The sequence below is a fragment of the Chelon labrosus genome (assembly GCF_963514085.1).
Source record: "Chelon labrosus genome assembly, chromosome: 12".
NCBI lineage: Eukaryota > Metazoa > Chordata > Actinopteri > Mugiliformes > Mugilidae > Chelon > Chelon labrosus.
The window spans coordinates 7,930,988-7,992,695 of record NC_140345.1 but is presented as its reverse complement, the minus strand read 5'-3'; the positions used below and the strand labels follow the sequence as shown (position 1 = coordinate 7,992,695).

Below are 61,708 nucleotides of genomic sequence, written 5' to 3'. Positions count from 1 at the left end.
CGCTGCTAACTTCTTGGTGCCAGATACCACAGCACACCTTCAGAGGTCTAGAGGAGTCCATGCCTCCATGGGTCAGGGCTGTTTTAGTGGCAAATAGCGAGACTTAAACAATAACCCTAATATTCATAATGTTATGGCGGATTGGTGTATAGTCCGATTCTTACATGACTGTAGTAAACTTAAGTGTTACCTTTATTAGGAGTCAAAAATGATACAATTATACATACATTATACCAGTAGCTGCTCAGATATATTGCATTTAAAGTGAGTATGAGATTATTTAGCAGGAATATGAGAAAGAAGTCTTGGGGTTAAAAGGTTTTAAAAGAATCACACCCACTCAAGGTCTTGGACATATGTTCATTACCATGAGAAACCTTCCTGAATATATTTTACAAAATCCTTATGCAAAATGGTCCTGCCACCGAATGAAAGTTTGCCCATCCCTGGACTCAAAAATTTTAATCAGAAACTTTGTAACTTCCAGTGAAGTCTCCGATGTTAGTGCCTACAGCCCCATCTCAGAGCCATCAACTGCCAGTTGTCTGAATTGCCCAAAGAACACTGCTTCACCTGCCCATTTTCCTGGTGAGGCCACCGTCACCTTAATGTTTGCTTAGGGAGTTTCAGGCTCTTGGTTCTGTAAAATATCTAGAGTCAATATTGATTGTTATGAGCAATATACACAGCACGGCAAAATGGTAAAGTGTTTAATATCGTTTCTTCATAGCAAGAAAGCTTTATGGCCTTTCCATGTGGTGTTTGCATGTTCTACCTGCGTGGGTTTTCTCTGGGTGCTCCAGGTTCCTCCCACATTTCAAAGACATGCATGTTAAGTTCTAAACTGGCAACAGCATAATATAAACTGTAACAGATAAGGGATAGATTAGTGCTATGCATTCATTCATTCATTCGTTTTCTGTAACTGCTTGTCCTCTGGCGGGTCGCGGGGGAGCTGGAGCCTATCCCAGCTGTCATCAGACGAGAGGCGGGGTACACCCTGGACAGGTCACCAGTTTATCACAGGGCTAACACAGAGAGACATATGGCCAATTTAGAATCACCAACTGGACTTGTAAAGTTTCATAAAGATGCTTCTCCACTCAACCAAGTAACGTCTTCAGGGAACTCTACAAGTCCGGCTGCCCTTGTTTCAGCACGTTCTACTTTATACTCTATGACCTGGATGACTGGGAACCTTCACAGACAGCAAATCTAAAATTAAATGCACCTTAGTTGAAATTCCTCATAAGCCTTATTTGTCTTTTCAACTGTTTAAAGAGAGCATCTTGAGCTGCGACTTCTCAGTGAAAAACTTCAGGTACTTCAGATGTACTTCGCCTGGACTCAGTTAGCTGTGGCACTCAGGTGAAATAAATATACGTGCATTTGCATTGATGTACTGTATACCATGAGTCATGTAGCAGATTTCTCCAATGGCTCTGTGGAGTATCTTTTGCATTAAAACATTTTATGTTAATTTTTAGAGTTTGCATGGTCCATCTGATTTTCAGTGAATATTTGTGTCTTTAAACTGTCTTTAAACATGTGGATATTTACTACAGTTTTGAAAGTAAACGCACCATTAGTGAAAGAAGTAATACTGGACCTCCCAATGAAGGAGTTTTGTACACCGATCAGCCACAGCATTAAAACCACTGACAAGAGAAGTAAATAACATTGACCATCTTGTGACAATTCAATGTTCTGCTGGGAAACTTTTGGACCTGGCATTCATGTGGACGTTAGTTACTACCATAGCAATGACACTCCTTGATGGCAGCCCAGCAGGATGCAGCCTGACACAGACACACACACAAAAACGGTTTAGGAACAACTCAAAAAACATGAAGAAGAGCACAAGGTGTTGACCTGGCCTCCAAATTTACTAGATCCCAAACTGATCAAGTATCTGTGGGATGATCCACAGAGCCCCTTCCCCTCAACCCAAAGGACCCAAAGGCCCCCACTAACAACACTCATTGTTACCAGAATGTTGAACAGCATATGGCTAAATTTACTTAAAATAGAGTATCATCCCTCTTTCTGTTATGTTTTAATTAGTACAGAGTTAATTACTGTGTATGATAAGGAACACATTTTCTCTGTAATCTGATATATGTAATATTAGTTCTATTATCAAATAGTAATTTATATATTCATACATTGAGGGCTGATTATCTTGCATCTCTGCGCTCAGTGTAAAACATGTCAGCTACCTCAATAGCAGCTCTGTGAATCTAAATGGTGTGGTGTTCTCTTCACATCAAACATATCTTTTGCACTTTATACGCAGAGCATTATATAATAGCTTATCAAGTATGAATCGCAGGGCCTGCTTCTGCTTTGTATGAAGCCTTTTAATGAAAGGAATAATGAAAATAAGATGTGCAGCAGAGTCGGGTGAACTCAGTGAACTCTGGAAAGGATCGGCTGAGTAATGATGAAATCAAGACGGTTGTTATGGGAACCGTGATATTGCAAATGTCACTGACGATGTTTTTGGCCTTGATTGATGAAATCACGCACTTCAGCGCTTTGATTACATCAGGTGTGTGAACAAGGTGTTAGGATTTCCGTGCTGGTTCCTGAATATTAACATGTGTTCATGCTGCTGCCGTGCTAGTGGTGCTCTTCGGTGACATTATATGCTGTATGTGTGTAGCTGGTCTCTTTTTAAACAGTCGAGATGAATTCAGGTTGCACATTGCTCCATAACTGTGATGATCTTCAACACACATCTCAAACATATCTCAGTACCTTCACGGCTGCATGTAAGAAGTCTCTGCCACGCTTCCGTCCCAGAACGACTCAGATTTTTCATTCAGACAAGCATCTGCTGTAAAAGAAGAGCAGGGTTTAATGAAGTCTCATGGTGTCCGTGAACTTTCTTCTTTCGCCTTTCTCAGTATTTGAGTAGAAAATATTTATAGGCTCTGGCAGAACCTTTGTTGCCCTGTGCTTGACTAACATTTCTTGGTTACCTTTAAGCCTGCCCCACCTTAGGTTCCACTCAGATAAATTAATAGTTTGTCCTTGTGTAGCCTGGTGCAGTTCTTGGTCTCTGTTCGTTAACAGGCCTTTCATAGATGTTTAGTATGAATTTAGACTGAGTGGTAAAGCCACAACGGAACACAACACCAGCACATTTTCTTTAATTTAGTTCTACTCTTTTATGAGTGTGTTTTTATATTGCCTTATGTCTTGTCTTGCTGCTTGTTGCAATACGAATAAATCTGCCTTGCTCTTGCACTGAGACCAGAAAGAGATAACCTGCAGAAACGAGTGTACAGGGAGTAGAAGCGGGTTTGGTGCTTTTCCACTTTGATGTACAGATAATATAATCTAAATTAGGAAAAACTGGGTGTCATTCAAAACATAAATAAAGATGTGCTGAGGATTGTGATTTCACAGAGCACCAGAGACTCTTAGAGATCTTGGAAACACTATTTTCCACTATTTTTTAATATCCATGTGAAATTAAGCTACACATTACAGAACGCTGTCTGTAAGTTAACATCTCCTCGAAGGTGTGGGCAAATTCAATGGGCTTGTAATCATGAGATGTGATCAATCACTACTAAATGGACCTTTAACCGATGGATGAGTCACCTATTACCACTTGAACAAACATGCAGCTGCTACTGAAAGCTTTAAGAGAGAGAGATGTCAAGAAATCAACGCAAGGAGATGCAGGTGAGGATGCAATCAATACTGTGTGACAAGACATCCCTCTTCCCCTGGGATCTGCAGTCTCTGAACTGTAACCTTCAATGAAAAGCATGACTGCTAAGCCGTCATCATGGTGATATGATATGTCAAGGTTGAATAATGTTATTCTGAAGTGTGTTGCACAGATTGTACAGTTTCTGTGGAGTGGCCCTGGCACCTCTGGCTCAACGCCTGGTTGGCTCTTTAATACCATTTGGAGTTAAGCAGTCTGGAGGAGTAGCTCATCCTCCCAATCAGCCAATGGGGCATACAGGGGCATAGTGTAATTCTGGGAAATTAGTGGAGTGGACAAGTCTATACTTCCACTGACCTTGGTATATAATACTTGATGCAGCAAAATTGAGATACACCATGCGGCTGGCTGTACACACTCTGAGGAGAATAAATCAGATGAGTGTTTGGCCATATGATGTCAGTTTAATAAGCCTCTTGTATTTAGGCAGGACAGTTACTGGTTGTTACTTTATAAATAAAATCGTTCAAGCAGTAACAAATTTAGATTGTGGATATAACAGTGGTGCTGCAATAATTATATAGTTTGTGGATCAATACCTTTATATTCTCCACGGATCACATTTAATACACACCTTTGCTAACTATCTACAATGCAGGACTGTGCTAATAGTTAAGGCACTGAGGGGGAAGATTTCAGAAACTATGACGTCAACATTTTTACTCTACTAACTTCAAAGAAAGTCAATCAATCAATTCTAATCGTTATTTGGTGTGAGTAGCACCATTAGCTTTTAAACACCATCAGTTCTCCTGTATACATTTCTACACATCTTTAAAGAAATCTGGCACATACTTTTTGTGCATTCTGGATAACTTGCTCCATTTCTTCTGTGGGTTTAATCCATCTCAGTGTCATCTGTCTGTTCATGTAATACCAGACTGACTCTGTGATGTTGACATAAGTGCAAGCCATCTACCACAGGCTGAAGTTAGTTCTTTATGAATCTGGCTGTATGTTTGCAGTTATCAAATGCCTTATTGCAAGTAAGGGTCATTCCCCAAACCTCACAGCTCTTGTGTGGTTTGAATGTGCCATATAATTTGTTTTATTTATTTTTTTACTGATAAAAGAATCCATTTAATGATTATGACTGATAATGATAATGATTAATGATTTCTTGGCAATTCTTTTCTTCATCAGCCATAAACCTGTTCTGTAAAACATAGTGGAATACAACTAAAATAATTTTAAGTTTGGCGTCTTTTCCAAGCACCATGTGTCTCTGCTGCTGGCGCGCTTTTAGACTACAAACTCCCTGTGTTATGTGTACTCGAACGCTATTGGTGCAGGAAGTGACTGGATCAGCCAATCAGAACGACGCTTCTAACATGCTAAAAAACTGAAGTTGTCCTATTTCCGCGACCACTAACGTCTGGCTGTGGTGAGTTTAGTTGAATTAATTTGACTTATTTTTACGCAAAGCATACGTTTTTCGCTGATATATTGCACAGTGATATTGATGTATGGAGGATTTCGACGGGGGGAGACAGCTAATGTTAACTTTTAGTCTGTCGCCGCCATTATACCACCGAAGAAGCGTATCCCGCCCTCCTTCTTCGGTCTTTTCTTCTTCTTCTCCTTGGTATCAGAAAGTAAGCACCACTGGTCCAAGTGGTATAAAGGGGTTTAGTCGCGAGCTAGTGTGGCATCGACGCCCGCTATTCAGGATGGGACTGAATGCTGTTTTGTTAGCTTCGGGGCTAGCAATGGAGCTAGCTATAAAGACAGGGAAACGTTAGCCGTGTTAGAAAGATGGCCATCATTGCATGTTAGCAACACTACAGTGGTCAGATATAAAGCCGTCTGCTAGCAAGCAGTTATTAGCTAGCATTGACAAGCTAACTGTTTAGCTGTCATTCTCACTCGGGCCAGACCCCCTCCAAAACGGCTAAAGAAGCTAACACGGGGCATAGTATTTATCAGTAACTACTTGAACCATGAGTGACTGGTATTTTTATTTCTCCACCGTCTCTTGTCATTTAGCAGTGGCGTGACATTGGCCCTGCAGTAAACCCTTGCAACTAAATGCTAGCGTTAGCTTCATGCATGTCATGAAGTGACGTTTAGACAAAGTCCACCTGACTCAATAAAAACATGTAGTTAGAGAGGATATTACACTTGGTGACAGGTAAATGGAGAGAGGCAGATGCTGATCACATGTCCCTTGATTCTTTATTGCCAGACTCGGGTTTATATTTAACCTTTTACGCAAGGGCACTATTGTTTTTGCCAACAAGATGGACACATACCATACCAGAATAATTCATGGGGCAGTGTGGAGCTTTATTATGCCAGGGTTGTGATCTGTGTGTGCTGTTCTATAGTTTTCTTTTATGATCAACAAGTCCCATTAAAATACCAAAAGACCCATTAATTAAGTGTGGTGTATATAAAAGTTTATTTCTTTGCCATAGAGATTGTTGTTTATAACTTTTAGAAATGTACCAGTCATGTGACATGTTTCCTCTTTACTGTGCATGTAGTTACTGCAGCTTTTACAGTAATATACTTGATAAATCACCAAATCTGCATTCACTACACCATTTGCTAATAACCTATAGTGCCTAACTGTTTTAGGGAATTACTCTTTTGGCAATGTGCCTTTAATAAACTCTGTATTTGTGACCCATTCTCAAAGACTTATCATTAGCTTCCACTTTAATTGCATTACTCAACAAAACAAAGGAATGGCGTATTGGAGACATTATTTGTTAAATGTATAATTATTACCAGAAAATGTCTTTCAAAGGCAAAGATGTGTCTGTCAGTGCGCTCCTTTGACTTGTGGGGTTCCTTTCTCAAAGGTGAGCCTTGATGGTGCAGTTTGAAGTTTAGGTTCTAGTGAGTGGAAGGATTGCTTGTATTTTGATTATAGTTACTTTTGACAGCTGCATGAGCTAGACTGCATCTTCAGTGCGTCCAGTTACACTACATGTCTAATTGGTGTTGAAGTTAAATGTCAGGTAAGCTCATGAAATGGCACAAAGAGAAAGACTTGGCAAGGTCTTCACCTGAGCAGCAACCTCATGGTTAAAATAATGATTAGCTTAGGCTCAGCGCATGGTGAGTCATCTTGGCAACCCCAGAATTAGCATCCCGGCACTCGTGTCCAAGCAGCCGTCTTGATGATAATATATGCAGGTGCTTCTTTTCATCAGGAGAGGGCAATGTTCACAACCTAACTTCATATGTAAAGCACTGGGGGAGAGGTTGTATCTGTAAAAGGTTCACGTTATGATATTACTTTCATAGTCTGGGGAATGCATTAGTTTTGTGAACCGTTTCACCCGTATCTCAGTTAATTTTACATTGCTGCATTTCTTATGAAATGTTTTTGATTTCTGTTCCCTCGGCAGCCATGGAGAGTACGTCGGTGTACATGTGCTTCCCCTGCTACCAGGAGTTCAACAGTCTGGAAGAGGTCCTTAAGCATCAGCTGACATGCACTGCTGAGGTTGATCAGCCAGTCACACCTGGAACTACTGCCATCACTGTTCCAGTGCTGCAGACACGGGTAAGCACTGGCACTGTCAACACCTTCCTCTTTTTTTTATCATGTAACTGTCTATTTGGATTTTAGCAACCTCACTATTGTAGCCTGAAATAACTGATCACACAAAGTGTCTGAAGCATATCAGGGCACTGACAATAAGCTACTAAAACAGAAGCAGAAGACGACAACTACTTCTTCTGTTTTAATGGTGGTTGCTAGCGTCAAAGCTGCCAAAGATTGAAGAAGGAAAAGGAATCAAAATGACACGAATAAACATGTCTGCTGTGTGACAGTACTTTGCTCTGAAAAATGAAGGCAGTCACACAGCAATTTGTAATTTGTGCAATGTGGAATTTTTTGGTAGTAATAGGAGATTGTTATTTAAAAGAAGCGGTGTTTAAAAGATGAGAAAATATTCCTCAAGACAAAATCAAGACGAAAAATATTACAGAGAGGGTTACAGAGTGTATGGCAGTGGATGGCCAGCCTATTTCTGTATTAGAGAACACAGGTTTTCACCATTTGTTGAAGATTCTGGAGTCAAGGCACCAGCTACCCTCTCCACACTACATTAACTTCGGCCGCGCTATTTATTGAACTTATTACATTTGCACACATGATCTAGGAGTAAGGAAAGAAGTAAGGAAATTTTGTATCAGACTGGGGGACAAAATATCGTTGCTAGTATAATTAGCTGATTTAGGTGTACCCTGATTTCATAACTGTATCACACAATAACCAGTGGGTGCAAGGTAAAATTCAAGGTAAACTTATTATTGAGATTATGATTTTTTTGAGGAGAAGCTTTGCCAAATAATAATTCTCTACTTAAGCCACATAAATAGATTTATGCATTTTCCAAACGTACCCCAAAGATATTGTTTTACAGATTTCTTTTTTTAAAAAAGGTTTCCCATAATTAACAGTGCCCAATTCCTGATCTCTCTCTGCACTACAACGCATTGGTTTCTAACAATAAATGCTACCTGGAACTACTCTATGTCTAGCATAATGTCAGAATAACACATTAGCAGGTTGTTTATCACAGTAATGAGTCACTAGTGAGGCAAACAGGTGTAACATCCTTGGCAGGGCTGCAAGTGGATTGATTATGGATGTTTTTAAACCAGGATTTATATTTCAGAAAGTGCATGATAACATGTTTATGTTATGAATAAGCTCTTGTAGGCATATGAGAATTGGCAGTCCCTATTTTCACAGTGTTGATGTGTGCAAGATTTTGGTAAGTCAGAGCATATAAGCCGGCTTAATGGAGAAGTTACATGATGCAATACAATTGTAAGTACTGGTTTATTTTTGGCATCACTTGGGTAAACTAGAGAAACATTGAAGGAAAGCAGGAAGGTTTGTGAGCAAAAGAGAAGGACATTTGTCAAAGGTCCTGGACAACGCCTCTTCATGCTTCGGTAATAATGAATTATCTGTTTTGGTGTCATTTGGTAACGATCCTACCATTTTGCTTCTGTGGGTGAGCAGCACAATTGATTTCTGTAGAGTTTTCTCTCTGCATCCTACTTCTCCTTGTATGTAAATATTGTTGTATTTCCATTAAGTGGCTCATAGTTCTTTTGAGGCCTGCAGATTTTTACATAATGCTTTGTATTCATGTTTTTTACATTGTGTGTCCCATTTGTAAAAATCCTCATTTGGAATGCATTAGTTCTATGAGGACGCTATCTGAATTGCAGAGTTTAAAAGTTGTATAATGAGATGAGTTACTCTGTTTAACTTTGACATATTAAGCCGAGTCTTGTGGCATCGCAGCCACTTTTTTCTTTTGCCTTTCACATGACAGCTTCAGAGAGCTCTCGGGGTTAAAAGCAGTCATTTGCCCTCGTTTAGCAGTAGGCCATGGCTGTCTGAGCTTGTGCCTGGACTCCTGTCCTTATGGTCTTCAGCACACGTCCATAAAGCACAGTGACTCTCATGACAGACGTATTGCATCCTGAGCCGCCAGCGGGAAGAGGAGCATGAGATGTGCATCCGTCAATGACAGCCGCTCTCCTGATGGATTGCTCGTAGGCCTTCTCATAAATGAAGCAGTTGGAGAAACACTGTAAAACCTGGGTGCTTTCTGGCTTCATGGACCTTGGTTATACTATTAGTGAGTTTGTTGCAAGTAGGGCTGCAACAATTACTTTGTTGGACTACTGTAGTGATTATTTTCAGATTTATCAATTTAATCCTTTGGCTACCCACCCTTTGTACTTTTAAACGTTTATTCAGACATATTCGTATTTTATAACATATCTATTAACAAAGAACACATTTTAACTTTTACCTAATGATACAATTCATCAAAATTTTTTTAAAATGTATGCAGTGTAGACCTAATTAAGAAAGATGATGTTTACTATACTCAGTAATTAATTAGCAGAGACAGCGTTGCATATGATTTAACTTTAATGGCTTGTACTGATTGTGATTTGAAATGCAGGTGCATTATTTATGTGTGAAAACTGTTACGTCAATGGAGATCTACGTCGTTTAGTTATATAGGTCTATAAGTCCAAAAACAAACTGCTTGCATCTTGAAAATGCACACGAAAACAGCACTGCCATAGTAGCCATTAGCATCTTCTCTGGGGAGTCTTTGTTGAGTCCTTGTTTGAAAAACAACAGATGAGAACACAACAGCTACTCCCAGGCAATGACCACCAACCAACAGTCAGACAAAACTCTCTATAATAGTTCTAATACTGATGTTGTGTTGTTGTTTTGAGGTCGGAAAGCCGACAGATCTTCTCTGATCAATTGCTTATATAAAGTGACCGGCTGTTAAATTTTTAGTAACCTTTCTGCCCACTGTGTCTCTATTGAAGAAAGTCCCACACACTATCAGGTTTGGACTTTTTTCTATCATAGTCTTTTTCTGTCTTGGCAGTGGGAACCGCCATAATTAGAGATTGGTGTAATCTTCGTCGTCGTGTTGACATTCGCGCAAAACGCTGTATTTACGTTAACAAGGTCACAGATAACGTTTGCAAGTCGTTACAGCCCTGTTGCAAGAGACTACACTAAAAACACACATCAATTTAATTTGCTTAGTTTTAACCATTAATAATACACAGCATGCATGGTCAAGCTATGCGCCCTGACTAGCAATTCCCTATATTTCAGGTCGATGGTGACCCACTTTGTTTTAAAAAAAGCCATTTTTTGTTTTTGAATTCTACAGGAGAATGAAGCAGAGGAAGAGATTTGAAATGCTTCGAGAAAATAAATAAGTAAACTTTACATATTCATACGTATTCTTCGTCCTGCAGCAATGGAAAAAAAAAGGGAAAATTTGTAGAACAGATTTGAGGCCCTTTCTCGTTATTCAGATTGGGCAAATTTAGTTTTAGTTAAACACCAATTAGAAGTGCACAGTGAAGCCATACTATTTTGGGGTAGATATTTAGTATTAATTGCAGTTTGAAACAAAACATTACAATGATCTGCACAGATCACACATAAAAATATAGTTTATGCAGATAAGCCTCCATCTTATATGGAATGATATTGTTATAATAGAAACGAAGAACCTGTGAAATTCACATGAAAGTACTTGATTTAAATATGAATATAAAATGTTTGCAGAAAATATTTACATATCCAATTTATTCTGTTATCATGGTGTTTTCATCGCAACATTGGAAGCAGAACATAATTCAATTTATGTCAAAACTGTTGCTTAATGTTGCGTAGCCATCATTTCAAGACTGTCCAAGGTTTTCCTTGAAAAGCCAGATTCTTCCATGTGGGAGTCTAATTCTCTAGCTCTTGTCTTTAGCGAGCCGAGTTGGACAGAGAGCTCAGTCCCTCTGCATTTAAGATAACTTTAGTACAGCAGCTAAAAAACATTCTCACTTCCCCAGTGAATTCAAACTCAGTCTTGATCCTGACTTTCTGCTCCTTTGCAGGTTTCATTGATGTCGACAAAAAAGCAGTCAGTAAAACAAAGTTATTTTTTCGCAGAGAAATTCTCCCCATAGGACGTATCTGAGTCTAAAACTGAAAGACGCCTGTTCCTCACCCGAAATATAATATTAGACAGTGTGTAATATGTAATTTCAGATTTTTGTTTATGATGCATTTAATTATAATTCATTCTTTTAGGAAAAATAAACCAGCAAAATACTGTAAATGACACTCCTTAAAATTCTTAAAACTGACCTAAGTTTTTGGTCAATTTTACATTATCTGAGTAATACTAAAGCAAAAACCCTACAAATCATTACAGACTATGAGTCATGGCGAACTGCTGTGATTGAGGCAGTTCCAGGCACCTTTAACCTCGACCTTGATGTTCTGTTTTTATCATCCAAATGAATGGAGCGAACAAATGTAAAACCCTGTGGAGCGACCCATTCAACCCCGATGTGCCCTTTGATAGTTATCAGCCAGGCGGAGGCCTTATCTTGGCTGTCTGGAGCTCTGGGAGGAACCTTGGCTCTAAACACATGCTCCGCTAATTGACCTCGGTACCCCAACACTGAATTCATGTCCCTCATCTGTCAGAGAGAATAAAATAAAACACATGGCTGAATTAACTTCTTATTGCAGTTTGATTATTAATGCAAGGTAATATTTATACACAGTAAAGACAGTTGAAATATTGACGATAATCTCTGATTTACTCTTCTTTTTGTCTTGTCTTTGCAGCAACAGTTAATAAACGTATCAAAGACGATTGCTGTTCCACAGTTTGAAATCCAAACAGAACACTCCCAGGTCCTGCAGTCCGTTAAGACTGCTGAAGCCATTCCAGGTGTGCTTTCCGACCAGCCGAGGATCCTCTACCAATGTGGAGATTGTGATGAACTTTTCAAGAGCCTTGACCTTTGGCAGCATCACCGTAAACAGGGGATATGTCGGCAATCCTCTTCTCCTGAGAACAATCCTGATTCACAACCCGAGCCAGAGACCTCCTCAGATCAGATTACAACCTCAAATTTAAATCTGGATGATGCTACTCTGAGTGAAACTATACAGAATCTTAAAAAAGAACTAGAAGATCATCCTGAAGAAGAAAGACAGATACAAGATGCTGCAGAGACTACTTCATCTCAAACCGCTGATCCTTCCGTTACTGAGGTCGCCTCTGCAACCTCTAATCAGGATGATTCATCTACCAGAAGGAGAGGGGCAAACAAAAAGCCTAAACCTGAACCACTGCTCTTGTGTGTGGACTGTGGCTCATGCTTTGGCATGGTGTCTGAACTCGTGGCCCACCGCAAGACCCAACATGGCTTTGAGGAAGCTCTGCACCGCTGTTCTGTGTGTGGGGAAAGCTTTCTAAACACCACCCTGTTCCTCTATCATCGCAAACAACACAGACAGAAGGGCGAGGAGAAGGTGGCTGTGGTTCCTGAAGTGACATCAGAGGAAGTTTGTAGTCAGAGCAACGGTATGGATGCGCAGGAGCAGGATGCTACATCTTCCACAACCATGGTCACCTCCACTTTCACACAGCCGGAGTTGTTCCTCTGCACCCAGTGTGGGCAGAGCTTCAGTGAAGAGGGAGGATTGGTTACTCATCGTAAGCAGGAGCATAACCTGGAGGAGCCACTGCACAGTTGTTCCCAGTGTGGTGAGAGCTTCATGAACACCACCCAGTATCTGTACCATCGACAGCAGCATCGCTACACATTAGTGACAGAGGTGGCAGATGGAGCTGAAACTAGTGATGAAGCAGCCACCACTATACCTCAAGACAGCCCACAGAGCACAAAGCGTCTGCTTTCCCCATCTGCCTCTGCGAGTGAATCAGTTTCTCCTCTTTCTAAGAGGAGCAGGCCTTCTTTCAGGATCGTGAGCAGTAATGCACTCAGAGGTAAGTGGAATTTATCATTTTAAAACCCATTTGTGGAAAAAAGACATTACTTGCAGGATGTTTTGGCCTTAAACTCTTTTTATGTGGTCAGGAAACAAGGGTTCAGTCACTAAAGATGAATCAGAGGGCAACGCTACAGCAGATTCAGACAACACAAATCACCCTCCACCTGCCAAGCTGCTACAGGACTGGGCCCGAACACCACTTCCCCACGTTTGCCCCCACTGTGGCAAAACATTCACCCGACGCATTTTCCTCCGCACCCATGTCTACAGCCACACTGGAGAAAAGCTCTTCACATGCAAGGTGCCAGTCAAAAATTGAATCAGAAATCCCTTTCATCAGTCTAAGGCATGGTTTGCTTTCATGCTTTCATGTAAATATCATTTATGTTGTGCAGCTGACTTTGATGGGATGATGCAATGCTTTGAATTGGAGGCTGAAAGTATTTGAGTCACAACCTCATTATATTTGACAGGTTCCCCGGTGTCTTTGCACATGAAAAAAAAATAAAATACAGGCATACATATTTATATATGAAATGCATAGTTTGCATTGGACAATATATACAAACCATACATTTGATGGACAATAGAGTTGAAGATTGGTAGAGCGTTTTATAGATAGCACAATTATTGTAGTATTTTCCATACTCCTTTTTTATTATTAAAGTAATGTAAAAAGTAATAGCATACACATTTGTAAATTAGTTTTTTATCTAGCAGTGGCCAAACCTTTGCACAAAAGCACTTAAAGCATTTACAGTTGGCAGTAATCCTGATTATTGTTGTTGTTAAGGTCTGCTCAAAGTCGTTCACCAACTCCCAGAGCCTGTTGCGCCACAGCATGAGCCACACGGGCAACAAGCCCTTCAGCTGCGATGATTGTGGCAAAAACTTCTCCCAGGCAGCTACCCTGAAGAGACACCAACGCATTCACACATCAACGGAGCCTCGGCGCAAGCGTGGACGCAAACCGGTACAGTCTGCCATTTTTGCTTTATTAAAATAACTCTCAAACTGAATGATTTGATTCCAAAATTTTACATTAAAATAATAAATAAAATAATTTTTAAGTATAATGATTCCTAGAGATTTACTTGAATCAGTTAATCATCAGTGTTTTTTTCTTGTAGAAATCACGTTTTTGAAATGATCGTTATTTTATTATGTATTGACATTTTTAGAAATTCATTTTTGTTCTTTGTGTTCCTCAAAGCAGGTCTCTGCTTTGGACAGTGAGGCTGCTCTCTATCCTTGTCCTAACTGTCCTTCACGATTCAACACTGTGGATCAGCTTAACCATCACAAGTAATAACACATTTATTTATACTATTTTATTTGTAGGTGCTGATGGAAATAACAAAAACACGTCAAGCAGGTGTCGGTATTAAATCATTTTCCAATTCTGTGTACCACATAAATACATTTGAATTACAATTTGAGATAGAACCCACGGCAGGATTTAGATAAGCCACCTTCCCTCACGCCAGGAGCTGTGGTAGCTGAGCTGTGTCTGACTACTGAGCTAGACCTTTAAGCTGTGTAGCAAACACGCCGAGATGTCTGGGTGCCCTTGAGCCCCAGCCACATATGATTGACAGACAAAAGCCCAGTAAATTAAGATGATTATGATAACAATTCAGGACAGAGGGAAAAGCCTGGTCTTGTCCTACCTGGCTAAACTAGGTGTTGGGGATATACGCTTCAGCTTGTATATGTGAAATAAAACCGGTAAAGATTAAAGGTCTTTACATTTCATAGTGTAATGTGGATGTCACTTATTTAAAATCAAACCCAAAAGTAGACTCTTTAATGTTTTATAATGAACAGAAGCAGACTAAATCCTACAAATGTTCATACCTCACATACTATGCTTCTGATTATCTTTACTATCAGAACTGATCTGAGAACCAGAGGATCAATATATGTTGTATTTGTTGGGGTAAAAGGAGTCGTGTCAGTTAAACTGTTGCTAATGTGTTTGATAAATCATTTGGTCTAGCCAATGTCAGAAAATGGATTAAGTTGCTCATCAGTATCCAATATAACGTCCTTAAATGATTATTTTGTTTGAAAAAGAAGTTCATTTTTATCAAACAGTGTTAAATCAAGTATCTTAAACTACCTTTTATCCAAAGCATTCAATTGCGACACACATTCAATGAGCAGATGGAGTTTACTCATACATCTTCCACTAAAAAAAAGACCTTGTGTTAAGGTCGTTTTTTAAATTCCCAAGTTCAGGAATGCACCTTCACTCTAAAAAGATGTTCAGTTTTCTGCTTTAAAAGGACAAAGCAAAGTAGGATCTTCAGTCTTTAGAAGCTGCATCATACACATGTTTTTTATTTTCTTGTAAAATGACATAGCTGATTCACTAATCTTGTTGATAGAAAATAAATACATCACCTTAGCATTTTAGCAAGAATATACCTACTTTGAGTACATATACTATGTGTACAACGTCACACCTTCTCATCAAAGAACATCTGGCTCAGAGGGGTTGTGGCCTTGACTGAAATTTCTATCCTCCCAGCTGCCTCAGGGCCAGCTGTCCCTGAAATATTGATTTCTATTGTCTATTTAACAGGCAACAGAAAACGTGGCCTTTTACACAGGCCTTGAAGGGTCCTTGCAAATCACCTTTAGCATCTCGCTTTAAGTGAGTTGTGTGGTTAAGTATTTCAGTTGAAGCAGTATGATTTAGTAGAGTAGGATAATGCAATACATACAGTATAATCTTTCTATGCATTAAGTGATGGGTAGGGTTTTTTAAACTTGTTCGCTCTGATAAAGACAAGGTACCCAGAGTAGCTGTATTTTTATTTTTTTATTTTTTCCCCCATGCTGTAAAAGCAGGCCTGATGCAGCATTAGGTGAACGCATCCTAACACTACTCTCCTCCCCTTAGGCTACACCCAGCGTAACGTTATGCAATGGATAAATATAGTCTTTCATGCCCTGACTCTGACTCCTCCCTGTTTACTGCTGTTCTTTTATCTCCAGCAGTTATACACTCTGCTAATACTCCTTATTTGACCTTAAATACAGCTAAGCACGTACTCGCCGGTAATCCTCCCGCAAGTCACATATAGGCTGGGGGCTTGAAGTCAAAACATAATTTATTTTATGTGTCTCTGAATTAGGACTTTATAAGGCTTTATATTAGGTGCTACAATAAAGTAATGTGTCATTGTTGCTTGTCCATGTGAGGTACACAGTTAGCTGTCTTCTGGTTGCCAGATTTGAGAGATCTCCTGTATAATTTTGTAGCACAATATAAGATAAATTGTAAAATAAATTGTGTGTTGTGCTTGACAGTTGTGGATATGTATGTTTTTTGGAACAGGTTGCTCCACACCAGCCACCCGTTCCCTTGTCCCGAATGTGGAGAGGCCTTCAAACGTAGGAAAGATCTCGACCTTCACTCCCTCGTGCATCAAGGTGAGAGTTCAGGCCTCAGCTTTGCAGTAACTCCATGTTTAAAGGTTTCTCAGAAACAATGTCGGTCATCTTCATAGGCTGCTTTATTTAACCGTTTATTACTAAATATCCAATTCATGTTGCATATCTCACACCCTTCCTCTGATTGGCCGTGTTTTTGTCTTTGAGAACTGAAGGTAACATACAGAGAAACCAGGCTGAAGCCCTAATGTCCCATAACGAAATCCAATTAGAGACGATGTTCTTATCAGTCCGGCACGCAGTGAATTACTATTGATGAATGCAAAGTCTTCCATGAATGACCCCATCAGCTCATCTGGGTGGCCCACCTTGTTTATTTACAAACATACATCCATGTTATATGTGTATTGTTCATCCGATGCATTAGGTCAATGACTTTCCATTGATTTGTGTACAATGTGGAATGGTGGAGGATTGCAGACGTAAATGAATTGGGTCAACGTGTTGACACTTCATCTTAATCAGGGGGGCTGTTGGCACGGCAACCTCATTAGTTAAGCTTGAAGAGTCAGCGTGCAGCAGGGGTCAGAGGTATGTGGCTCCTCTGAGAAAGATGATTGGAGAGATTGATCTATTGATCAGTCCAGGGCCATAGGCTGAGATTGTCCTTATTAAAGGTTTAATTAGAGGGTCCCAATAGGGAGCAGAGTGGATCGCCCCCACTGGGACAGACTGTACAGATGGTTAGCAGATTGCAAGATACTGGCATGATGGCCTACGACATAATGATGAACCATCAATGTCAGCAGATTCCCAGACAGTTTTTAGGAGAAACCAAGAGTTTGGGTCTGCTTTGCCAAAACGTAACTAGGGCACCACCCAAATAAGGATAATCAATTAGTGGATGTTGACATTAAATTAATATGTAAGCATTAGAACAAAAAAAGTAATAAACATTGCCTGAAGCAGGGGTAGGGTTAGGAACTGATCTATAAAATGTGAAAAAAAGAGATCCCCAGCTAATTTAAGTGAAAAGTCTGTGATATATGATTACTGATATATGAACATGATATAAACTGTACAACAGACTTTTTAATTACTAACATGATTCTTATACCTCAATTTAGCATAATTGACAATACTAATTGATGCCTCACAGCAAGAAGGTCCCAGGTTCGAATCCATGGGCCGACTGGGCCTTTCTGTGTGGAGTTTGCATGTTCTCCCTGTGTCTGCGTGGGTTCCCTCCGGGTACTCTGGCTTCCTCCCACCGTCCAAAGACATGCTTGTTAGGTTAATTAATGATTCTAAATTGGCCGTAGGTGTGCATGTGAGTGTGAATGGTTGTCTGTCTCTCTGTGTTAGCCCTGCGATAGACTGGCGACCTGTCCAGGGTGTACCCCGCCTCTCGCCCAATGACAGCTGGGATAGGCTCCAGCAGACCCCGCGACCCTTCACAGGAACAAGCGGTTACAGAAGATGAATGAATGAATGACAATACTAATTTCATATGAATTCTTCTTTTTTTTTAGGAATTTAACATCTATTAACTTAACTCTATTATTATTTCAATCTAGTAGTGGTGCAGAAATAGCATAAAATCTTCACACCTGCATTGTCAGATTTTAATAGATGGACTAACTGATTTATTGACTATTTGTTTCAGTACTCAGTACTGTTGGGGCAAACTGTCCTAGTGTGTTCTCATTATAAATAATCATTAAAACCAGACATATTCTTTGTTGAAACAGAAGAACTGGCTGCATCTGAATGATTGGGCATTGTTGCTCATCACCAACCATTTCTGTATGTACCACCTGTCGCTGCACAATGGTTGGCACAGCATCTAGCAAATTAGCAAGTTCAAGCCAGCTATCGGATATTAACATAACACAGTAGCCTGTAGTATGAAGTGTTTGACCACGTGTCTAAACCTGTCACGGTTCCATTACAGACAAGCAGCCAGCGACGTGTCCTCATTGTTCATCCCAGTTTATCAACCAGTCAGTGCTGGAAATCCACCTGCAGCGTTGTCCTACTACAGACGAGGAGAAGAATGCTGGCCGTGGACGGGGCCAGGGTCGAGGACGCTCCACTGGACAGGTTGGGAACATATAAAATCCTTAATGAGTATTTTTTTTTTTAAGCATTTTTTTCTCCCTTCACCTCAAAGATGGGGTGTGGTTTGTTTTCCCTTGATGCATTGCTGACAGTTCAGACAGAACGGAAATGTGTGATGAAAGGGAGATGACATGTAACAATGATGGAATCAAACTGTGACATTGTGGTTGCATCACAATTAGAGCATGAGGACACACTTTCCATTAATTGCCTCCATCTTTCTGATCTCCATGTCATTACCTTTTGGTTTCTTATTCCATCTCCTTTTTCTTCCTCTGTCAATGCCGCCCCCAGATTGAATGTGACCTTTGTGGCCACCGTTGCATGACCCAGGAGGGCCTTGACCTCCATCGATTATCCCACACGGGCCAGACTCCTCTCAAATGCCCAGTGAGGCCTTGCCGTCGCCGATTTACCTGCAACAGTTCCCTGGAGGAGCACGTGCTGGCACATTTCCAAGGGAAGCTCGGCAAGTCCAAAAACCGACCACGCTTCCGCTGTCAGATTTGCCACAAGGAATTTGCCTACAATTCCACCTTCAATGTTCACATGAGGACACATACTGATGAGAGGCCCTTTGAGGTAAGACGGGTGGTGGCTTTTGTGTGCCTGCATAACAAGGGAATTTTCAATCCTTCAGAATTATATTTTGTCCTCATTTAAATCTTTTAACACCTGTATTTCAAATCATCACACCCAGTCATAGCTATGGCTAAATCTCTGCTTCCGGACCATGGCCATTTGTGCAGTGTGCGTCCTGCGGGTGTTTCCTCCCTCCCTGTGTACCTGTGATTAATGACAGGCTTGAGTTAGGGCCTGTCAGCTCCCCTCGGTGCCTGTTACTATTCTGGGACTCTCTCCCTCTCTCTCTGCTGCTCTGGTGACGAGGCAGGACATCAACTATAGACCCACCCAAGCCCATCTCAGCCGAGAAAGGCCTGATTTAATGTTTGTGGCTTTTTCTTTGAACCATATCTATCAGGCACTCTGAGGACCAAGGTTCAAGGAGCAGACGTTCTCAAACAGAGAGCCAGTTATGGGGATTAATTTTAATTCATATTACATATACTACGTGTTCCTGAAGGAGCACCTATGTTTGCATAGTATATAAAGAGCAAACTTAATTAAAAAATATATATCTCAGAGAAACTGCAACCGCAAATCTGTCAACAGAGATTAGTTTCAATCTGAGCGTTCCCAGTGGCAATCAATTGGAGCACAGTGTCATTCTTTTGTGGTGCTTAATGTTTAATCAGGTATCTATTTGCAGTTCATTGTGTGCGCTCAGATGGAAGCAAGCAGAAAGCAAATGTTAGTGTGCCAGCAAAGGTGAAACTATTGAATGGCTGATTGCTGATATGATTACTTCATCTATATAAATAGTTTAGCGCCGAGTTCACTGGTAACATTTTGTGTTGTATAACTAATCATACTCTGTGTGGAACTCTGATTTACCCTCTGTTATTCACACAGCTGCGACGTTTAGCTTAGACTCAATTATTTGAACAACGGGATATTAATCAGCTCAAAATGACAAATGCTGTCTCGTTCCTGCTTCTGAAATGTAAATATTGTCTGGTTCTCTGTGACAGTAAACCAAATATCTTTGGGCTTTGATTGGGTAAAACAAAATTGACCAAATAAGACATCAGATAAAAAAACAAGCAAATGACCATGCAATATTTCAACTGCTTTGCATCTGTCCTTCCTCCTTAGTCTTCCCCTGTACAGGTTTCTTTCTGCTCTTTCTCTGTCCCAGCCAGAAATGCTGCATCTGCAGAAAAATAAAGAAAAGACTCAGAAAATATTAATTGCAGTAGAGTTTGTGCGCTGGTAGCACTGTGAGCATTACTTTTCTTGCCATCTTCTTACCTTTTTATATTTTGTACACTTTCCACTTCCCCATTCTCCTCCATCTACCCACCAGTGCGCCACATGTGGCAAGCGTTTTCGCCAGCTCCCCCATCTGCAGGACCACGAGCGCATCCACAGCGGTGCACGACCTTTCTGCTGCTGGATTTGCGGCAAGAGCTTCAGTGTGGCCGCCCGTCTCACCGAGCATGCCCGCACCCACAGCGGTGAGAAGCCCTACCCCTGTCCAAACTGTCCTGCTGCCTTTCGCTCTCGTTCCAACCTGGATAAACACATCCGGCTACATGGAGATCTGCTTCCGGAAACTGCTGAGCAGGTGGTTAGTGCGGCTGATGTTGCCCAAGTTCAGAAAGTGCTGGAGGGGGCCAAGGCACTGTCATCTTTGGCCACCACAGGTGAGGTTGAAGCTGGCACCGTTCAAACCATCTATGTACTGCAGGGACCTGAGGGTAGCACAGAGACTGTGATGATCCCATCTGATCAGCTCGGTGTCATGGAGGAAAACTCACAGGTCGTCATCCTGCCCTCCTCCGTTCTGGGAAGTGAAATCACCATGGTGGAGACGAGCCAGTCACCACAGCATGCCATAGAGTTCATTGTGGAGGAGACGGTGTGAAAGCAAATAAAACACTCCTGTGACACAAGGACTAGAACATCTTTGAATCTGAAAGATTGAGATTATAGAGTGCTGTTGGGTTGAAATGTTTGAAAATTATTATATATAGTTATTATCTTAGATGTATATAGTTTGGTAAATTTCCAAGCCAGTTTAAACAAAAATGAGTAGTCCAATTTTCTTGAATATGCATCTAATACCATTGTTGAAGCAGTACAAATTAATTACTTAAAGGTTAATACAAGTAGGAAACCTTCAGTAAAGAAAATTAAATTAATCATTTAAATTATTTAAAAAGCGGATTGTGAAATTGGCCCCTGATCGTATACTAGGGTGTATTTACAGCCCTTATTTATTAGGGCAAGACACAGTCGCCTGTGAAATGTTCTCTGCTTTCTTTATAATAAAACGCTTCAGTTTTCACACTTGTGAGCGTCCATCATTTTATTAGGTGCATGACATGAGGGCATCGCCCCCATCCCATCTGACGTGATGGGCTTTATAGGCCCTGCTGTAAATTGACACCTCTGCCGTTTGACAAATGGTATTAAGTCTCATGCTGAAAAATATAAAGACCCAGTCAGCGGTGAACAACCTTTTCAAACCGCTGTTTCTTTCTGTCACCCTCGCATTAATGTTAGTGGAAGGCAGAATGAAGTAGAGCTGTGTGTATAGATCAACCCTAATGCTCCAATAATTTGTAGGGCATTGTTATTGATTTGTTTGCTGTAATTAAATACAATAATAACAGGGATACAGCGAGATTTATGATGATTTAACTGAAGTACAGCATTATACTGTGGCAAATAGTGTAATGAAATTATCCAGCACTTGCTGTATTGTTATCAAAAATAATGATCCTATTTGTGTCTGAATGGGAAGAGGCATAATGTGATATAAGTTTTGCCAGCGCTGCAGTCGCCCATTATAGGCTTCTAAAGTGCAGTTTATGGCTGTCTCCCACCCAGTGATTGCTGACAGGGGGGTTTGAAACCACACACACACGCAGAGGCACTCAGTCTTCGTTTGTTTTCATGTCAGGGAGGCAGAAATGCTGATGATTGTGTGGGTAACTGAAATGGGAAAATGGCAGCATTTCTGCAGAGTGAGAAGCATATCAGGAAATAGAGGGTTCCCGAGAAGCAAAAAGAAACCAGTGCCAAGAATTTAGCTGCTTTTCATTGCTTCTCTGAGAGTCAACTGGCAACCAGTCGATAAATACATGTTTTCCCCCCTTCCTCTCAAACCTTGAGAGCTGATATTTTGTGGGAGTGTTGTTTTTTTTTATACCTGCTACCCAGCAGTGAAACAGAAAACACAACAACACAGAGGCATCATGAAACTGTCGATACTGCTGCTGTTGAAATCATGAGACTTGCATGCTCTGGGGAAGCAGCTTGCAGTATAAATGTCTTTAATGTCCAGAAAACGATATGTTGTCTGGCTGTGCTGAATCGTTAGCCTCCGGGCTAACCTTGGTTTATGACAAGAATGCTTAAACAGATTTAGAAGAACAACTTTAAATGTAATTAGAAGTCCTTGCTTAATGTATGGCTCTCAATGACATGAGCTTACAGATTATATAGATTTATGGTGCAGTATGTCTACTAAAAAATGCAAATTCCAAAAGTAATTTTTGAATTGAGAATACAATAGCTAGGGCAAATACATTTCATTTAATAACTTAGTGAATTACTCAGTTCAATCAATACTGACACTTGAGTATTTAAAATACATGTCTGTGCATAATTAAAGCTTGCACTTGATTGGGAATGTACTCCCAAAGATCATTCGTAAAAATGTGGCTTTTTTTTTTTTTTTTTTTTTTTTTAAAAGGACTTGGTCATTAAAATGTTGAGCCGCTAAGTCATAATAAAATAGACCCTGGTAGCTATTAAACTAAGAAATTTCAAAGACCCTCCATAAAGACTTTCATTGAACAAGAGTCATTTGTTGCTTGAATGAACTGACATGGCCGCTGTTTAAATTAATGGCTTTTGTGTTCATCACCTCACCAATGCACCCACAAACCGCTTAAATGATTTACCATCATGCATGTATACGTAGCTGAGAGGAAAATAAACTCCTACATGTGCTTACATGTGTGGTGTTTTTTTCCAATTATGTCTATTAAATTATTCATGCTGTGTATAAGCTGTTAAAGCAGGGAGAGATAAGAGGCTTTTATCCTTTAATACAGCCAGATGAAATGGACAATTATGCAGCTACATGGGCCCTAAAATAACCCATCAGATTCAGGAATGTCCTTGTAGCAAATGAAAAAATGAGGAACAAGCACACACAGTAGCTTCTCTCACCCTGGGCATCCCTTTGATTCTCACCTCTTTTTATATCATAAACACTAAAAATACCCCAGTGACCCTCAGGAGGGAATGTGCATATTCAGCTTTCAGCTCTCACAGCAGTAAACTCGCTGACATCACCGTGTCCCGAGCAGGTGGAGGACACCAGGAGCTCTGTTTTTGGCTTTCATCTCCAGGTAAGAGTAATAGTAGAGCAGCCATGAAGTGGATAACTAAGCTGTAACTGTGGCAAGTATGACTTTAAAACACAGTCAGCAATATTTGGAGTTATTTACTTTTCATGTGTTCAATTTCATTTTTTTTCTTTAATGCTAATTACCGTGGCAGAAGATGTTTGAGCCGTTTATCCATTCGCTGTATCTTGGCTAGTTATTTTAATAACATTTAAGCTTTATTTTAATATTATTTAGGTAATTTCAACCATATACGAACTTGTGAATTGGAGCAATTTCTTTAATTTCTGTAATTTTGCTAATTCAGCTAACACTTAGCAGCTCACATTAACCATTACGTTTTGTTTGCTAACGTAACGTAGGCTACGTAACTCGGATAACTGAGCAATTCATTTTGTATTTATTAAACATTTCAGCTATTCACTAGCTACTTTCAGCTTTTATGACCTTTAAATGTGTAAATGCCTGCTTGTTCAGATTCATTTCAGTCAGAAGTACTATTACAACATGTAATGTTTGGTTGTTACAGCTGAATGTCAAAGTTCCACCTTTAATGGCTTCAGCTAATACTACTCCATGTTCTCAGCTAAACAACATCACCGGTGCTCAGACCTTCCTGGGAAAACTTATTTAGTTTAGATAAAACATATATACCAAATCAAAAAAGTTACCAAAAAAAAAAAAGGTCTTACATGTTTGCAATATAAAACAAAATATACATATAAACAAATGGAAAATACCATGTACATACACTGTCTGGCCAAAAACAAAAGATTTTTGTTGTATCTTGTTGGACAATGTCAGAAGGTTTATTTCCATCCAGTATTGCATTCATTTTTCACCAAGATCTTGTACCTACTGATGATGAGAGAGTCTGACCACTGAGCAAAGCCTTCTCCAGCACATCCCAAACATTCTCAGTGGGGTCAAGGTCTGGACTCTGTGGTGGACAATCCATGTGTGAAAATGATGTCTCATGCTCCCTGAACCACGCTTTCACAATTTGAGCCCCATGAATCCTGTCATTGTCATCTTGGAATATGCCCGTGCCACCAGGGAAGAAAAAATCGAATAACCTGGTCATTCAGTATATTCAGGTAGTCAGCTGACCTCATTCTTTGGACACATAATGTTGCTGAACCTAGACCTGAGCAACTGCAGCAACCCCAGATCATAGCACTGCCCCCACAGGCTTGTACAGTAGACACTAGGCATGATGGGTGCATCACTTCATCTGCCTCTCTTCTTGCCCTGATGCGCTGGTTCTTAATATTATTATTAGCCTTTAATAATGCGTTGGACAGTTCTTAACCCAATTTTAGTAGTTTCTACAATCTCCTTCGATGTTTTCTCTGCTTGATACATGCCAATGATTTGACCCTTCTCAAACAGACTAACATCTTTTCCACGACCACATGATGTGTATTTAGACATGGTTGTTTAAGAAATGAGAAGCTACTCATTGCATCAGTTGGGATTAAATAACTTGTTGCCAGCTGAAAGATAATCGCCCATGCAGTAATTATCCAATAGGAGGCTCGTACCTATTTGCTTAGTTAAATCCAGGTGGTGACATTTTTTTGTGGCCAGGCAGTGTGCATTGTACATATGTGAACGTACAGACAGAAGTAAGTATATGATTAAATAAATAGAGACAGTAAAAATAAATATAGTAAATATAGACTACAAAATGTTACTGAAAACTACTGAAATGTGTTATAGAAAAAAATACAGACCTACAGTGAACTTATATACGGTCACTGTTAATGCACTAACCACTGTGTCCCCAGAGAACTATTAAAGTAGTGCTTTTTTTGATGGCATTTTTATTGACATCTCTGAGATGCTGGGCACAGCTTTGTTTCCAAGGTAACATAATAGGAAACACTTTTTCACTGACAGAGATTGTCAGTGTGGTCAAAAAAGACAAGTCATGGAACCGTTTTATTTATATGATGATTGCAGTGTTCACATGTCGTCTTTTCTGTGACACTCTTCAAAGTGCTGCACGAGCATTTCTTAATGGTGTAATTGCTGTACAAATTCTGCACAAATATTTTTCCCCCCCTGTGTATACAGATGATGGATCCTTAATTTTATCCAGCCCTTAAATAAAGAACTAAAGTCAGACTAAATATAATAACAATAATGCAATATATTTCTAAGGGGTACCATATCTTTATCACAAATGTAGCATGTGGCCATTAAAGGTCAAACAATTTACCAGTGAAAAATCACATATACCAGGAATTCTGCTGGAGAGAGAAATATCATAAATCACACTAAGGTCAGTGTACAGTATATGCAGCACCACACAATACTGTATCCCCTGCAAGAAAACACATGCAACATGGAAGAAAGGCATGTTTTGCTAAGTTGTATTTATGAATACACATACTGTACTCAGATACTCAAATGACACGATGACCTATGCCTGAGGTGTGTTATGTATTACTAGTCAGAATTATTCATCTGTTGATATTTACCGTAGCTGCTTTACTAAACAAATTTTCCTCGCTATTATGCATTTGCAGCCCAGGAGACAGTGGGCTGGTTAAGTTTATGTAATTACAACTGCAACAAGATGAAACTATAGCTATGCTTTAGAGCTTAAAGGCTGCATATTTAAATATGTTTAAACATAAAAGTGTTTGTTGGCTGTCCAAAATCAAAGCTTCAACATTTAGTGTGTCTATTGTTTATCCCAGTAAAAACTAATGTTATTCATTGCACTAAATTATGCTGTTTGCTCAATAGTTTTACTTTTTTTTTTTTTTTTTCATCTCAGTTGAAAAACACTTCACCTTTCTTATATAATAATCCACCTTGAGGAGTCTGAGTTACAGGGTGTTCAGAAATATGATGTAGTTCTTTGTGTGTGACTAACTGAGCTCAGTTATGCGAACTTACTCACTTGGCTTCAGCTGACTTCCCATCTTTATTATCATATTTTAGTTATTAATGTATGATTGACCTATTTAAGTAATGGTATACATTTATCATTCTCTATGCCTTGTGATTATATATTTATTGCTTGCACATGCTTCCTCTCCGCTCTCTGTCCTTCTCTTATTTTCTTTTTCTCCTTTCCCCTCTTTTTTCATCACCCGCCTCGTTCTGTCTCTCCCTCTCTCTCCCCCCCTGCGACACAGCCTCTGTCTCTCTCTTTGCTGAGGTGGCTGTACCTGCTGTGACTTTGACAAAGTAGTCTCCACGCGTGTAGTGGTGTATTTCTGTGTGTGTCGATTCAAGGATGTACAAGAGTGTTTGTGTGCGTGCGCTGCTTGCACTTCCTTTGTTTTTAGTTTGCACATTTGTCTGTTTCATTTGTTTAAGCATGCAGTGTGCATCTGTGTGTGTGTGTGTGTGTGTGACCACACTGCAGCACACCTACATCTACTGCTTATGTCATACTATGCTCCTCTGTTGTGTCCTCCATTACCCCTCACTTTTTTCCATCCCTTGCTCTCTTGTTCACCTTGTTCCTGCCTGCGTGACACCCACCCCTTCATCGTCCCTCCCCCTTTGCGCTCACACCTCCCTCTGCTTGTCTCCTCCCTCTCTGTCCCCTCCCTCGTGTTTGCTCCTTCCTCCCTCTCTCATTGATAGTGAAGCATATGTGACTAGAATACTGAGGAGCTAATCATTATTCCAAAAGCAGAGCGCAGTGCTCGGGCAGAATGTCAATTCTCCCCCCTCCCGCTGTCTTGCTCTCCCTTTCCCTCCCCTCTTTTGCATGCTTTCCAAGCAACAGTTAACATGGAAGCCACATTTGTGTTCCACAAAGAGAAAATTAAGCACGTGCAATTTGCAACACTGGGCTTTTAACACCAGCGGTGAAGTGCATGTGTAATGGTTGAGCAAGGTTTACATTTGCGCTGTAGATCGTTGTTGGAGTGTGCATGTGTGTGCGTTATGTAGTTGTTATGTAAAAGCGCTCCACATCAATTTGTCAAGAGCAAAGTGGTGTGGGATGGAGTTGGGAGAGAGGCAGCTGTTGAATGCATATTTAGAGAGAGAGGAGGGAGACTGAACCAGAGTGACAGCAGACTTTCAGTGGATGCGGTTGGGCCTACATCATCCGTAATATTAAGGTGAACGTCCTTGTAGCATTTCAGCATGTTTGTGTTATGTAGTATACACTCGAATGACTGAGGTTTGATAAGAAGTCGGTCTCTCTCACATGGCACATTCAGTGTTACCCATTAGAGCTAAAAAAGAAAAGGACCAGGGGTAAATTAGGCAGCACACACACACATACACACACATCTGCAGGGCGTGTGTCAGTGTGTGTGATGGAATGGGAGAGACAGCGCAGGGAGACTCCTCCTGACTTCTTGAAATCTGCAGCTGTGGGTCACAGCCAGGGGTAACGCTGTGTACGCAGCCCTCCAAAGACACACACACAGCACGTGTAGAGAATAAAAGAGAATTTCACATTTTCAAGTTGGACGGATGCACGTACAGTCATATCCAAATGTCCGCACACGCATACACAGAATTAAAAAACAAAAAAACAAAACGTGGCCTAAGGGAACCTGTGACATGACATGGTTGCAGTCTAATAGGCTCAAGCGTGAGTGAGTAATAGGTGTTCCAGCACTGTCCGCCCACTGGACAAAGACATCTTGAGATGCACATTATTTCATGGGATGCAAAGTGAATAGGTGAAAACATGATGAAGCGGTGGGAGGGTGGGTGTATGGGGGTTTGAAACCAAAGCAGAGGAGACAGCTCAGCATTGTCACATACTATGTTTGCTTCCTTGTTTGATTAGGGGACAACTTAGTGGACAAACCGGAGTTGATGTGTCCAAAGGCTGAAATCAGAGGCTATAAGTTAATATGGGAGACACAAATAAGCTCTAAATTTACATGCCTTTATTCAGATTGTAACTGGACCAAGAATTTTAAGGGTTAGGGTCAGTAGTTAAGTAGAAATAGATGCACAACAGAAATTTTTATTCATCTTATTTGAAATATTTAAAGCCAACACCTCTTTTAATGAATGATTTGCAAATATCACTGTAAGGCAACACAGTTTTGTCACTAGCAATTATAGCGCCACCTCATCCACAGAGTGACAAAATCAATGATTCAACACACTGTGGTGACTTTAATAGCCTTGGAGGACATGAAATGCTAAGAGCGCACTGGGGCTGTAAGGTTAAGAAAAAGATCCATACCGAAAAGGCTACTTGGGCCGACCAGAGAGGAGCAAAGGCACCATGAGGCCAATGTCCCAGCCTCGTTAGGGGGGAAGAGACGGCATAGCACGATACAAGTGGGATATGGGAGTTAGACAGTGACATCATACAGTGTGAGCGGCTTCTCCGGAGACTGCTGTCTACTTTCAGTGGGCTCATGCTGTTGTAGAGGTGTGCCTTATATGAGTGAACATTATAAATAGTGAGAAGGGTGTCAGCTTCATTCAAGGAAGTCCTGCATGAAGTGTCATGCTGCTCTGGTGAGAGGCGGGATGATTTTCAGCAGTGTGTGTGTATATGTGCGCAACCAGTTGTGGAAGAATCCTTTTCTGGATTAACAGCAGAAAACCTACAATATACAACATATCCTTAAATGACAATTAAAATTCACCAATTGAAATGGAACTTTTTGGAAAAGTATTAACAGAAAAATATACTTAAGGTAATTACAAGTGCTCATTGTGCTGTTACCACTCCCATCAAAAGATATTCAAGTTACAGTAATATAATGAATATAGATTTAAAATCCAGACTTTTTGCTTTAATTTAAGGGTAGTCACGTCCACACTGGAGGAAAGATGTGGGAATTAAAACCATTTTAGACAGAGCAACTGATCTCAGGTGCTCAAAAGTGATCGGACAATTACCCAAAAAGAGAACAGCTACACTGCCAGTTGGGACATAAACAGGCCTGTCCAGTCTGGTATATTTGGATAAAATCCGAATGACAATTAAATAAAATATACTAGTGGCCAAACATATGTGGACCTGTAAATCTATTAAAAAATATATGATGTTGGCGGGGCGGCGCAGTGGTGTGGTGGTTAGCACTGATGCCTCGCAGCAAGAAGGTTCTAACTAACTCAGTTCTCCCTGTGTCTGCGTGGGTTCTCTCCAGGTACTCCGGCTTCCTCCCACTGTTCAAAGACATGCTGGTTAGGTTCACTGGTGATTCTAAATTTGCCGTAGGTGTGAGTGTGAGTGTGAATGGTTGTCTGTCTCTCTGAGTTAGCCCTGCGATAGACTGGAGACCTGCCCAGGGTGTACCCCGCCTCTCGCCCGATGACAGCTGGGATAGGCGCCAGCCCCCCCGCGACCCTTCACAGGACAAGCAGTTACAGAAGATGAATGAATGATGCTGGGGTGGGTTTGTAGTACGGTAGTGTTTTTGTTCGTTTGTTTTTTTCTAGTGGTGCAGTCTTTGCATGTTCTCCCTGCACTTGCAATGACTTTCTCCGTGTCCAGAGACATGCTTGTTAGATGAATTGGTGATTGCCGATTCTAAATTGGCCGTAGGTGTGCATGTGAGTCTGAATGGTTGTTTGTCTATTTGTGTTAGCCCTGTGATGGACTTGGTGAGCTGTCATGGGTGTACGCCGAATCTCTCCTAGTGTCAGTTGTGATAAGTTCCAACCCTCCATACGATGAGCGGCGTTAGATAATGGATGGGTGGGTGGACAGATGGATGGCCTAGGTTATGGTTACGACCATAAACTGGATGATTCCTGATTCATGAAGAATTACATAGCAGCACTCATGTAATACTTAGGTGAAGTTCAAATACACTTCAAATCTATATAACATATAAGGCAAATTATATACCTATATAGTTTCCATCACTCTGTACTGTACGCCTGCGGTTGGGATAACCTCATGCTCTGATCGGATTTATGTATATTTATGTGTGTGCTCGCCTCTACTTGTGCATATCAATGACATTATGTCAATATGTGCCTCAGCATGTGAGCCCACATATGTGTTTGCATCCAGTTCCGCTGTGTGTGTGTTTGCATGTGTAGATATGTATTTGTTGTGTGCGTGATGTGTGTCACCGGGTATGAGACGAGTTGCGGGTGGTGTGATGGTGTTTGTCACCCTGAGCATGTAGCCATGTCAGGGTAGTTTACTGTGGGTTGGGATGTAACACATCCCTATGATTACTCTCTTTCTCCCACTCTGTCTGTGTTTCAGATAGTGTGTGTTTTTGTTCATGGACAGTTGGGTTTTTTTTAGCCTTTCCTCTTATTTCAAATGCTTATCGGAGAAAATGACAGAAAAGAGAAAGAGAGGGTGAGGGGAGATGATATTCATCTTTGAGAAAAATACATAGAAGGGAGAGAGAGAGAGAGAGAGAGAGAGAGTGTGTAAAGGAGTGGGTGTTGGGAAGGAGGAGGGAGGAAAGGGAGAGAGTGGGAGGGTGCACAGAAAGAGAGAGAGGGAGAGAGAGGGAGAGCTGATTAGATTGGAGAAAGCCAAGGAGGTACGGGTGTAGTATTGAGCAAGGGGAGAGGCAGAGGGGAGGGTGACTAAGTGAATGCAGTTGGCCATCGCGTGTCGCCGTATCACAGCGAAGTCTACCGGCAGGCGGATGGATTGGACCTGAATCAACAAATGGAGACAGAAGAACTGGATGTACACTGCATATGAGGGGGAAACAAGAGAGGATAAAGAGTCTGCCTTCATATGCTTTTATCTCTGCATCAAATGCCACTGTGAGGGACCCACAGGGAGGGAAAAGAAAACAGCGGACAACTCATTTCTTTCTACCACCCTTGGAAGCAGACAAGCCTTGAGCCGGAATAGAGTCAGCTGTGGGACTCACTGGGATTTTGAATATAAGCTCAGTAAGTATTTGTCTAGGTTGTGTATAGGCGCTGGATGAGCTTGTAAATGTGTGTGTGGACTGAAGCCTCCAGCTTGAGCGCTGCCTCTGACGCTTTTTTCACGAAGAAATAGGAAAGAGAAGATAAGCAAAGAGGGGAATGCAAATGCAGTTGTGCTGCAATGTTTCTTTTAATGTGATATGCTCTTTGCATCTCTTTTTTTTAATTCAAGCAACTGGCCGAGACTTGACTGTGTGTGTTTGTGCCTTTTCCTCCACAGAGCCAGAGTGTGAGTGAGTGTGTGTGTGTGTGTGTGTGTGTGTGAGCTGATAATAGCAGCTCCATTGGTATTCAGCGGAGGGAGCTCCAGGATCTCGCTGCGCCTTTCCCCAGGATGGGATCACAGAGCAGGGATTGTGCTTGCCTGTGGATAGCCCGCTGAAATGGGTGAGTGTCCACCTCTCTCATCCTCTGTTTTTTCCTCTATTCTCGTTTGCTTCTCATTTTCCCGTTTCTTATATCACCCTGGCTGTCTCCTTTTCTTCAGTCTGCTGTTACGTTTCACTTCTGATGGGTTTCCTTGTGACTCAGCCACTCAACCCATCCAGTCCACCTCCCTACCACAGCCCCACCTGTTTCCCTCCATCCCTCCATCCACCCTCTTTTCATCTACACCCCACTCCTCTATCTGGACATAAACAGGCACGTCCACTTTGATGGATTTGGATAAAATCTGAATGGCTCACTTCATTTTGTTGCCCCCTTCTCCCTGCATTTCCTCTTTGCCTCTCTCTCTCTCTCTTCCCCTCTTCGGCGCTGCCACCCCTCCCCCTCCTCACTTCCATCCCTCTCTTGGTCTCTTCTGGCTCCTCTCTACATTCTGTTTGAATTCAGACGTTTTAGGTGTCTTTCCTGACACAGGCAGTAAATGGAGATGCCTTGGGTATGTGTTAGTGTGGGTGAGAGGATTGCTACTTCTGTGTCAATAATTTCTTATAGCGTTTCAAGTGTGTGCGTGTGTGACACAGTGCAGAGTGGGGAAAGGTATGTGTTTAGCCTCAGCATGTGGGACAGGCAGTTATGAAGTAGATCAATGTATTTAATTGCTTAAGGCATGACAGCTTTGACATTGTAAATGCATAGACACACACACCATCACTCATTTTCCACACACCTCCGTCTTTGCGCTCCTTGCTGACATACCTTCTGCACACCAATTCACACCACCTACATCTTTTCACACCTGCGACACCATCGCATGCTAATGGTGCCAACAAAGGCTGTGCAGATACAGACTTACAATGGCAGACACTGAGCACTAACCTAACCAGTGAGCCAGAACAGACATACACATGGTCTCGCCGTGAATGCTCCCTGTGGAATATGGGTGTCACAGGAGGGTCAAATCTATCCACACAGCAGTATTGATAGGAGCTGATAAACGGAGTGGTCTAATGTTTCATTGGAAATGGACCATCACCTCAAAGAGGAAGCGGCCACTAAACCTATTTAATGATTTAGTTCTGTAAAGGAGATGACACTATTACTGCGTCGCTTGGAATTGACATCTACTTTTAAAGAAGTGCATGGTTTCTGCTGCACGTGAAGGGATCCGTCTCTCAGCTGTGAGCCTTTTGATTGGAATTCACAAAATGGCTCTTTCATATTCAACAGGTGCAAAGTGTTGCATAGTAACAGAGGTGAGATTACCCATTGGGTAAGATTTGACATGGTGCTGCTATTTATAGATAAAAGTAATCTATTTGACAAAGGGTGATGTGATTTATTAGGAAATGGAAAAAAAAAACGAAACTTAGCAGTCAAGTCTGTCTGAGCACAAGGCAACATTAGTTTTGCCATCTGTCATCTGTTCACATACCTGTCTGCCTGGAAAATTGGTGTATTAATACATTTAATACATCTTGCCTCAATATGAAAGGATATATAAAAGTGATAATATGCGCTGTATATCTGAGAAACTGATCAAAGGATAAAGTACGTCTTATTAGCTGCGATGCACAAAAGCTACCAGTTTCTACTGAAATATTAAATGCAAGAGAGCACAATGAAGAGGTCAGGGGTCTCAGATACCACCTGTTATTTTGAAAATAAATTCTTTTTACTAAATCTAGCGTTTGGTGAACATGGAAATTGGAGTTTGTGGCAAAGAACACTGCTGTTGTCACGGGTAACATTTAGGAGGTTCAGCTCATTACATTTGCAGTACAAAACAAATGTAAAGTAGGAGCCATATAAAATCAGTGACACCGTGACACATGTTTTAGTAACTATAGAAGAATAAATAACGGATTTGAAAAGCAATTTTTATCTCTTGAATAAAAATGAGCAATAACTGTTTATTATAATTCTTAATTCCTATTTAAATATCATTGTTTTCTGTCTGTGGTTCAGTCTTGAACCACATAGCTTTATTCTAGTATATTGTGAAATTTACTTGTTTGCCGTGTTTCAACTGCCTTGCATCAGTGACAAATTACAGCACAAAGCTGTTGTGCTGTATGTTTCCCTGTATGGCATGCAATGGTTCAGACAGACAATGTGTTTTCCACACTGTGAATATTGAATCTTCTCCTCTGTGGGTTGGGACTTTTAATAAAATGAGACAGTCCTAGTCTAGACCACTCAAGTACCGGTATGTCTACTTGCACCTGACCAGTGCTACGAGCCTGCAGTCCTGTACCCGCCTCAGGCACATTAACCAGTAAGAGATCTCTCTCTGTCCCTCAGTGTTTTCCCTCAGATACATCTTGCGGAGAGTGATGGACACCTAACTTAGATTTGAAAAAAACAATTACTGGATAAAAGCAGGAGAGATGTAGATATTAAACTGGACAGAGGGAATAGAGGATTTGATAAGGAGGGTGTTTGAAGATGAGCTTGTTGCGAACATGTAAAAGGATCAAATCATGGAGTGAGTGGAGAGGAGGAAGGAGCAAACGAGCAGCAAAGTCAGTGGAAGAGTGACAAGGACGAAATAGACAGCAGGACGACAGGCAGGGTGGAGTGTGACGAGGAGGAGAATGACATACCCGATAAGGCAGAGTGACACAAATGTCACCATGCTAACCTTTCATGCACTCTCACGCTCTCTCATCTCTTCTACTTTGCTTCTCTTCTTGCTCTTCTTAGATCTGAAGCCTTGCAGAGATGAACTCCAAATGGGCAGCATGGAAGCCAACAGACACCCTCCAGCGACTAGCTTTCCACACCTAACTGCAGCCACCATCTCCAGCCATCAGCTCGTACCATCCCGACGAGGGCTGAGCCTGCAGAGTTGAGGCTGGACTAGCCAGGCTGTGATACCAGGAGCTGTCTACACGAAGTAAAGATAAGCTGAGGGTGACAGGCCCCAAAGGGTTCGACGTACAACAAACCAATCAACGCGTTGAGCTTCCTGGACTTCATCTAAAATGAAATAGGCTGCCGTGATGCTTGAGCAATGGTATGGATCTTTTGGACATGTCCGGATTTATCGGCCGGATATCCTTTCGAGATTACGACACTTTGGTGCACACCTCAGAGCTGAGTCGCTTTTTCCAGATTGGCTTGTGGGCAAAAGCGAGTAATTGAAAATCCCCCTCGAGAGGCTCTCTGTTCTGATTTGGTGTAAGGGAGGAGGGCTTTTTTTTTTCTTTATTTTTTTCAAAAAGAACAATTTCCAAAAAACAACCCTTCTCTTTATCCCGCAATTTCCTCTATTTCTTTTTCTCTATCTTTCTCTCACATTGCGGAGAAATACATTATGAAGCAGCACCATTCTTCTTCATCCTCCCTCAGTGACGGAGAGAGAGGAGGGACAGACTGTCCGGAATAGATAACAAGGAAGGAGACAGGCACCAAGGAGAGGAGAAGGAGAGGAAGAAAAGCAAAAACAACAGGAAACAGGTGGAAGAAAGACAGAAAGAAAGAAGGAAAGAAGCAAGGGACGAAGGAAGAGGCAGAGAGGACAAAAAAGAGAGAAAAATACAGAATTAACGAGGATTGTCCAAAATCCTTTTGGAGACTTAGAGTCTCTTTGTAATTCGCCCACGCCGTGTTGGAGGCTAGTTATCGGGATGGGCTGGGGAGGGTTCAGGATTTGCACCAACGGGGGGACCTGAGAACCGAACCAGTGTTATGGCCTGTCTGCATCTGCCTGGTCTGTATTTTCGTTTTTGGGAGGAAGACAGACTGAAAGACCGAAATAGCCTGGTAAACAGACAGCTGTACTGAATGACAGACAAGCTCAGAGGTTGATGAGACAGACAGACGGGAAGATAGATAGACAGGGAGACAGGTACACAGCCTAAGTGTCAGGCAGAGAGCCAGGCAGACATCCAGTGCTGGCACAGTAGACAGCGTGCAATTCATTGTCATTCTATGCAGCGTGTGAGGGGAAGGCAAAGAGAAGGAAAGAAAGCGGATACAGAAAGAACGAAAGAAAGAAGAGTGTCCCTGCGGTTGGAGCTTCTGGAGAATCTCACCTCATCTGCATCCACCTCAGTCCATACTGTTTGCGAGCCCATGCACTAAAAAACAAGCTGCGAAGGAGGGGGCTGTTACTAGAAAGGAAATACAGGTTGGAGAGAAGGAGGGCTGTAGAAAGGCAGGCAGAGAAACAGAGGGAGAGAGCAGGTGTCGGAAATCCTCCCCTTCATCTGCTTGTCATTTACTCCTTTATGCTCTCTCGTCGTCTGGCTCGGTGATTGGTTTTCTGATGCCGCCGTTCTTCTGCTTATAGGCCCCTCTGCAATCCCCTGGAAAACAAGAGGTGGGCAGACAGAGGAAAACAGAGAAAAGACTGCGAAAAGGAAAAAGGTGGAGCCCTTTTTGATTGACTAATTTTTCTCCCCTTCTTTTTCTTATTTGTCAAGACGGGCCTGTGTTATTGTTATTTGTTTTCTTTCTTTAAGTAAGAGGAAAAACAGCGGCCCAATCAATCCCCCATTCTCTTGTGCACACAGAACTGAACCTTTACTTTCATGAATTGTTGATTTTTTTCTTGCCTTGTTCAATAGGGATTATCTTCTCCATCTGACTATAAACACCGGATTTCCCCAGATTCCCTCCATATGTCCTCACCCCCAATAAAACAGTGTGAACTCCTCTGACTCCCCCTCAGCACCCCCCTCCCCCTTGGCAAAGGTGGTAAAACTCTGTGGTCTCAGATCTCGATGCCCATGTTGACTCACTACTACTGCGATAATATGGCACAGCGCTTCTGATACCGCCTGATTCATTCTGTAAGTAGGACTCTCTCTCTTTCTATGTGTGCGTATGTACATCTTCACATGTCTACTGCATGTTATTAACATGTATTTAGCTCATGTATGCAGAAACACAGAAGTGGCCTGTCTTTCTGCGGTGTTGGTTTTGTGGTGTCTTCACAGCGGATTTGCTTTCCCGTGCTTCCTCTGCCCCGGGCAATTTGTGTGTGTGTGTGTGTGTGTGTGTGTCTGCCAAAGAAACTGATTTTGATCTTACAGCCAAGCTTACAACAGCATCAGAGTGGTGTCAGAATGATGCGTTTTGAGGTGCCTTTACCCATATGTTTGTGTGTGTGCACTCCTACGTGTTGGTCCTGAGGTTAATTTGAACTAATTAATGGTGAGTATTCCTGCCTCTCAAAGCACTTTTTTGGTTCTGTGTCAGTGTACTTGTGTTCATTAGGGTGAGATGGGAATGGGATGGGGGCTAAAACTGAAGAGGGTAAACCAGCTAATGAGAATGACTCCAATTCCCTGACTACGTCTTTGTTGCCTCCATTTCACGTCTAATGCCCTGAGCATTACGCTCGGGCTGCATATCATTTCAGCCTCATTTTATCTCCCTGTGTGTTGCTTGGATGACACCCTACACAGAGACTCAACCTCTGCAATGTCCTGCATATTGCTAAGCCCATCTATCTCCACGGACACATCCACGTCTTTATACACTCCCACAGTCACCAGGCCCTGCACCGGGAGACGCTCAATCAAGATAGTCCCTTCAAACAGACCAATGAACTGTGAATAACGCCATTACACAAACTCCCAGCTCAGAGCGTCGCTGAGACAGAAAGATTGGGAGGGTGAAAAAAAAAAAAAAGAGGAAGCAAATAGGAGAGAGAAAGATTAAAAAACATTCTGGAAATAGAGTAACGAGAGCAGAATGAGAGAGGACGCAGAGAGTGTGAGACAGAAAGCAACAGAGAGGAGGACACGGAGGAGGGAGGGTGAGAAACGGAGAGGAAAAAAGGGAGTGCATGGCCTACAGGGGCTGTGAAGCAGGAAAAGACCTTTGCTCCATGGAAACACTCTGATGGGCTTAGCAAGGCCCCGCTTTGTTCACACTGTTGGTCAGCCACTCAGAATTAAGATTACTAAATAATACGATTACTGCAGCTGCACGCTGATAACACACTGCTGCCGATCCCCTTTGTCACTGTCAGAACCCAGAGAAGAGAGGAGGAGTGGCATATGATGGCATCAAAGCCATGACAGTGCTGACTGCATTACAGTGTCACAAGGCCTGGGCTTAACAACACGGCTTCTCTTCATGCTGCTGAGGAAAAGTGGTGTGACTTTTTATACGACAGATGGCTACTGAGGAGAAAATATGTAGGCCTGGTCTTTTCTCTCCAGACAAATGGATGTAATCATTATATACAGTTTATGACATAAATTTTAACCCATCTTATCTTTTCTCCCGCTTTAAAGTTGCACTGTCGGCTCTAAAAGCCACTAAACACAAGAGAACAGGGAAACATCTCAGTATATTGCCTGATCGCACATGTGTAAAGATAAACCAAGACTTTCATGGTGAGGTATCCTCCCCCTTATCTTGATGTTTTATGTCGCATCCTCTGCTTGGGCTATTTGTTTTATGTTTCTTGGTGACAGCTTTGACACGGATTCCTGCCAAGTTGACCTTGCAGTCTGAAGTGTAATAAAAGCTGAATTCCTAGCCCATGTTGCACATCGATACGTGTTCTTCTAGTTCCTGATAAATGGTCCCTCACCCCTCAGGAGGGGGAGAAAAACAAGCAGGCAGCAGAAACCAGCGTCCAGTCCTGCTCAGCGGACGTAAAGTACAACCGTCTGAAACCCACGACTCCCAGAGTAGTGAGCTAATATCAGGGCTGGGCTGGGCTTAACCCCCTCCCCCTTTGAGATATGAAGTATTTCCACTCTCTTCTCAGCAGGAGCAGCCATTTGCCTGCAGAGCTAAAGATTAGCTTGGAGCAGGAAACAGAAAAGCCACATTTAGCATGTGATGGTGTATTAGAAGAGAAACAAATAACAAGCCAGAGCTGAGGGCACAAAACGAAATCACTGAATTATGAGACACAGCACGAACATGCCGCTTAAAACAACCTTTAACCGAGTTGGCAACCATTCATTTCAGTTTCTGTTCCTGTGCACTACATTTGTCATCTAGCGGAGGTTTCATGTTCGTGTCATGAGCATTTGCTTTGGTGACATTAAGTGAACTTTGACCCCTGGTCTTCCCCAGCTGTGCCCCATGGTTACAAAATAACTCTATGACTCACTCCGTACAGCCCATGCAGCTTCAGTCAAAGGGCGTCCATGTTGGATTATATGTACTCTGCTTATTGAGTCCAGACATGCAGAAACAGAAAGGCAATGTGGAGATGATGTTCCAAATGATTGGTTACGTGTCATTTGGTCTCTCCTTTTAAGTGCTTTTCACAGCAGCATCGTAGAGTCTTCGGACAGTGTGCCCCAATCATTTCACTTGACTTGGTCTAAATTGTGACAGAGATGCACATGGTTCATAAGATACGCTTTTACATTGAATTTCAGAGTATACCATTACACTGGTATGAAGCAGTCAAATCCTTTGAGATCACTGATCCAGTCATTCACACACTTTTCTTTCATTGACGGTATTCCACTTGTTTAGGCAAAAACACATTTTCACATTGTCTGCTTCATTAATCATTTTAGATTTTGCTGTTCTTTGAGCTGTGCTGTGATCTGGTACAGAATGCTTAATTCTTAGAAGAAAAAAATGCATTCGTTTATAGTGTTATAGCAGGAATGGATAATTGTTAAACTGTTACCGACACTGAATCCATCATTTTCTCATCAAACTGGAACTGTGACTGGCGTCTGCTATCATGCCCCCTGATGCCTCTTGCAGGGCAGTTCACACCTGAAGTGTCTCGCACAGACCCTGCACCAAAGCGATCTGGGCTAATTTGGGATCTGTTCAAACACTGAGCAGCACTTCAGTTTCTTCTGCCTTCAATCCTCTGTCACTTGACCACCAGCGCGAGGCACTGCAGCCTTCAGTAAACCTTTGCTCTCCATTGCCTAATGGAGCACAAAAAATGGGCCTGTTTGCTTAGTCGTTTGTCCAGTCCTGCTTGCTTCAAGCTAGCTGGCCTTGGGGGAAAGATTGAGTGTGTGTGCGCGTGTGTGTGTATGGGGTGACAAGAAATGGACATTAGGACACACACATGCCCTTTCCATAATGTGTTCCCGGCTGGGCTGTTGGGCTGGCCATAAAGTGAATGCTGCTAATGGCCTCTCAGTTAATGGAGTCATTAAGACTGGATTGCAAGAAGATAAAAGCAATGTGTATAATGTGCACGAACTGAGGTAGTAGTGGGATCATTTGTATACATGTACTGGTACTGTAATAGCTTTGTGTATTTGTAGCAATTTAATGCTTTTATAAGTATATGCAGGACAACACACCAAAGGCAGCAGTGACACTCTCGTGTGTTAGCATTAGTAGAAAAGGTCAGTATTCTGTCAGTGTAAGTGTAATACGATCTGAGGTGCTCAGGTGATCAGTCTTGACCCCGCCTGTCCTAATCAGATGGCTGGCAGAGGCTCAGAAAGCCAAAGCTATAATGTTACACTGCTGGATTGCTGTCCTTGTGTGAGTGGCAGGAGCTAATAATCCTGATTTGAGGTCATTTTAGGATCTGTCCCCCAGAGAATATAGCAAGTATGGAGAAAGGCATTCTGGTTAGCGTTGCGTGTTTTCTTCATGGTGTCATGACTGCTCATTAAGTCTATGTCAGTGTCTCGCACCAGCCACTTTATTTTATTGTAGCTCATTCTATTTTTATTTTTATTTTATTCTATTTTAGGTATGTATGCGTGTAGTATATATATATGTGTATATGTATATGGGTGTGTATATGTATGTATATATAGATACATAGATATATATATATCTTATATTTTTACATTACATATTTGTACATTTTGTGTTTAAGTTGCTGCACCGTAGGAACTTTGAGGAAAGAAATTTCAATCCTGTTATGTGTTGCACATGTCAGAATTGACAATAAAGCTGACTTTGACTTTGACTTGACTTTGACAATACTAGAGGGATAGCTCATATCACCATGCTCATCATGTTTTAAGCTTCAGCTGTGGTCAGTCATTATGTACTTTATTATTCCGTATTCAGTGAAAGGCAAACTGGGAAAGTTAAATGCACTTAATGTAATTAGAAACAAAAACTTTTTGTAATTAAAGATCAGACAGTGAGTTAATGGCTTAATATAGTGAGTTAATTGCTTACTTTGTCAACTCGGGAAAATGTCATAAAAACAGCTAAAACAAAGGACTTGTTAAAGGTTTCTTGAAGACGTTTCAACTCTCATCCAAGTCATTTCTTCAGTTCAAACTGACTGGTGTGGAGTTTAAGCTTTTATTTCAGAACATCTGTGGGTGTTGCCCACTAGAAATTCACATGACTAAGGCCTATTAACAACCCAATACTCACCTGAGTAAGAGGATGTTACTCAGATTAACGTAGATTACATCTTCTTTTCATGAGTAATGGTTCTATAATGAGCCATTGACGGTCAGGAACTCTTAAAACCTGCTATGATGAATTTGCTGGTAGGAACCAAAGTTGGGGATGGTGTTTCCCTGTGGTAAACTGTTGGGTCTCCGTTTGCATCGTATTGTCAGTTGCTCACCCTAACCCACTGGTCACTGCTCACTACATGCCGTCAAAAGTATTTCTTGCCTTTAGTATTACAACTGACATTCATCAACATCCTATCATCTATTGGTGCCACATCACAGAGAGCCATTTCTTGTGTGTTCAACGTGTGAATAGCAGTGAAACTTCCTGATTTTCAGATTTTTGTTGCTGAGAGGTGGTGTCTCAGTCCACCTCCCCCTGTTTTCTGGTTTTACATAGTTTGCTTCCCTCACTACTCTTTCAAACCACCTGTCTTCCCTGGCTATATATATGTGAAAACTTGTAATAATTGTGCAATAATTGTATTGTACGTAACAATGTATTGCACATTGTTATGAGAATTATTGTGTGAATTATTGCACATTCACATTATTATTTCTTTATTGTTTGAGTTGCTCAGTGCGATTATGGCTCATGCATAAAAGCCGTTTCTCATTCCTGACCTGAGGAGCTGGCTCTCCTACATTCGGCCATTTGCACTTCACAACCGCATGCTGCTTATGATTGGACAGCCACTTAACATTTCTTCCCAAAATGTTACACTGCCATTCACGCTCTGAGTCTCAATACTTTTTTGGTCATTATTGGGTCGTTAGAGAACCATTATCCATGCAAAAAAGCTACCACCCAGGTTAATCTATTAAATTGCATCCTCGGGTCTTAATCATGTAAGTTTTAGTTGGGCACCAACCACAGACGCTCTAAAATCAGTCTTTTAGTGCTGAAGAAACCATACATACGGTTTCATTTTTACAGTAGACAAATATTCCGCACTAACAAGACTTTGCCAGTCCCAGTGGGTAATAACCATATGTAACTGTCAAAAGGTGTCTGTCCCCGTAAGAGAAGAAGATCAGAGTGAAGCACATTTTAATCTAATGAGTTACTAAGTATGCAAAGCCTGTAGCTTGTAAATGGAGTCGCAGCAGGGGATGTCGTAATGCAATCACTGATCAAACCTGTCTGCCGACCCCCGAGGAGGCCAGAGGGGGTCAAGCTGCAAAATAAGTAAAACTGTTGAATTTCACTGTTATTTTATGTTGAGAGAGCCTCATGAAGGATGTCGTGATCAGAGGATTCATTATCATTTGTGATCACACTACAAAGATTTCTAAATTACAGTGAGTTGATATTATATGTCTGCCTCTTTGTAAGGATATTTGAAATCCCCGTATTTGGCCAGTCTAACTACAGAGGGAGGGCAATAAATGCACTCTGAAAGCAGATGTGTACTGTTCATCCACTCTGGTACAATTCCACATAACTGCTTTTGTGTGAAAAATTGTTCAAAAGTCATCGAGGTAGCAGCATTGTCTGCCTCGGTCTGGTGAGCCTATTTTACATTTTAACATTTCGTTGCTGCTCCTGCTGAGCGGTAGTTTGCTTGACATCGTATTAACGACACTCATCATCACATCTACACGAGTGGCACTGTTTATCTTTTTCAGATTCTACATGAATCCATGCTCGAACCACTTTGAGGTTTGAATGTCATGTACTGTATTTAGCAAATCTGCCAGAACTATTTGCATAAAGCTTTACATTGCATTTTCTTCTCCTAATATTTACAGATGAAACAATACAACAATAATCCAATAATCCACAAATACATTTACAAAAATGTGTAGATCTTACTCTAAATTACATGTTTTTTGTCTGAATTCCATAAAAAAGACTTTCCTCTTCAGCAGACCATTAAACCGGCCTGTTTCTGTAGCTAACGGCAGTGAATATGAGGACAATTGGGGTCAAGTTCTTCTTCACACAAGGTCGTACATTGTAGTGATTTTTATTAGATCTTTATGAACTGGGTTTGTTCCAAGCATCAATAGACACGTCTTTGCTTAGACATTATATGAGCCTAACATAAAAACTCAAGCTCAGATCAAAGACGTTTCCAGGTGTTTTCCAGTTCCACTCATATTGTGATCATGTGGGACACCAAGTGAAGTGTGCTGCTTTGTAGCCAGTAGCTGTACCCCTCTTGGCAGCCAATTCAGCATGTTAAACAGGTGAGAGATCGCTGTGACTGAATGATCAGCTTTGTGAACCAGTGCACAAGGAGAAACAAAAGAAATGACAAATAACAACTTGATCATCTAGAATGAATAAATTGCAGACTAATTTATCAGCATTATTCAGGAGAGGCCAGCTCTGTTCAGTGTGGTTCTTCCTGACCTCCCAGCTAGTCGTAGCTCTTCCAATGTCCCCTTTTGATCGTTGAATGCAGACTACTGTCACCTGCTGATATTAGTATACATTTTTTAGTTATTTCCTTTCACGCTAGCACAGAATCTATATGCCTGCTTGGCTGTAGTGTTTGCCGTGTGTTCAAGTGCAACTTTTTGGTCCAGCTACAGGTGATGAGAGGCAGCGTCAGCCAGCTTTCATTGCCTGTAGGTCTTTGATGTCAGTTTGCTATGTCTGATCCTTTAAATTTGACAATTTGCAAAAGTAAAGACACTTTATTAGGAGAATCTCACTATACTGTCTGATGCATGTGTCATTGTCTTAAACATGATTATATTATGACATTTCCAGCCTGGTCAGGTTACCAGCAGATACATTTCCCCCAAAAGAATCATAAAAAGGTAATTACCCATTTCATGACACACTTATCTCCTCAACTAGCCCACTGATTCTCACCTTTCTCGTGCACCCAGGTTTTTCCAGTAGTCATTAACAGTTAGAAACGGCCAAAACGGTGGCTCACTGACACATATTACATATTTAATACCAGATTTCAGCTCTCATTCTGACATTGTAGTCCGAGGGGCAATTTTTATTACAACTTCTACATTTTGTCCTGTGTCTCTTTCTTTCCACAACCCCGGTATTTTGAGATTGTGAGTCAAGAGCCTGTTATCGTCTCCACCAGTCAGAAGTATTAAAATGCGAGTCAGTTCCAGCTCAGCTGCCTCAGTCCAAATGGTGATGTGGCAGTTGATTATGGGCTACTGGCTGATTTTAAACTGCTGCATATTTAATTGACTCTGCGGAACATAATGCACAATGTGAACTCATATCATGTCATCGCAACTGAATTTTAAAAAAGTACAACAGATGTGACTAATTAACTCATTTGTGTGTGGGTCGGTCTGGAAAATGCGGCACACGTTTTTTTTTTCTGCTGAGTCAAAACCTCGGCTGCGATGACAATCGGAAGCTGTTGCCCCCTGCAGCAGCCATGAACACAGGACACAGGAGTGTCATTAAATAATAGAATATTATCTGCATCGTTGCCTTTTTGAGGCATAACGTTCAGATTAGCTCTTATGTAAAGTGGTAGCCTGTGAATAATGTAAATTCATACACACTGGGAAGGAAGTGTTGACTATAATTAAGCTCATATGGAGATGCGCGTGACATCAAGTAAAAATGCTTCGATAGAAAAGAAACTCTTTAAACAATTTGACACCTTCCTGGAGGTAATAGTTTTCACTCAAGCCAAACAATTGCAGCACATCATCCAAGTTAAAATGAAAAACAATTTAGGCATTCTGGGTCAGTGGTACACAGTGTAATCCACAGTGTTGTTTGACCAGTTTTATTCCAAGTCCTCCTGAGCTATTCACTTGCTCATGAATCAAAGTCTAAAGCTCAATTAATTTAAGTACTTTTCTCTGAATCGCTGCAGTGACTTTTCGCTAAACCCAGAAACAAAGAAACAACCAAATGTATGATCCGTTTGCATGATAAACTACCTATTGGACATGATTGATGTTTGGGGTGAGCTCAAGCGTATTGTATTTCTGATAATACATGAACATTTGATGTGGACTGTGTGTGTGTGTGTGCTTATGTGTGCCATGTTTATGCACTGATTGTGCAATATGAATGTTGTGTTGTTGTTTTTTTCGTCCGTGTCAAAAGGAATGATTTGTCAAGACGAGCACCGTGCTGTGCTGCCTGTGTATGTTTATGATTCCTTTGAATTCAAGACATGATGAAAGCCTATGGGGGGTTTTTATCAGTGCACTCTGCCAATGTCATGGTTAGCGTTGGTGTGTGGTAGACGCCAGAATCAATCAGAATCAGCAGAGCTGTGGTCATGCTGAGAGGCACAAAGAATTTCTGACTGCTCACGAGACAGTCTTTGATCCAAAGTGAAACAGGTTGAGAGAGCACACACTCAACTCATCCACACAGGCAGTACCAGCCTATTAGCACCTGCAGTTGTCCTCAGCACCGCTGTTTGTAAGTCAGTAGTTGGCAAGATAACCTGGAACACAGCCTGTTGTGTGTTTTAGTTGAAAGCTGTTAGGTTTAAGCTGTTAAGGACTGGGAATAAGCAAATAAAGTGTGGATTAGGCGTACATTTCGCCAGGCTGTCTTTTAATTCTATTCAGTGGTATCTAGAACTGCAGGAGCTTATTGTTTTAGGCACTTGGGAGCGCTGGAAACAAGCTTGAAGCATGCAGTAACACATGTCATTTCATAAAGGGGATATGTTATTGTAATTAGAAAGCAGCTGCATATTTAAGCAACCAGTTTATTGATTAGTTTTCATGTCTACCTGATGAATGAAGGTCTGATATTTATTCTTTGTGACATATGTCTGAAGCCTCCTCAAACTCAAGTGGGAGATATCTGGCTCTTTAGCTCCCACATGATCCATTATGCTCAGCAACTAGTCCGTTTTTTTTTCTTCTCAAAAGAGTGTTGTGTGTAATGACAAAGCCAACACAGTGAAGCCGAAACAATGAGATGAAAGGTTTTAAAATGCTCTTTATTAAACCAAACCGCAGAGTTATAGTTCTCTGTGCCAACTCCTGCATTACATATGGTTTTTTGAACCATTGTTCATAAAAAATATTACTCATAGCAGCTTTAACGTTGCAGTAAAGATTAATGTGCATAATCTTATCAAAGGATCTCCTCTGGGAAATCCAATTACATACCAGGTAGCTAATTAGTAGTTATATGTTGTTTTCTCCCTGAAGATTCATTGCTTACCTGATAATGTCAGACCATTGCCCTCTCTGAAAAATTAGCAGAAAACACACAGCCTTCATTTCCACCGACAGAAGAATTATGTGAGCTCACCTCCTGATATCGCCATTTTCCAATTTCACCATCTAGTCTCAGAGGGACATAATTCGGTAGGTAGCAGTTGGCCGGTGGCACTCGCTGGTGATATTCTGTCTACGATAATAACAACAGTGTGTCTCATGAGGGGATAACCTGCCTTATTGCTCAATGGATTTACATACAGCAGGTAATCGTTGTGACCACAGGCTATCTGTGACTGATGGTGTGTGTCGGCACTGTACATGCAGCCTTTGTTTTCATTTTGCATTCAGGCCTGTCGGCCCATGCTGCTGCAGAAATCAATGTGCCATTTGGATGATTGTGATGTGTGTGTGCATGGGTGCACATAGTTCATCTAAGTGCTTACCTGTAGGCCATCATCTTTGCTGCATCCATGTATCCATCTCACTCAGTGTATCGCTGTGACACAGAGAAAGCAGGACTGTTCAAGGGAGACTTCGTCATTACAACAGCAACCTGATTTGCTCTTCCACAATGGCTTTGATATTAAAACACTTTGGTACAATAATCCATTTTAAAAGAAAAGCCCAGATTCAGAAATATGCTAATAAAGGGAAGTGTGTGTCTTCAGTGAGGGGATGTTGGAGGCAGAGGGGAGACGGTGTGGGGGAGAGGAGATAGGAAGCGATAGCTCAGCAGAAAGGTGTAAAGTCCTCCGGTGGCTAGCTAATCTACCAGGCTTAGGGAGGCTGGTTTTCTCCATGCCCTCATGCAGGAAGGGAGAAGCTCTATCGGGCTCACCTTTCAAGCCGCCTGGGCCACATCCACAGGGGGAAACCCAAACACATCGATTAGCCTTCGCGAGGGGGTTTGGTGGGGGTGGTGGGGAGACTCTAGCTCTTTGTCTATCCTTCTCTTTGCCTCCACCTCCTTTGACCACCTTCTCACTTGTAGGCCACTGCTTTCTCACGGGAACATACGGCTACGGCAGACAGAAGACTGAGGATGGATGGAAAGAGATGAAACCTAAGAAAAATGAGAAAGGCTTGTTGAATGAGAACAATCAACAAAAAGAAAGAGAGGAATCACACAAACAGGCGAGCCCAGAACAGCCGTGTTTTGTTTTGCTCTGATCAGAAGCCAAAATCTGGGAGCACGCGTGTGCACGAGTGCGCTCGCATCTGTCTGTGCATGTCAGCGTGCGTGCACGGCAGCTGCTGAGTTGCTGTGTTTATCTGTGTGAAAGCTTTACGGTAAATAAAAATCGAGTCCTGGCATGGAGACAGGTGCAGCAGGCTGGGCTGAAGGAGAGCTACTGTAAGTCAGGAAGAGAGAGAGAGGGGGGAAAAGAGCAACTCTCTTGAAAGTGCCAACCGGACGATCTTTTGAAGTGGCCCATATTGGCATAACATGAATAAACATGAGCAACATTTGCTTTCGAGCAAAGCAAGGCTGAAGGTGTGAGGCTCATTAGAGAGCAGGAGGCCATGTTGATAAAAGAACTGTGGCCATGATCATCTACGGCATGGGGAAGCCTCACACATTCATCCGGAAGTATTTATCATTTTAACCTTCATGTTCTTCTAATCATGCATGCACTGAAGGAAAAGACTAATTAAAAAGAAAATGTAGACATGAAAACATCAGAGATCATGTACTGCACTGTATCATCTATTCACTGTTCAGCATTTCAAAATTACCCACCAATTATACTGTCAGCCAGCTAATGATATTATTTTGTCTGCACATTTATTAGGAACACCATTACAGTAATCTGCAGAGTTTGACTGTGAGGCCATTTTGTATGGATAAGTTAAACTTTTTCACTTGCTGGAAACAAACTGATGATGATGTCTATTACTGCTGATAACGTTAGCGCAAATTACATAACCCTCCCAGCACTTCCACTCCAAATCATAACTCATCTATAGGCACTTGGAATATTAACCCAATGCTCCCCCAAGGCTGCGAATATGAACCAACACCTTATAAGTCCGTGCAGCCTAGTGCAGCGGTGGTGTGATTAGAAACCCTGCCTGGTGAACTGCTATTACAGCCGCTCGAGTTTGATAGCCTCCAGTATGGCAGGCTGCTGGTTATGAATAACCCTGTGCACAACCGATCCTCCCCCATATCACTGAGGGCGAAGTACACAGATTTTGCTGCCTTTCCATCAGTGTCCCAGGCTGTGCTCTTTAAGTTTTTTTTTCTCTAGCTAACTGAATACATGTCAAAGCACAGAGTTCATCTGAAAGCATTAGAGGAATCAGTAACAGCCCTTAAGTCTTTCTGAGGCGGATCGGGGTGGAGATTAAGCAACATTGGTTAAAGGGAGACGGGAGGAGAAATGTGTTTTGGTCTTATAGGCATCTGACAGCTCCTCTATAATAGTGAGCTAATCCGTTTTATGCAGCGTGCGTGTGTGTCTGTCTCCCTGTCCTACACACACTGGCAACATCCTAACACACGCACAGATGAGCCGCAAGCATGCACGCACGCACGTACGAACGAACGATACATAGACATCTTACCGTTCTTAAATGAACTGATGAGTTGTCTTTAGACTGTGATCATTTCTTGACTTGCGACGTCAGTGTGACTTGACATCTGTCAAAACTGCTCAGGTCACTGTTGCCAAATAAATGTTGTCCTCCAACCAAGACCCTGACGAGGAAGCATTACCGCAAGTTATGCTAGAGGCTAAGGTGCTAAAGCCAAGTGTATGGACATTCCGGGCCCATCACTGCAAGCTGCTTAGACACCAAACTGACTAATTTTAAGTACAAATGACAGGTGTCCCTTCGTGTTTGTTTTATGGTATAAAAATGCTGCCAAATGCCAGCCATCACTAGCATCAAATGCTGCAGTGTGAAAACATTCTGCAGGACCGAGCACTCATTCAACCCATTAAAAATTTATTGATATCTGACATTTGATTTCCATTGTTGAATCAGTTCGATGACATTGATGTGACAGACTCAATTTGGCCAGTTAAACTACATGAGAGTAGTTTAACTGGCTTTCCGTCATTATCTCCCCCATCGCACACTGTGATTGCACAGACCAATTAAAACGAATTAACCTCCCATCCAGTTCAGCCTTCTGCCGCCGAATTGTTGTGTCATTTATAGAGCATTACGGCTGCCCAGACTCACTCTTTGTTTTTTTTGTTCAGCTCTCTCAGGGGCTGTCGAAAGTAATAATTGTGTTTCTTGCTGTGTGATAATGCGGTGCTCTCTGTTCCTTTCGGGTGTGTATTGAAATCTCGATCCTGTCCCTTTGCAGTAGCTATCTCCCTCTGTATCTGAAGAACTGATGGTATCTCCCTCCCCCTGTGAATTTCCTCCTCTCCCGCTGAATTATCTATTCTCCCCCGATTGCTCTCTTACTCAACTTTCAATATTTCCTCTCTAGCTTTCCCGTCTCACCCCCTTATCTCTCCTTCAGCACTACATTTCCTCTATGCTGCTTCTTTTGTCTTTCTCTTCTTTGTCACAATTGTCTTTCTCCTTTTACCTGTCCACCTGAATCACTCTCTTCTGTCTCACTTTGGACTAACTCGGTATCCTAAAGACGCTTCGCATGTCTCTGGCGAGGAAGCATCAGAGTGTAACCTGCTAAATTGGAATGTTATGGTGAGGCAACACACGCATGAGAAACTCTTGAGTTAATGGACGATTTACCTCACCTCATTGTTATAGCCTTTACATTCATTAAGCCCCCTCTGCTCCTCTCCTGTGCCTCTCCTAATCTTTCTCCCACTCACTTTTATTCCTTCATTCTCTCCTATCTTTCTCTGCCTTGCTTGTCTTCATTCCGAAAGCCTGGCGTTCTTTTGCGGCGTGTCCTTCCCACTGCACGCTGGGCTCTGGTGTTTGCCTCTTCTCGCCCCTCTGTCCCCCCTCCGGCATTAGCTGTCCAGTCTGGTTCTCCAACCCGCTGGAGTAAATGGTAGAATAATGGTTACAGTCACCCATAAATCAACCCAATTGAAAAGCATCACCATTAGAGTCTCCTTCTCTTTCCCTCCCTCATCTGCTCATTTCTATGCCCTTCACCTTTGTTCCGAGAAGGAATGGGGGAGGGACAGACGACTATACACATGAGATGAGGGGGAAAACAGTGGCTCCCAGAGAAACTTGAAGGAGAACAATTTATAAATACAATGTATACAACGCACGTATTTGTTTGTGTGCACATGTTAGGTTCGATTTCAAAGACAGAGCCTTGAAGCTGTTACTGGTTATGTGGATGCTACGTGTTGACCCGAAGCTTAGAGGAGAAGGCTCATGCGGAAGGAAGAATATCCTTGTGTCAGCACATCCTCAATCCGTTGTGTGTGTGCGGCCACACATGTTTTACAGGCTTAGGGGAGGGAAGAGGGAAAAATGCACCACAGTCAGACAGATGTGTGCAAAATGCCAAAATAAAAGGAAGTGATAGTGAGAGACAGACAGTGGCAGAGTGCACGACGGCGGGAACAAATTTACAATGGGTGGCGAGTGAAGCGTTGCATTAAATGTGATATGACACCCAGACGTATTGTAGACAGACCAGCTAAATTCATAGACAACAACAGTGAGATGCACACATCCATGCAGACGTGTATTTAGTTACAGCAGCTAAGTGCAGGCAACGGTGCGTTGTTCAGGCTTTATTGGACCAATAAAAGCCCATGTCAGACGGAGGCCTGTCTGGTTGCTGTGGTGATGCTTGCCAAAGTACAAGACAGACAGAGGTAGTGGAGGAAGTATTCTGACCCTTCAGTTACATAAAAGTATCAAAGCCATCCATTACAAACATGTGTCCTGCTTTCCAAAATTACTGAGGGTTGGTTTGGCTTAAAGTGATATTTATTTATTTCCTTCGGGTGGAGACATGTTCTCGCCACACAGTTTTGGAGTTAAGCGCCCTGGATGAACACATGAAATAGTCCTCATGAAGTGTACTCATATAATTCATGTTCATCATAATTTGTTAGAGGTATTATCATCAAAATGTTTCAGTGACATAATTTTGTTTAGTTTCATCTATAATCATCGATGATTGGCTTTTGATTATATAAATAAATGTGTTGGGGCTGATTGTACAATGCACCAAAAATCGACAGAGAGAAAACAAAAATTACTAATACATACACTTGCTTTCACAACTTCCACACACTTGACTGAACCACATGCGCCATGACACATCTTGACAGATACACACCCATCCACGCAATCTTACAGACTCACAGCGCAAAGGCCACACTGTGCAGAGGTGCTGACGGCTGTCATGTTAATATGCCAGGGAGGCTGGAGGATTGGGTTGTTACCAGCAGGATGAGTTGGAGGAGCGGAGTAGAGAGAGTGGAGGAAAGTAATGTGTACGGGGAAAACTTTGATTTTTTAATCATTTTTACAAAGGTTGACAGAAAACGTTTACCAGCTTTCTGCTAAACCGCGTTTATCCTCTCTAATATAATCTGAAAGTGTCATGTCAGGCTAACTACCTACAACAGTAGTGCTAACATAGTGTTATTTCCAAGGCCAAAGAGACACATTATGCTACAAAAAGACTTGTCAGCTCTGTGTGCAATAGCATTTGCACGATACCAGAATTTAAGGTAATATTAGCGGCTCTCTCCTGCTTTTTTATTGGATTTTGGACAGTACACACTCCAGCAAAACCCAGCCAAACATAATACCCAAGACAACATTACGTTTGCCAAACTCGTCGGTTAGTCTTAATCCTCACAGTCTGTTTTCTAGTCAACATGGAGGTTTTTAACAATGACTTACAAATTCAAGCACGTGTTTCTTTTCCTTTTGTTTCCAAGCAGGGTTTACACAGAAGTAAATTTTTTTTCATATGTTTTCCTTGTCATTATTCACAGTAACACTAACTAGGTCGACTGCATGCTGTATTAACTACGTGGTCACTGTTGTATTCATGAAAAGGACATAAAAAAAATACTATTAATTAGACTGAATCTAATTTCTTTTATTCCTCTTTTCACATATACGAAGCGCTTCATAGCCTTTTTAAAAATGATTTCACTATCTTTTCAAGATATGAATATCTTGAAAATATTGCTACAGAATTCGTGACATATATTTTAACCATATTTCCCAGTTATGGCATTGAAACACGAGCTTCAGGTTGTGATTTATTCCCACAAAATGAATAAACAGGTGCATAGTAGAGGCCCTCGCGTGTGATTGGAGATGTATGCAGAGTGTTTGATAAGATGGAGATGGGGAGCCGGGGAGCTAGGGAGAATGAGGGAGGGGACAGAAGTCAAGACTGAAAACGCAAGAGGAAGTTGATGGTCGGGTGAAATGCACAGGACGGGGGGAAGGGTGAGGAGAATCACGGGCGGCCTTGCTCGAAAGAAGAGAAAGAGAGGGATTTACCCATCCAGTAGGAGTGTGGTCTCCTCTGGCCCCTGCGGCACTTTCTCCCCAATCTCCATCCCTTAATCAAGAAGAAGAACAAAGATATGCATGTTATTAAAAATCAGGGCCGTCAAAGGGAGCGAGGGAGCAGGGGAGAGGGGGGAGAAATAAATAAATAAAGGCATAGTAGAGTATAAATATAGTGATATCCTACAGGCATGTTCTATTCTATCGCTTTTTTCTCCCTTGGCCGTGAAGGAATTCTACAACGTCTTTCGCCTCTCTCTTTTAAATAAAAGTGAAATGGTGTTGATTTCCATTGTCTACCTTTACTCTGTCTCCACGTCCCATCTCTATTTTAGACTGCTCATCTCTTTTTTTCTCTTTCTCTCATGTCTGTGCTTGTGGTCTGTGACTGTCCTTATCTCACTGTCTTATTAGCTTTGTTCTCATTCTCCTCATTCTCAGTCTCCTCTCACCTGTTCTTCATTTTTCTGTTTCGCTCTCCACCCCACTCCTCTATCACACCCTTATTTTGTGTGATGTCAAACTAATCACTCAGCCACTGTTTCTCTTGCTTCTCTCCTCTCTCTCTCTCTCTGTCCCTGTTTGGTGTGAAAGTGATTACGGGGAATGGTGCATTAGGTGGTTTGTCTGTGTGGGTGGGAGGGGTAATAATGGCATGTTGAGAGACAGGCGAAAGGTGAGGGAATGGGCCCGGCTGCAGACGGAAGCGACAGCGTGCCATCTCTTATCAGCAGTATTTAGCACCGGACGTGTTACCCCACTGTAATTTGTGGCTCAATATGAAATTATACAATATTTACAGCGCGGGATAATTAGAGGGCTGCAGTCGACTATCACACTGTCACTGTGGACACAGACACTATTAATTACATGTCGATTTAGACAGGTTTTAACATTTAGGGGTCTGAAAAAAGAGCCATTTGAAAGTGTAAAGCAAGAATAAATCTGTGTCTTTATTCCATGTAATGTTTTATTCCTAAGTAAAAGCGATTCACAACAGTTTAAAAGCAAACTTGATATTTCTACTCTTGATGTACACCACTCCCACAATGCAATTCGCAAAGGAAAAGGAGGAGTTGCTCCCATGTTGCATCATGTCTACAAAAAGTGAAGTACGGCGATTTATTTTTTTTCTTAAATCACAGTATTACAGTGTGCAGGACTGTCACGTGAAATGTTCAGAACTCATCTGACAGAGAGCATTCAGATGAAATGGCATTGTGTAACTGACTCACTTGAGTGACAAGCCAGTCAGCACACAGCTCCAATCATAGTTTGTTTAGTTTTTTTCTTCTGAAGTGTCCAACATGCTTCCCCAGATTTACTGTACAGACGGTTTGGTGTTATGGGTAAACCAAAAATATTTCATCTGGGTGAGGAACAGCATTTGCCAGGTTTACAAACTGGACAGGAGATTATTTTAGGAACGTTGTCTCTACTCTGCATTTATTGACTGAATTTGAGGAATCATTACAGATCTAATATTACATTTTTGTCACGTTTGTATGGAAATTTGAATTTGGGAATAAACTGTCTGAGGTGAATCCATAATCCTCATTACTTGCCACTAGTGGAGCCAAGAAGGTTTATTTTAGCCTGGTAAGAACGTTAGAGGAAGTAACAGATCACGTGTACGGTGGCTATTTTGGGATGTCTTTTGTTTACCAGACTCAGATGTGTTTGACCAAAATTTTAATGTAAGCCTCGACTATATGTAAAGTTAAAGATAATGGTTCACTGTGTGTCCAGCTTCCTGTCACCAAGTCATACACTGTCTCCACTAATTGGCTGGTGGTGCACTTTTTCCTGCCTCTTAAGGGGCGTACACACAGAAAGAGAGCAACAGTGATATGGCAACAAGAGACCATAATGATTTTAATGAGATTCAGCAAGTTGTGATGATGACAGGCGATGCAAAGTGAGTGGACATCAAGCTGAACTTATCTCAACCTTGAGGTGATCCTCAAGCATTTAGCTCACAGCAAGACCATCCACAACTACTACGTTCACCATACATATAGTGGGCTTTTTGTGAAGCAGCAGCAGCAGCAGCAGCATTCTTGACGGTATTCTTTTCAAATCAATATTTTTTATTTGGTTGAAGTTTTTCTTAAGATCAACCAATCCAACAAAAGACCCAAACCAGCAATGATTTACTGAGAGTTCATGTGCATGTCCTGATGAGTGTATTATTCCTCTGCACCATAATGCTCCAAACTTTTTTTCAGAAACACATCATTACCATGGACATATGAAGTGTATTTATTCAATTCCAAAGGACTTCTCCTGATGCTCCAGATATTCACTAGACTTCCAAATCTGGATTAATTTTCCAGTGAACATAGTTCCCAATGAATGCACTGTTTTTATAGTAATATTTACTAAAAACTAGTCATTTTAAGACTTTAAGTCTTCTATATTACTTTACTGGTTTCGCATTTTTCATAGGATTTGTCAACAAACAGATGAGCCGATATTTTCTGAATGCCAATACAGCTGCTGTTGTTTAAAGGTTCTGCTATAGCTATCTTGTGCTATTCTGTTAAGCCCATGTCTGAAGTGTTTGTTAATAATCGGTTGCTGCTGCAGGGCTGCATTATTCTATTCTACAGCTGGTCGTGTTATGTACTAACACAGAGAAGTTGTTGACCGCTTTGACCTTCTCCTTTCTTCTGTTATTATTTATGATTTTAAAGTGATCCCGGGTCCATATTTGTTCTCTGAAAGCACATAAACTGTGGTCTCTCTTTCTATTCCACTCTCTTAAACACAAAGATAAAAGGCTACCTGTCTGACACAAACCATTTATTCCAATATATAAACAATGTTCCAAACGTTGCCCAATTTCTCAGGATTTCCGGCATGATTTCCTTTTTGATGACAAATGGAATGTCCGTAGGACAAGAAAAAAAGCATATTGCGGGAAAATGAGCCAGATTTCCAGCATTGCTCCAAATTTCTAGGCCCAGGTGCAGAACATGATTGGTTTTCTAATAGGTAAGCTGCCTTGAGACACATCGAGGATATGGGACCACCTGGGTGTGTGCACGTGCACGTGTTTCATGGCATGTTTGACAGCAGTGTGTGTATGTAAGAGTGTGTAACTGCATTCACCCTTGGCTGTGCTCATTAGGCCATTATGAGGATGGTATGTGCTCATTACAGACTGAGGACCCACAAAAAGGGGCCATTTCCAACATAATGTCAGTGGGGAAGGAAAAAAAGAACGTGAATCAATGTGATCAGCTACCACGTCTGCAGCCCACGCAGGAGTGCCTTTTATACAATTCTTGTAATGGCTTCTACATAAAGGCTTCTGGGCAACATATACTCTATACAGAGCAAAACGTGACACTTTTCCTTTAAAGGTGGCTGTTAAAGAGGCTGGTCGACTGGCGAGCTAATAGGCTTGTCAGTCGCCGGTCTCTAACAATGGCGTCAGAGAAGATCCAAAATGAACAAAAAGAGACAAAGAAGACTTGGAATGGCAGGAAAACAACAGCTATAATGATGGATTTACAAAATGGGGGGAAAAATCTTATGAGAGCTGTAGTTTTCTGGATGCTAACAAATGAATCGTTCATCATTATAAGCAGTTCAAATTCTAATAGTGCTGGAGGAGATTCTCATTTATCTTGGTATATACGTAGTAAAACACAGAGACCTGTTTTTTTTCATAAAGATAGATAAAAGAAACTCTTAGTGGAAGGTCTGCATTGATTTAATGGCTGTGGTGTCTGATGGCATCTAGCAATAATCTGTAAGGACCACCGGACACCTTTTTATGACAATACAGATGCTAATCCCCAAGTTTTCTGCACTGAGTGAATGACTTCAGTCAATCACTACCTTTTCTGTCTCTTCAACTGAAGCTTCTTGGCTTGCCTTGGACGTGTCCCTCTCGCAGACGTGACTAATGCATGGAACGCATTATACATCCGCCAGTCAAAGCCAGTTAGACGTGTGTGGGTGAGAGTGCTCTCGCATTTACCTTTCGTGTGTGCTTAATTCTTTCACCAGCTACACATACACAAGTATGGCTCATAATTTATCATTTCTGACTCAAGATGCAGATTGCAAACTAGACGCACACACACGCGCACACATATATATGCACATCCTTCTGCTCCCTATGTATATTGTACCTCACCTGATGAGTGTGTTTATGCAGCGTTGCTGAGATTCCTGTGGTTTGCTGATGTTCCATCATACCGTTCCCTTGCAGTGAGCTGGCACTTCGCCGCGGGGCTGGTCACGCTAATAAAGACCCTTTGAACTGAACCGAATTTTCTTGAGACACGCAGAGAAAGGGGGAGGAGAAGAAAAAAATGAAAGAGAAATGGAATTAGGAACAAAGCCTAAAGAAAAGTAAAGAAAGAAGGAGCTAATGAAAGGTTCTGTCCTCCAGGTAAAGACCAGCCAAAATGCTAGTCCATGAAATTTGCCATTTTTTTCCGTCATCCATCCCTAACCCTTACCCTAATAATTGAAGGCTGGTCTCCAGATAAGGGCAGATGACGTCCTTAGATAATGCTTGTTTCAACCTTCATTTTGATTTTGAAGGTCGTTCTTGAGGGGCATTTGACATTTTGACATTCTGACATTTCAAAGGAGTGGGTGCTAGACGGCACTTTGGCATTTTATTTAGTTTCTTCTTAGGACAGTATTCCATTGATGCTAAAATGTGAAGAGAGAGAAATGTGACACAAGCCTGATTTGAACCCAATTCTGGCTCTTGTGTCAGTGGTAAGACATTGCCAGACTTCATGTTATGCCCTCTTCTCCAGTCATTCTGCACCTCTTCTGTTCCTGCAATGACAACATAAGCCAGCCCTGATATTGTGTTATACTTCATGTTTTGTTTCAAATCTGTTGAAACGTCCAGTACAATCCACTTTAGTCTGAAATAATATAGATTGATGAGTTTATCTGGAAGCTAGTTCTGAATTAGCAAAAAGACTATCAACTAAACAACACAGAATGTCAATGAAACAGTCAATCATTGCACAACATTCATGAGCTGGATGATACAGGCAGTGTGCATTAGTTACTGTACCACTGATGAAGCAATGTGACATCTTGTGTGTGGGCCTGTGGCGGCTTGGGGCCCGCAGAAGCTGTCTAGTCCGACTAATGAGGACGGAGAGAGAGGTCAGAGATGATAGCCAATCTAAATAAGGACCTTGATATGACTTTAACACTGTGTCATAGTGTGTCACTGTGCATGAGTTTTTTGTGTGCTTGGAGGTGATGTCCTCCCACCTTCCTGCTGTTATGTTATGACTAGCATCCTTGCTCCAAGCCCACTGTCAACAGGAGGTGTCATCCACGCAGCTCAGCCATCAGCACACTGCTGGCTGGACGCTGAACACTGGCAGAGGTGGACACACCTTCACAAACACACGGACAGACACACATACAGCCGCATATCTAATGTACTCTTTATTAAACATTCCACAAGCGCAGACGAGCACAGGGTGCGCACACACTCCCACGTGCGTGCACAGGCTTCCTCTGTGAAGCCGTCGGTGAGTGTCCATGTTATCTAAACTCATAACAAAACTCTGTCAAAAACTGTCAGCTCACCTGACAGAAATAGTGGGCCGTCTTCCTCCCTCACTGTTCCATTTTCGCTCAGTCCAACCTCATCCGTCCCGAGGCCGTCTCTTTACCGCTGCTCTTGAATTCAGCTGAAATGGATGCGTTATACTTAACATGGACATGTTTCTTATTCCTGCTTCTCGTTTAAATCCCATGTTACTCCTGACCACTGAATTTTTAACAGATAAACTCCTCACACTTTTTTTTTTTCATTAGAAACCAGTTGCCAGGATACACTCAACATGCAATTGCTTATATAAAGCTGGTACTTTTTTTTGGTTTTCAGTAATTCTCTAATTTTCTCTGCTTTAACACAAGGCTTTGGAGCCACAGTGGAGTTGTTGAGCAGCATTTTGACTTAACGTTAACCACTTCTCTAATGCCAACAGGCCTCATTGTGAGTGTAGCTGTCAGGAAGAACAGGAACTAAGCCTCACACTGGGGCCTAGCTCTAGTGCCCGCCAGATGAGGGGCTCATGATGAAGATGGTGCCATGCAGAAGAATACAAGTGACGTTCAAACTATTCCCAGAGTTGTAGTAGAAAACATTTCCTGAGCAGAGGGGAGGGATGTAAAAATGTGATGTTATTGCACATTTTTTGTGTGATCATGATGTTTGCTTCTCTTTGGTGTACAGTGTGCTGTCAGATTCATTGTGAGCGTATGTTTCACTTTCTCCTCTGACTTATCAAATTAAAGTCACATTTATCTGAGTCCATATGCCACCTTCCTGGCGGCCCTGTAAGCAAATACTGTAGTTAGCTGTTATTGTTTTAGCCTGCATGCCCTTGCGATGGGATCATTTAAGCCTTATTCGCTTCAGTAGTAACGAGAGTGACACCTCCGTATATGTGTCCATGTATGGAGCACACTAAGGGGACTTCAATCAGTCACATTTAGAACCATCTCACCTAGCAGCTTGTTCTTTGAAGGTATTTTGTCCCGCATGGCAGGGTTTATGGTACAGAGCTGTGAAAATTGTTTCCATAGCTGCAAGAATGTTAGTGTTTCAGAAGCCATAATGAAAGAGACACTCCTTTTTGTTTAGCATTGCTTCTGCTATAATAAGCAGGCAGGACTGGAATTTGTTCTTATGGATGTGAGACCTGGTGGTCAATCATAGCAACTCACATAGCAACAAGACCTGCGTAGGACAACTGAAATAGACAAGATGAGATGAATCAGTAGCAGTGCTTTACTGTTGGCATGCTTCATCTCCTGGCCGTGACAACGCCTTTGTGATCAGTGTTTCTCAGTTTGTCCCCACATTCTGGGGTGGATAACATTGCCAAGAAGAACACAGTGTGGACAAAAGGATCTAATTTCGAATAGGAATAATTCAAAAGAAAAACAATGTTTTCACCACAGATAGTGCTGTTTTAATCTGTGCCATCTTTTCTAAAGCGGCTAACAACAACAGGAGGGGAGCCACTTACAGCGATGCCCTTGGTCGATCCGCATTTGTACATTCCTGATTGCTGGCCATGCGTACAGATGCTGCAGCTGAAGGTTGTTGACCCGGCCACATGGTGTGTGTATGTGGCGCATCCGTACTCTATTACACCATAGCCTGGAGTGAAACCTGGGGGAAGTCTTCATAGATTGACGAGGGTTCACATAGCCTGGTTGTGCTCCGGGTGGGGTGACACAGAGACGTGTAAGCAAGCAGGCAAACTTACATGGTCAGAGAAGGACACAGACTTATACACAAACACAGACGGGCAGGTACAATGTGTTCTCAAACTGTTCAGTCACCCTCACATAGTCCAGAAGCATCCCTCATCCCTGATTGCTAGATGGGGTCAGCATGCCAACTAGTGGAGCACGAAAGAAAGGGAGTTACAGATGAATATATGTGTGTGTGTTGTGTGTGTGTGAGAGAGAGAGAGAGAGAGAGAGAGAGCATGCTGTAGGCCTTTGTTTGTATAATAGGCCCAAGTCCTGCATCACTCATTTCAGCACGACACATCAAAGAGACAGGAGCCAACGCTGCCGCCCACTGACCATAAACACCGATCAGGCATAACATTATGACCTCCTGTCTAATACTGTGCAGGTCTCCCTTGTGTCTCCAAAACAGTTGTGACTCACCAGAGAACTGACATGGGCCTTCTGAGGGTGTCCTGTGGTGTCTGACAACACAGTGTTGTTAGTGGGGGCCTTTGGGTCCTATGGGTTGAGGGGAGGGGCCTCTGTGGATCATCCCACAGATACTTGATCAGTTTGGGATCTAGTGAATTTGGAGGCCAGGTCAACACCTTGTGCTGTTTGTCATGTTTTTTTTTTAGTTGTTCCTAAAGCATTTTTGTGTGTGTGCCTGTGTCAGGCTGCATCCTGCTGGGGATGGCTGCTGCCATCAAGGAGTGTCATTGCCATGGGGTGGTCACAAGATGGTCAATGTTATTTACTTCTCCTGTCAGTGGTCATAATGTTGTGGCAGATCAGCGTTCTTTCTGCATTACCAGTCACTGGTTTATTATACAGTCTATGATTTAGCCCTTTAGAGAAAGTAGGACAGAGCAGGGTCCTGATGACCATATTTGGCCGGGTGCTCTGTCCCCTGCAGCCATCTTGCCTGCCTCCACCACATGCTGCCAGGGCACGACTGCTCTGTTCCTTCCCTTTCAATTGTTGATCCCATTTCTTCTATTTTCTTCTTCTTCTTCACCAGGAGAACACTTTCCATCCCCATTTTTTTCTGCTCACTCTCCTTATCGCTCCTTTCCCCTCCTCCTCTTTCATATTCATCCTGTTACTGCACTGTTTTGTCTGTTCTCCCCAAACCCTCTTCTTCCGCACATCCACCTTCTCCCCGCTTCACCCCTCTTTAGTGCTTCCTTTGTTCTTTCCCCTCTCATTACTTCCTGTGTTCCCCCTATCTCCCTTATCCTTCCCCAGCAGGAAGCGGTGGCATCCAGGTTTGCTCCAATGTCTGTGTACAGGGAACCAGGTCTGTTGGCCCCTGGCCTATTCTGGCTCTTTCCCTGTGTTTCCAATCAACCCCGTTGCACGATGCACACATGTTTGCAAATTCATTAACGTACACACATCCTCACACATGTGCACAAACACTTTTGTTACGTGTCTTTGAAGGTGTCGAGCCCACATCTCTACGTCCATGTGTTTTTTATAATGCGTGTGCACTTTCACACACAGTCAATTTGTGGGAGCACGTTAATACTCTCACACACACACACTCCACCTCCTGGCAGCGGGTTTGATCGCCTGGAAAATGAATACTAAATGCAGGGCAAAATGGCTGGCAGGGATCACCTTGGCTGTGTGCAGCTCACTGCCTGCTCTATGCAGGCATGAAACTGGAGCACCTCCGTGCCTATCTGTCCATTTAGAT

At 41.9% G+C, this 61,708-nt stretch overlaps 1 protein-coding gene across 4 annotated transcripts; it reads left to right on the top strand.

The window, feature by feature from the left end:
• The first annotated feature begins 5,060 nt into the window (after positions 1-5,060).
• Positions 5,061-21,519, top strand: znf574 (zinc finger protein 574). Of its 4 annotated transcripts, XM_084557344.1 has the most exons (10): positions 5,061-5,129; positions 7,105-7,262; positions 11,910-13,080; positions 13,172-13,386; positions 13,879-14,058; positions 14,299-14,390; positions 16,432-16,526; positions 18,442-18,590; positions 18,903-19,190; positions 20,536-21,519. In XM_084557344.1, exons 2-10 carry the CDS (start codon positions 7,107-7,109, stop codon positions 21,094-21,096), a joined length of 2,907 nt encoding a protein of 968 aa, XP_084413470.1. In that variant the 5' UTR covers positions 5,061-5,129; positions 7,105-7,106; the 3' UTR covers positions 21,097-21,519. The 4 variants fall into 4 exon arrangements, with proteins under 4 accessions (XP_084413470.1, XP_084413469.1, XP_084413468.1 ...); XM_084557343.1 differs by lacking the exon at positions 5,061-5,129 and having other exon boundaries at positions 6,873-7,262; positions 11,916-13,080; XM_084557342.1 differs by lacking the exon at positions 5,061-5,129 and having other exon boundaries at positions 6,873-7,262; positions 14,302-14,390.
• Positions 21,520-61,708: the final 40,189 nt, after the last annotated feature.

Bases quoted from the DNA above. Each gene is read 5' to 3' on its own strand.
- znf574 (XM_084557341.1), top strand. From the start codon at position 7,077: ATGTTTTTGATTTCTGTTCCCTCGGCAGCCATGGAGAGTACGTCGGTG. The intron at 13,387-13,878 runs GTGCCAGTCAAA...GTTGTTGTTAAG, and splicing joins AAAAGCTCTTCACATGCAAG to GTCTGCTCAAAGTCGTTCAC. The intron at 16,527-18,441 runs GTGAGAGTTCAG...GTTCCATTACAG, and splicing joins TCACTCCCTCGTGCATCAAG to ACAAGCAGCCAGCGACGTGT.